The following is a 72,089-nucleotide window of genomic DNA, read 5'->3' as shown; positions in this document are numbered from 1 at the left end:
GTGGGTTCACTGAGGCATACGGATTTCATTCCTAGTCTAAGATCGGACCGGATCGAGGGTTACAACAGTGCATGCTGGGCTCGGGCATATGCCGGTGACGTATTTTTCTTCGTCGGGGCACCATCACCGGAGAACTTGACGACGGTATTGGGGTTCTGGCAATAGGGGGCCAGGGGGGGTGTGCAGACATGATGTGCGATGGGTGCTGGTACTTGGCTCTTATATTGGCCCCCTATCCCTCATCAAACCTCAAGAACTCACACCCCCTTAAAGAGCATTTGAGATTTCACAGGTTTGTTGCCAGTAGCTATTAAAGTGTCATAAATGGGGACACTTTCTTTAAATGGTCACAAAATCTTGTACACTTCGAGTTTTTAGCTGAATTTTTTTGTGCACACCCACAAAAATACAAGGATCATGTCTACCAAGTTTGGTACCAAAACTCCTTCCGAAAAAGGTTTAAAAAATCTCGAACCATAAAGAGTTTCAAAAATCATGAAAAATAGAAAAGGAGTCGTCTTGCCACGAAATTTCATGTGAAGGCTTAAGGGACCATTGTATGAATTTACAAGCCATAAAAATGGCATTGGCATGTAGAAATATGAAGATGTGCCTAAACACATGTACTACCCTATCGATCCCCGGCTTGCACATCCCGCCCCTTTGGTCGGCTGAGTGCCCGCACGCTCGTTTCATGGGTTGACTTAGGCATACGGAGTTCATTCCCAGTCTAAGATCGGACCGGATCAAGGGTTGCGGCAGCACATGCTGGGATCGGGCATGTGCTGGTGCCGTATTTTTCCTCTCCGGGGCACCATCGTCGGAGAACCTGACGGGCGAAATTGGGGTTCCGACGATCGGGGGAGCCGGGTGGTGTGCGCACATGATGTGCAATGGTGCTGGTACTTGGCCCTTATATTGGCCCCCTATCCCTCATCAAACCTTGAGAACTCACACCCCTTTAAAGAGCATTTGAGATTTTACAGGTTTGCTGCCAGTAGCCATTAAAGTGTCTGAAAATGGGGACACTTTTTTCAAATGGTCACAAAATCTTGTACACTTTGAGTTTTTAGCTGAATTTTTTTGTGCATGCCAACAAAATACAAGGATCACGTCTATCAAGTTTGGGGCCAAAACTCCATCCAAAAAAATTTTAAGAAATCCCGAACCGTAAAAAGTTTCAAAAATCATGAAAAATAGAAAACGAGTCGTCTTGCCATGAAACTTCACATGAAGGCTTAAGGGACCATTGTATGAATTTACAAGCCATAAAAATGGAATTGGCTCACAGAAATATGAAGATGTGCCTAAACCCCCTACCACCCTATCGATCCACGGCTTGCGCATCCTGTCTCCCTGGCCAACGTAGTGCCTGCCCGCCCGCCCGCCCGTTCGTTTCGTCGGTTGGCTTAGGCATACGGAGTTCATTCCCAGTCTACGATTGGACCGAACAATGGGTTACGGCAGTAGGATCCACAGCATGCAAAGGGGGACCCGATCGATCCCTAGCTTACGCATCCCGCCCCTCTGGCCGACTGAGCGCCCGCACGCTCATTTCGTGGGTTGACTTAGGCATACGGAGTTCATTCCCATTCTAAGCATACGAAGTTTATTCCCAGTCTAAGATCAGACCGGACCGAGGGTTGTGACAGCACATGCTGGGCTCAAGCATGTGCTAGTGCCGTATTTTTCTTCACCGGGGCACCATCGTCGGAGAACTTGATCGGTGAAATTGGGGTTCCGACTATCGGGGGGGCCGGGGGGGGTTGTGCACACATAATGCGTGATGGGTGCTAGTACTTGGCCATCATATTGGCGCCCTATCCCTCCTCAAACCTCGAGAACTCACACCCCCATAAAGAACATTTGAGATTTTACAGGTTTGCTGTCATTAGCCATTAAAGTGTCTGAAATGGGGACACTTCTTTCAAATGGTCACAAAATCTTGTACACTTCGAGTTTTTAGCTGAATTGTTTTGTGCATGCCAACAAAAATACAAGGATCACGTCTACCAAGTTTGGGGCCAAAACTCCTTCCAAAAAAGTTTTAAAAAATCCCGAACCCCAAAAAGTTTCAAAAATCGTGAAAAACAGAAAACGAGTTGTCTTGCCATGAAACTTCACGTGAAGGCTTAAGGGACCATTGTATGAATTTACAAGCCATAAAAATGGCATTGGCACGTAGAAATATGAAGATGTGCCTAAACCCACCTACCACATTATCGATACACGGCTTGCACATCCCGTCTCTCTGGCTGACGTAGTGCCTGGCCGCCCGCCCGCTCGTTTCGTCCGTTGGCTTAGGCATACGGAGTTCATTCCTAGTCTAAGATCAAACCGGACCGAGGTTTGCGATAGTAGGATCAGTAGCACCCAGAGGGAGACCTGGCCGATCCTCGGCTTGCGCATCCCGCCCCTCTGGTTGGCTGAGTGCCCGCATGCTCGTTTCGTGGGTTGACTTAGGCATACGGAGTTCATTCTCAGTCTAAGATAGGACCGAACCGAGGGTTATGGCAGAACATGCTGGGCTCGAGCATGTGCTGGTGCCGCATTTTTCTTCACCGGGGCACCATCGTCGGAGAACTTGACTGGCGACATTGGGGTTTCGACGATCGGGGGGGCGGGGGGGTGTGCACACATGATGTGCGATGGATGCTGGTACTTGGCCCTTATATTGGCCCCCTATCCCTCATTGAACCTCAAGAACTCACACCCCGTTGAAGAACATTTGAGATTTTACAGGTTTGCTGCCAGTAGCCATTAAAGTGTCTGAAATGGGGACACTTTTTTCAAATGGTCACAAAATCTTGTACACTTCGAGGTTTTAGCTGTATTTTTTTGTGCATGCCAACAAAAATACAAGGATCACGTCTACCAAGTTTGGGGCCAAAACTCCTTTCAAAAAAATATTAAAAAATCACGAACCATAAAAACTTTTGAAAATCGTGAAAAATAGAAAATGAGTCACCTTGCCATGATACTTCACGTGAAGGTTTAAGGGACCATTGCATGAATTTACAAGCCATAAAAATGGCATTGGCACGTAGAAATATGAAGATGTGCCTAAACCAACCTACCACCCTGTCGATCCATGGCTTGCACATCTCGTCTCTTCGGCCGATGTAGTGCCCGCCCGCCTGCTCATTTTGTCGGTTGGCTTAGGCATATGGAGTTCATTCCCAGTCTATGATTGAACCAGACCATGGGTTGTGGCAGCAGGATCGATAGCACAAAAAGGGGAAACCGGTCGATCCCCGGCTTGCGCATCCCGCCCCTCTGGCCGGCTGAGCGCCCGCAAGCTCATTTCGTGGGTTGACTTAGGCATACAGAGTTCATCTCCAGTCTAAGCATACGAAGTTCATTCCCAGTCTAAGATCAAATCGAACCGAGGGTTGCGGCAGCACATGGTGGGCTTGGGGATGTGCTGGGGCTGCATTTTTCTTCACCGGGGCACCATCACCAGAGCATCACCGGAGAACTTGACCGATGGCATTAGAGTTCCGACGATCGGGGGGGCTGGGTGGGGTGTGTCCACACATGATGTGCGATGGGTACTGCTATTTGGCCCTTATATTGGACCCCTTTCCCTCATCAAACCTCAAGAACTCACACCCCTTAAAGAGCATTTGAGATTTTACAGGTTTGCTGCCAGTAGCCATTAAAGAGTCTGAAATGGGGACACTTTTTTCAAATGGTCACAAAATCTTGTACACTTCGAGTTTTTAGCTGAATTTTTTTGTGCATGCCAAAAAAAATAAAAGGATCACGTCTACCACGTTTGGGGCCAAAACTCCTTCTGAAAAAATTTTAAAAAATCCTGAACCTTAAAAAGTTTCCAAAATCGTGAAAAATAGAAAACGAGTCGTCTTGCCATGAAACTTCACGTGAAGGCTTAAGGGACCATTGTACGAATTTACAAGCTATAAAAATGGCATTGGCATGCAGAAATATGAAGATGTGCCTAAACCCACCTACCACCCTATGATCCATGGCATGAGCATCCCGTCTCCTTGGCCGGCGTAATGCCTACCCGCTCGCCCGCCCGCCCATTCGTTTCATCGATTAGCTTAGGCATACGAAGTTCATTCCCAGTCTAAGATCAGATCGGACTTAGGGTTATGGTAGCAGGATCGACAGCACATAGAAGGGGACTCGGTCAATCCCCGGCTTGCGCATCCCGCCCCTCTGGCCGGCTGAGCGCTCGCACGCTCGTTTCATGGGTTGACTTAGGCATACGGAGTTCATTCCCAGTCTAAGCATACAGAGTTCATTCCCAGTCTAAGATCGGACCAGACCGAGGGTTGCGACAGCACATGCTGGGCTCGAGCATGTGCTGGTACCACATTTTTCTTCGTCGGGGCACCACTGTCGAAGCATCACCGGAGAACCTGACTGGCGGCATTGGGGTTTCGACGATCGGGGGGGCCGAGGGGGGGTGCGCGCACATGATATGCGATGGGTGCTGGTACTTGGCCCTTATATTGGCCCCCTATCCCTCATCAAACCTTGAGAACTCAAACCCCTTAAAAAGCATTTGAGATTTTACAGGTTTGCTGCCAGTAGCCATTAAAGTGTCTGAAATGGGGACACTTTTTTCAAATGGTCAGAAAAATTTGTACAGTTCGAGTGTTTAGCTGAATTTTTTTGTGCATGCCAATAAAAATACAAGGATCACGTCTGCCAAGTTTGGGGCCAAAAATCCTTCCGAGAAAATTTTAAAAAATCTCGAATCACAAAAAGTTTCAAAAATCGTGAAAAATAGAAAATGAGTCGTCTTTCCATGAAACTTAACGTGAAGGCTTAAAGGACCATTGTATGAATTTACAAGCCATAAAAATGGCATTGGCATGTAGAAGTATGAAGATGTGCCTAAACCCACCGACCACCCTATCGATCCACGGCTTGCGCATCCCGTCTCTCTGACCGGCATAGTGCCCACCCGCCCACCCGCTCGTTTTGTCGGTTGGCTTAGGCATACGGAGTTCATTCCCAGTCTAAGATCAAACCAAACTGAGGGTTGTGGCAGCAGGATCGGCAGCATGTAGAGGGGGACCCGATTGATCCTCGGCTTACGCATCCTGCCCCTCGGCCGGCTGAACGCCCGTACGCTCATTTCGTGGGTTGACTTAGAAATACGGAGTTCATTCCCAGTCTAAGGTGGGACTGGACCGAGGGTTGCGACAGCACATGCTAGGCTCAGGCATGTGCTGGTGTCGCATTTTTCTTCGTCGGGGCACCATCGCCTGAGCATCACCGGAGAACCTGACCGGCGGCATTGGGGTTCAGGCGATCGGGGGGCCCGGGGGGGAGGCACACATGATGTGTGATGGGTGCTGGTACATGGCCCTTATATTGGCCCCCTATCCCTCATCAAACCTCGAGAACTCACACCCCATAAAGAGCATTTGAGATTTTACAGGTTTGCTGCCAATAGCCATTAAAGTATTTGAAATGGGGACACTTTTTTCAAATGGTCACAAAATCTTGTACACATCGAGTTTTTAGCTGAATTTTTTTGTGCATGCCAACAAAAATTCAAGGATCCCGTATACCAGGTTTGAAGCCAAAACCCCTTCTGAAAAAATTTTAAAAAATCCTGAACCGCAAAAAGTTTCAAAAATCATGAAAAATAGAAAATGAGTCGTCTTGCCATGAAACTTCACGTGAAGGCTTAAGGGACCATTGTATCAATTTACAAGCCATAAAAATGGCATTGGCACATAGAAATATGAAGATGTGCCTAAACCCACCTACCACCCTATCGATCCACGGCTTGTGCATCCCGTCTCTCTGGCCAGCGTAATGCCCGCCCTCCTATCCGTTCGTTCGTTTCGTCGGTTGGCTTAGGCCTGTGGAGTTCATTAACAGTCTAAGATCAGACCGGACTAAGGGTTGTGGCAGTCAGATCGATAGGACGTAGAGGGGGACCCGACTGATCCCCGGCTTGCGCATCCCACGCCTCTGGCAGGCTAAACGCCCGTACGCTCATTTCGTGGGTTGACTTAGGCATACGGAGTTCATTCCTAGTCTAAGCATACGGAGTTCATTCCTAGTCTAAGATCATATCAGACCAAGGGTTGTTGCAGCACATGTTGGCCTAGGGCATGGGTTGGTGCCGCATTTTTCTTCGCCAGGGCACCATCGCCGGAGCATTGTCTGAGAACCTAACCGGCGGTATTAGCATTTCAGCGATCGGGGATGCCGGGGGGTGTGCACACATGATGTGTGATGGGTGCTGGTACTTGGACCTTATATTGGCCCCCTATCCCTCATCAAACCTCAAGAACTCACACCCCTTTAAAGAGCATTTGAGATTTTACAGGTTTGTTGCCAGTAGCCATTAAGGTGTCTAAAATGGGGACACTTTTTTCAAATGGTCACAAAATCTTGTACAGTTTGAGTTTCTAGCTGAATTTTTTTTTGGATGCCAAAAAAAATACAAGGATTAGGTCTACCAAGTTTGGGGCCAAAAGTCCTTCCAAAAAAATTTTAAAAAATCTTGAACCGTAAAAAGTTTCAAAAATCGTGAAAAATAGAAAACGAGTCGTCTTGCCTTGAAACTTCACGTGAAGGCTTATGGGACCATTGTATGAATTTACAAGCCATAAAAATGGTATTGGCATGTAGAAATATGAAGATGTGCCTAAACCCACCTACCACCCTATCGATCCACGGCTTGCGCATCCCATCTCTCTGGCCGGTGTAGTGCTCGCCCGCCCGCTCGTTTCGTCAGTTGGCTTAGGCATACAGAGTTCATTCCCAGTCTAAGATCAGACCAGATCGAGGGTTGCGACAGCAGGATCGGTAGCACTCAGAAGGGGACTCGGCCGATCCCCGACTTGCACGTCCCGCCCCTCAGGTCGGCTAAGCGACCGCACGCTCATTTCGTTGGTTGACTTAGGCATACGGAGTTCATTTCCGGTTTAAGCATACGGAGTTCATTACCAGTCTAAGATAGGACCAGATCAAGAGTTCATTCCGGGGCACCATTGCCGGAGTATCTCGGGAGAACCTGACCGATGGCATTAGGGTTTCGACGATCGGGGAGGCCGGGGGGTGTGCGCACATGATGTGTGATGGGTGCTGGTACTTGGCCCTTATATTGGCCCCCTATCCCTCATCAAACCTTGAGAACTCACACACTCTTAAAGAGCATTTGAGATTTTACAGGTTTGCTGCCAGTAGCCATTAAAGTGTTTGAAATGGAGACACTTTTTTCAAATGGTCACAAAATCTTGTACACTTCGAGATTTTAGCTGAATAATTTTGTGCATGCCAACAAAAATACAAGGATCACGTCTACCAAGTTTGGGGCCAAAACTCCTTTCGAAAAAATTTTAAAAAATCCTGAACCGTAAAAAGTTTTGAAAATCGTGAAAAATAGAAAACGAGTCATTTTGCCGTGAAACTTCACATGAAGGCTTAAGGGACCATTGTATAAATTTACAAGCCATAAAAATGGCATTGGCATGCAGAAATATAAAGATGTACCTAAACCCACCTACCACCCTATCGATCCATGGCTTGCGCATCCCGTCTCTCTGGTCGGCGTAGTGCCCGGCCGCTCGCTCGTTTCATCGGTTGGCTTAGGCATACGAAGTTTAATCCCAGTCAAAGATCGGACCGGACCGAGGGTTGCGGCAGCACATGCTTGGGCATGTGCTGGTGCTGCATTTTTCTTCGTCAGGGCACCATCGTCGGAGCATCGCTGCAGAACCTGACCGACGGCGTTAGGGTTTCGGCAATCTGGGGGGCCTGGGGCGGGTGTAAGCACATGATGTGTGATGGGTGCTGGTCCTTGGCCCTTATATTGGCCCCCTATGCCTCATCAAACCTCGAGAACTCATATCCCCTTAAAGAGCCTTTGAGATTTTACAAGTTTGCTGCCAGTAGCCATTAAAGTGTCTGAAATGGGGACATTTTTTTCAAATGGTCACAAAATCTTGTACACTTCGAGTTTTTAGCTGAATCTTTTTGTGCATGCCAACAAAAATACAAGGATCACATCTACCAGGTTTGGGGCCAAAATTCCTTCCGAAAAAATTTTAAAAACTCCCGAATCGTAAAAAGTTTCAAAAATTGTGAAAAATAAAAAATGAGTCGTCTTGCCATGAAACTCCACCTGAAGGCTTAAGGGACCATTGTATGAATTTACAAGCCATAAAAATGGTATTGGCATGTAGAAATATGAAGATGTGCCTAAACCCACCTACCACCCTATCGATCCACGGCTTGCACATCCCATCTCTCTGGTCGATGTAGTGCTCGCCCGCCCGCTCGTTTCGTCAGTTGGCTTAGGCATACAGAGTTCATTCCCAGTCTAAGATCAGACCAGATCGAGGGTTACGATAACAGGATCGGTAGCACTCATAAGGGGACTCGACCGATCCCCGGCTTGCACGTCCCGCCCCTCTGGTCGGCTAAGCGACCGCACGCTCATTTCGTGGGTTGACATAGGCATACAAAGTTCATTCCCAGTTTAAGCATACGGATTTCATTCCCAGTCTAAGATCAGACCAGATCAAGAGTTCATTCTGGGGCACCATCGCCGGAGTATCTCGGGAGAACCTGACCGATGGCATTAGGGTTTCGACGATCGGGGAGGCCGGGGGGTGTGCGCACATGATGTGCGATGGGTGCTGGTACTTGGCCCTTATATTGGCCCCTTATCCCCCATCAAACCTTGAGAACTCACACACTCTTAAAGAGCATTTGAGATTTTACAGGTTTGCTGCCAGTAGCCATTAAAGTGTTTGAAATGGAGACACTTTTTTCAAATGGTCACAAAATCTTGTACACTTCGAGATTTTAGCTGAATGATTTTGTGCATGCCAACAAAAATACAAGGATCACGTCTACCAAGTTTGGGGCCAAAACTCCTTTCGAAAAAATTTTAAAAAATCTCGAACCGTAAAAAGTTTTGAAAATCGTGAAAAATAAAAAACGAGTCATTTTGCCATGAAACTTCACATGAAGGCTTAAGGGACCATTGTATAAATTTACAAGCCATAAAAATGGCATTGGCATGAAAAAATATAAAGATGTACCTAAACCCACCTACCACCCTATCGATCCATGGCTTGCGCATCCCGTCTCTCTAGTCGGCATAGTGCCCGCCCGCCCGCTCGTTTAATCGGTTGGCTTAGGCATACGAAGTTTAATCCCAGTCAAAGATCAGACCGGACCGAGGGTTACGGCAGCACATGCTTGGGCATGTGCTGGTGCTGCATTTTTCTTCGTCAGGGCACCATCGTCGGAGCATCGCTGCAGAACCTGACCGACGGCGTTAGGGTTTCGGCAATCTGGGGGGCCTGGGGCGGGTGTAAGCACATGATGTGTGATGGGTGCTGGTACTTGGCCCTTATATTGGCCCCCTATGCCTCATCAAACCTCGAGAACTCACATCCCCTTAAAGAGCCTTTGAGATTTTACAAGTTTGCTGCCAGTAGCCATTAAAGTGTCTGAAATGGGGACATTTTTTTCAAATGGTCACAAAATCTTGTACACTTCGAGTTTTTAGCTGAATCTTTTTGTGCATGCCAACAAAAATACAAGGATCACATCTACCAAGTTTGGGGCCAAAATTCCTTCCGAAAAAATTTTAAAAACTCCCGAATCGTAAAAAGTTTCAAAAATTGTGAAAAATAAAAAACGAGTCGTCTTGCCATGAAACTCCACATGAAGGCTTAAGGGACCATTGTATGAATTTACAAGCCATAAAAATGGTATTGGCATGTAGAAATATGAAGATGTGCCTAAACCCACCTACCACCCTATCGATCCACGGCTTGCGCATCCCATTTCTCTGGTCGGTGTAGTGCTCGCCCGCCCACTCGTTTCGTCAGTTGGCTTAGGCATACAAAGTTCATTCCCAGTCTAAGATCAGACCAGATCGAGGGTTACGACAGCAGGATCGGTAGCACTCAGAAGGGGACTCGGCCGATCCCCGGCTTGCACGTCCCGCCCCTCTGGTCGGCTAAGCGACCGCACGCTCATTTCGTGGGTTGACTTAGGCATGCAAAGTTCATTCCCAGTTTAAGCATACGAAGTTCATTCCCAGTCTAAGATCAGACCAGATCAAGAGTTCATTCCGGGGCACCATCGTCGGAGTATCTCGGGAGAACCTGACCGATGGCATTAGGGTTTCGACGATCGGGGAGGCCGAGGGGTGTGCGCACATGATGTGCGATGGGTGCTGGTACTTGGCCCTTGTATTGGCCCCCTATCCCTCATCAAACCTTGAGAACTCACATACTCTTAAAGAGCATTTGAGATTTTACAGGTTTGCTGCCAGTAGCCATTAAAGTGTTTGAAATGGAGACACTTTTTTCAAATGGTCACAAAATCTTGTACACTTCGAGATTTTAGCTGAATGATTTTGTGCATGTCAACAAAAATACAAGGAGCACGTCTACCAAGTTTGGGGCCAAAACTCCTTTCGAAAAAATTTTAAAAAATCTGGAACCGCAAAAAGTTTTGAAAATCGTGAAAAATAAAAAACGAGTCATTTTGCCATGAAACTTCACATGAAGGCTTAAGGGACCATTGTATAAATTTACAAGCCATAAAAATGGCATTGGCATGCAGAAATATAAAGATGTACCTAAACCCACCTACCACCCTATTGATCCATGGCTTGCGCATCCCGTCTCTCTGGTCGGCATAGTGCCCGCCCGCCCGCTCGTTTCGTCGATTGGCTTAGGCATACGAAGTTTAATCCCAGTCAAAGATCGGACCGGACCGAGGGTTGCGACAGCACATGCTTGGGCATGTGCTGGTGCTGCATTTTTCTTCGTCAGGGCACCATCGTCGGAGCATCGCTGGAGAACCTGACCGACGGCATTAGGGTTTCGGCAATTTGGGGGGCCTGGGGCGGGTGTAAGCACATGATGTGTGATGGGTGCTGGTACTTGGCCCTTATATTGGCCCCCTATGCCTCATCAAACCTCGAGAACTCACATCCCCTTAAAGAGCCTTTGAGATTTTACAAGTTTGCTGCCAGTAGCCATTAAAGTGTCTAAAATGGGGACATTTTTTTCAAATGGTCACAAAATCTTGTACACTTCGAGTTTTTAGCTGAATCTTTTTGTGCATGCCAACAAAAATACAAGGATCACATCTACCAAGTTTGTGGCCAAAATTCCTTCCAAAAAAATTTTAAAAACTCTCGAATCGCAAAAAGTTTCAAAAATTGTGAAAAATAAAAAACGAGTCGTCTTGCCATAAAACTCCACATCAAGGCTTAAGGGACCATTGTATGAATTTACAAGCCATAAAAATGGCATTGGGATGCAGAAATATGAAGATGTGCCTAAACCCACCTACCACCCTATCGATCCACAGCTTGCGCATCTCGTCTACTTGGCCGACGTAGAGACCGCCCGTTTTGTCGATTGGCTTAGGCATACGGAGTTCATTCCCAGTCTAAAATCGAACCAGACCGTGCAACAGCAAGATCGGCAGCATGCAGAGGGGGACCAGTCGATCCCCGTTTTACGCATCCCGCCCCTCTGGTCGACTGAGCACCCGCACGCTCGTTTCGTGGGTTTACTTAGGCATACGGAGTTCATTCCCAGTCTAAGCATACGGAGTTCATTCCCAGTCTAAGATCGGACTGGATCGAGGGTTGCGGTAGCACATGCTGGGCTCAGGCAGGTGCTGGTGCCGCATTTTTCTTCTTCGAGACACCATCGCCGGAGCATCGTCGGAGAACCTGACCGGTGGCATTGGGGTTCTGGCGATCGGGGGGGCCAGGAGGGGGGTGTGCACACATGTTGTGCGATGGTTACTGGTTTTTGGCCCTTATATTGGCCCCCTATGCCTCATCAAACTTCGAGAAATCACACCCCCTTAAAGAGCATTTGAGATTTTACAGGTTTGCTACCAATAGCCATTAAAGTGTCTGAAATGGGGACACTTTTTTCAAATGGTCACAAAATCTTGTACACTTGGAGTTTTTAGCTGAATTTTTTTTTGCACGCGAACAAAAATACAAGGATTATGTCTTCCAAGTTTGGGGCCAAAACTCCTTCTAAAAAATATTAAAAAATCTCAAACCACAAAAAGTTTTAAAAATCGTGAAAAATAGAAAATGGGTCGTCTTGCTGTGAAACTTCACGTGAAGGCTTAAGGGACCATTGTATGAATTTACAAGCAATAAAAATGGCATTGGCACACAGAAATATGAAGATGTGCCTAAACCCACCTACCATCTTATCGATCCACGGCTTGCGGATCCCATCTCTCTGGCCGACGTAGTGCCCGCACTCCCGCCCGCCCGCTCGTTTTGTCAGTTGGCTTAGGCATACGGAGTTCATTCCCAATCTAAGGTCAAATCAGACTGAGGGTTGTGACAGCAGGATTGACAACACGCAGAGGGGGACCTGGCCGATCCCCGGCTTGCGCATCCCGCCCCTCTGGCCGGTTGAGCGCCCGCACGCTCGTTTCGTGGGTTGACTTAGGCATACGGAGTTCATTCCCAGTCTAAGCATATGGAGTTCATTCCCAATCTATGATCGGACTGGACCGAGGGTTGCAGCAACACATGCTGGGGCCGAGAATGTGCTGGTGCCGCATTTTTCTTCGTCGGCGCACCATCGCCGGAGAACCTGATCGACGGTATTGGGGTTCCGGCGATCGGGGGGCCGGGGGGATTTTGTGCACATGATGTACGATGGCTGCTGGTACTTGGCCCTTATATTGGCCCCCTATCCCTCATCAAACTTGGAGAACTCACACCCCTTAAAGAGCATTTGAGATTTGACAGGTTTGCTGCCAGTAGCCATTAAAGTGTCTGAAATGGGGACACTTTTTTCAAATGGTCACAAAATCTTGTACACTTCGAGTTTTTGGCTGAATTTTTTTGTGCATGCCAGAAAAGATACAAGGATCATGTCTACCAAGTTTGGGGCCAAAAGTCCTTCTGAAAAAAGTTTAAAAAAAATCCCAAACCGCAAAAAGTTTCGAAAATAGTGAAAAAAAGTAAACGAGTCGTCTTGCCATGAAACTTCACGTGAAGGCTTAAGGGACCATTGTATGAATTTACAAGCCATAAAAATGGCATTGGCATGCAGAAATATGAAGATGTGCCTAAACCCACCTACCACCCTATCAATCCACGGCTTGCACATCTGTCTCTCTGGCCGGCATAGTGCCCGCCCGCCCGCCCGCTCGTTTCGTCGGTTGGCTTAGGCATACGGAGTTCATTCCCAGTCTAGGATCAGATCGGACCAAGGGTTGGGGAAGCAAGATTGGCAGCACGTAGAGGGGGACCCGACTGATCCCTGACTTTCGCATCCCGCCCCTCTGGCCGGCTGAGCGCCCGCACGCTCGTTGCATGGGTTGACATAGGCATACGGAGTTCATTCCCAGTCTAAGCAAATGAAGTTCATTCCCAGTCTAAGATCGAACCAGACCGAGTGTTGTGGCAGCACATGTTGGGCTCGGGCATGTGCTGGTGCCGCATTTTTCTTCGCCGAGGCACCATTGTCGGAGCATCGTCGGAGAACTTGACCGACGGCATTGGGGTTCCGGCGATCGAGGGGGTCGGAGGGGTGTGCGCGCAAATGATGTGCGAAGGGGGCTGGTACTTGGTCCTTATATTGGCCCCCTATCCCTCATCAAACTTTGAGAACTTACACCCCCTTAAAGAGCATTTGAGAATTTACAGGTTTGCTGCCAGTAGCCTTTAAAGTGTCTGAAATGGGGACACTTTTTTCAAATGGTCACAAAATCTTGTACACTTCGAGTTTTTAGCTGAATTTTTTTGTGCATGCCAAAAAAAATACAAGGATCATGTCTACCAAGGTTGGGGCCAAAACTCTTTCTGAAAAAATTTTAAAAAATCCCGAACAGCAAAAAGTTTCAAAAATCGTGAAAAATAGAAAACGAGTCGTCTTGCCATGAAACTTCACGTGAAGGCTTAAGGGACCATTGCATGAATTTAGAAGCCATAAAAATGGCATTGGCATGCAGAAATATGAAGATGTGCCTAAACCCACCAACCACCCTATCGATCTAAGGCCTGCGCATCCCGTCTCTTTGGCCGGCATAGTGCCCGCCCGACCGCCCGCCCGCTCGTTTTGTCAGGTGGCTTAGGCATACGGAGTTCATTCCCAGTCTAAGATTAGATCAAACCAAGGGTTTTGGTAGTAGGATCGGTAGCAAGCAGAGGGGGACCCGTCCGCTCCCCGGCTTGCGCATCCCGTCCCTCTGGCCAGTTGAGCGCCCGCACGCTCGTTTTATGTGTTGACTTAGGCATACGGAGTTCATTCCTAGTCTAAGCATACGGAGTTCATTCCCAATCTAAGATCAGACCAGACCGAGGGTTACGGCAGTACATGCTGGGCTCGAGCATGTGCTGATGCCGCATTTTTCTTCGTCGGCGCACCATCGCCGGAGCATCGCCAGAGAACCTGATCGACGGCATTGAGGTTCCGGCGATCGGGGGGGCTGGGGGGGTTTGTGCGCACATGATGTACGATGGGTGCTGGTACTTGGCCCTTATATTGGCCCCCTATCCCTTATCAAACCTCGAGAACTCACACCCCCTTAAAGAGCATTTGAGATTTTATAGGTTTGTTGCCAGTAGCAATTAATGTGTCCAAAATGGGGACCCTTTTTTCAAATGGTCACAAAATCTTCTACACTTTGAGTTTTTAGCTGAATTTTATTGTGCATGCCAACAAAAATACAAGGATCATGTCTACCAAGTTTGGGGCAAAAAATCTTTTCGAAAAAATTTTAAAAAATCCCGAACCGTAAAAAGTTTTGAAAATCGTGAAAAATAGAAAATGAGTCGTCCTGCCATGAAACTTCACGTGAAGGCTTAAGGGACCGTTGTATGAATTTACAAGCCATAAAAATGGCATTGGCATGTAGAAATATGAAGATGTGCCTAAACCCACCTACCACCCTATCGATCCACAGCTTGCGCATCCTGTCTCTCTGGCCGGCGTAGAGCCCGCCCACCAGCCCGCCCGCTCGTTTTGTCGGTTGGCTTAGGCATACGGAGTTCATTCCCAGTCTAAGATGGAACCGGACTGAGGGTTGCGACAGCAAGATCGGTAGCACGTAGAGGGGGACCCGGCCGATCCCCGACTAGTGCATCTTGCCCCTCTGGCCGGTTGATCGCCCGGACGCTCGTTTCAAGGGTTCACCTAGGCATACGGAGTTCATTCCCAGTCCAAGCATACGGAGCTTATTCCCAGTCTAAGATCAGACCAGAACGAGGGTTGCGACAGCACATGCTGGGCTCGGGCATGTGCTGATGTCGCATTTTTCTTCACCGGGGCACCATCGTCAGAGCATCGCTGGAGAACCTGACCGGCAGCATTGGGGTTCCGACGATCGGGGGGGTCAGGGGGGTGTGCGCACATGATGTGCGATGGGTGCTGGTACTTGGCCCTTATATTGGCCCCCTATCCATCATCAAACCTTGAGAACTCACACCCCCTTAAAGAGCATTTGAGATTTTGTAGGTTTGCTGCCAGTAGCCATTAAAGTGTCTGAAATGGGGACACTTTTTTCAAATTGTCGTAAAATCTTGTACACTTCGGGTTCTTACCTGAATTTTTTTATGCATGACAACAAAAATACAAGGATCACGTCTACAAGTTTGGGGCCAAAACTCCTTCCAAAAAAATTTTAAAAAATCCCGAACCATAAAAAGTTTTGAAAATCATGAAAAATAAAAAATGAGTCGTCTTGCCATGAAACTTCACGTGAAGGCTTAAGGGACCATTGTATCAATTTACAAGCCATAAAAATGGCATTGGCACGCAGAAATATAAAGATGTGCCTAAACCAACCTACCACCCTATCGATCCACGGCTTACGCATCCCTCTCTCTGGCCGGCATAGTGCCCGTCCGTCCGCCCACCCTCTCGTTTCATCGATTGTTTTAGGCATACAAAGTTCATTCCTAGTCTAAGATCAGACCAGACCGAGGGTTGCGGCAGCAGGATCGGTAGCACGTAGAGGGGGACCCGATCGATCCCTGGCTTGTGCATCCCACCCTTTTCACCGGCTGAGCACCCGTGCGCTCGTTTCGTGGGTTGACTTAGGCATACGGAGTTCAATCCCAGTCTAAGCATACGGAGTTGATTCCCAGTCTAAGCATATGGAGTTCATTCCCATTCTAAGATCGGACCGAACCGAGTGTTGTAGCAGCACATGCTAGGCTCGAGCATGTGCAAGTACGGTATTTTTCTTCGTCGGGGCACCATCGTCGGAGCATCGCTCGGGAACCTGACCGACGGTATTCGAGTTTCGATGATTGGAGGGGCCGAGGGGGGTGTGCGGACATGATGTGCGATCGGTGCTGGTATTTAGCCCTTATATTGGCCCCTATCCCTCATCAAACCTCGAGAACTCACACCCCCTTAAAGAGCATTTCAGATTTTACAGGTTTGCTGCCAGTAGCCATTAAAGTGTCTGAAATGGGGACACTTATTTCAAATGGTCACAAAATCTTGTACACTTTGAGTTTTTAGCTGATTTTTTTTGTGCATTCCAACAAAAATACAAGGATGATATCCACCAAGTTTGGGGCAAAACTCCTTCCGAAAAAATTTTAAAAAATCCCGAACCGCAAAAAGTTTTGAAAATTATGAAAAATAGAAAACGAGTCGTCTTGCCAAGAAACTTCACGTGAAGGCTTAAGGGACCGTTGCATGAATTTACATGCCCGAGCCCAGCATGTGCTGGTGCCACATTTTTCTTCATCGGGGCACCATCATCGGAGCATCATTGGAGAACCTGACCGACGACATTGGGGTTCCGACGATCGGGGGGGGCTGGGGGCGGTGTGCGCACATGATGTGCGATGGCTACTGGTACTTGGCCCCTATATTAGCCCCCTATCCCTCATCAAACCTCGAGAACTCACACCCCCTTAAAGAGCATTTGAGATTTTATAGGTTTGCTGCCAGTAGCCATTAAAGTGTCTGAAATGGGGAAACTTTTTTCAAATGGTCACAAAATCTTGTACGCTTCTAGTTTTTAGCTGAATTTTTTTGTGCATGCCAACAAAAATACAAGGATCACATCTACCAAGTTTGGGGCCAAAACTCCTTCCAAAAAAATAAAAAAAAATCTCGAACCATAAAAAGTTTTGAAAATCGTGAAAAATAGAAAACGAGTCGTCTTGCCATGAAACTTCACGTGAAGGCTTAAGGGACCATTGTATGAATTTACAAGCCATAAAAATGGCATTGCCATGTAGAAATATGAAGATGTGCCTAAACCCACCTACGACCCTATCAATCCACGGCTTGCGCATCCCATCTCTCTGGCTGACGTAGTGCCCGCCCGCCCGCCTGCTCGTTTCATCAGTTGGCTTAGGCATACGGAGTTCATTCCCAGTCTAAGATTGGATCAGATTGAGGGTTGTGCCAGTAGGATCGGCAGCACGCAGAGGGTGACCCAGCTGATCCCCAGCTTGCAAATCCCGCCCCTCTGCCGGCTGAGCGTCCGCATGCTTGTTTCATGGGTTGACTTAGTCATACGGAGTTCATTCCCAGTCTAGGCATACGGAGTTCATTCCCAGTCAAAGATCGAACTGAAACGAGGGTTGTAGCAGCACATGCTAGGCTCGGGCATGTGCTGGTACCTTATTTTTCATCCCCGGGGCACCATCGCCGGAGCATCGTAGGAGAACCTGACCGGCAGCATTAGGGTTTCGGTGATCGGGGGGGTCGGGGGGTGTGCGCACATAATGTGCGATGGGTGCTGGTACATGGCCCTTATATTGGCCCCCTATCCCTCATCAAACCTCGAGAACTCACACCCCCTTAAATAGCATTTGAGATTTTACAGGTTTGCTGCCAGTAGCCATTAAAATGTCTGAAATGGGGACACTTTTTTCAAATGGTCACAAAATCTTGTACACTTCGAGTTTTTAGCTGAATTTTTTTGTGCCGGCCAACAAAAATACAAGGATCACGTCTACCAAGTTTGGGACCAAAACTCCTTCCAAAAAGATTTTAAAAAATCCAAAACCCTAAAAAGTTTCAAAAATCGTGAATAATAGAAAACGAGTCCTCTTGCTATGAAACTTCACATGAAGGCTTAAGTGACCATTGTATGAATTTACAAGCCATAAAAAAGGCATTGTCATGTAGAAATATGAAGACATGCCTAAATCCACCTACCACCCTATCGATCCACGGCTTGCGCATCCTGTCTCTTTGGCCGGCGTAGTGCCCGCCTGTCCGCTCGCTCGCTCGTTTCATCGGTTGGCTTAGGCATACAGAGTCCATTCCCAGTCTAAGATCAGATCAAACTAAGGGTTGTGGCAGCAGGATTGGCAACATGCAGAAGGGGACCCGGTCGATCCCCGGCTTGCGCATCCTGGCCCTCTGGCCGGCTGAGCGCCCGTACGCTCGTTTCATGGGTTGACTTAGGCATACGGAGTTTATTCCCAGTCTAAGCATACGGAGTTCATTCCCAATCTAAGATCAGACCGGATCGAGGGTTGCGGCCACACATGCTGGGCTCGAGCATGTGCTGGTGCCGCATTTTTCTTCATCAGGGCACCATCGCCAGAGCATTGCCGGAGAACCTGACCGACGGCATTGAGGTTCCAGCGATCGGGGGGGCCGGGGGGTGTGCACACATGATGTGCGATGGCTGCTGGTGCTTGGCCCTTATATTGGCCCCCTATCCCTCATCAAACCTCGAGAACTCACACCCCCTTAAAGAGCATTTGAGATTTTACAGGTTTGCTGCCAGTAGCAATTAAAGTGTCTGAAATGGGCACCCTTTTTTCAAATGGTCACAAAATCTTGTACACTTCGAGTTTTTAGCTGAATTTTTTTTGCACGCCAACAAAAATATAAGGATCATGTCTACCAAGTTTGGGGCCAGAACTCCTTCCGAAAAAATTTTAAAAAATGCTGAACCGCAAAAAGTTTCAAAAATCATGAAAAATAGAAAACGAGTCGTCTTGCCATGAAACTTCATGTGAAGGCTTAAGGGACCATTGTATGAATTTACAAGCCATAAAAATGGCATTGGCACTCAGAAATATAAAGATGAGCCTAAACCAACCTATCACCCTATAGATCCACGGCTTGCACTTCCCGTCTCTCTGGTCGGTGTAGTGCCTCCCCACTCGTTCCGTCAGTTGGCTTAGGCATATGGAGTTCATTCCCAGTTTCAGATAGGATTGGACCGAGGGTTATAGCAGCAGGATTGATAGCAGGTAAAAGAGGACCCGACCGATCCTCGGCTTTCGCATCCCGCCCCTCTGGCCGGTTGAGCGCCCACACGGTCATTTCGTGGGTTGACTTAGGCATACAGAGTTCATTCTTAGTCTAAGCATACATAGTTCATTCCCAGTCCAAGATCAGACTGGATCAAGGGTTGCGGCAGCACATGCTGGGCTCGGGCTTTTGTTGGTGCCATATTTTTCTTCGTCGGGGCACCATCGTCGGGGCATCACTGGAGAACCTGACTGGCGGCATTGGGGTTCCAGCGATCGAGGGGGCCGGGGGGTGTGTGCACATGATTTGCGATGGGTGCTAGTACTTGACCCTTATATTCACCCCCTATCCCTCATCAAACCTCGAGAACTCATACCCCCTTAAAGAGAATTTGAGATTTTACAAGTTTGCTGCCAGTAGCCATTAAAGTGTCTGAAATGGGGACACTTTTTTCAAAAGGTGACAAAATCTTGTACACTTTGAGTTTTTAGCTGAATTTTTTTGTGCATTCCAAAACAATACAAGGATCACATCTACCAAGTTTGGGGCCAAAACTCCTTCCGACAAAATTTTAAAAAATCCAGAACCGCAAAAAGTTTCAAAAATTATGAAAAATAGAAAACGAGTCGTCTTGCCATGAAAGTTCACGTGAAGGCTTAAGTGACCATTGTATGAAGATACAAGCCATAAAAATGGCATTCGCACGTAGAAATATGAAGATGTGCCTAAACCCACCTACCACCCTATCGATCCACGGCTTGCGAATCCTATCTCTCTGGCCGACGTAATGCCCGCCGGCCCGCCCGCTCTTTTTGTCAGTTGGCTTAGGCATACGAAGTTCATTTCCAGTCTAAGATTGGACCGGACCGAGGGTTGCAGTGGCAGGATCGGAAGCACGTAGAGGTGGACCCGACCGATCCTCAACCCGTGCATCCCGCCCCTCTGGCCGGCTGAGCACCCGCATGCTCATTACGTGGGTTGACTTAGGCATACGGAGTTTATTCCCAGTCTAAGCATACAGAGTTCATTCCCAGTCTAAGATCGGACTAGACCAAGGGTTGCGGTAGCACATGCTGGGCTCGAGCATGTGCTGGTGTCGCATTTTTCTTCACCGGGGCACCATCGTCGGAGCATTACCGGAGAAGCTAACCGGCGGCATTGGGGTTCCAACGATCGGGGGGGCCGATGGGGGTGTGCACACATGATGTGTGATGGGTGCTGGTACTTAGCCCTTATATTGGCCCCCTATCCCTCATCAAACCTCGAGAACTCACAGCCCCTTAAAGAGCATTTGAGATTTTATAGGTTTGCTGCCAGTAGCCAATAAAGTGTCTGAAATGGGGATATTTTTTTCAAATGGTCACAAAATCTTGTACACTTCGAGTTTTTAGCTGAATTTTTTTGTGCATGCCAACAAAAATACATGGATCACTTCTACCAAGTTTGCAGCCAAAAATCCTTCTGAAACAATTTTAAAAAATCTCAAACCGCAAAAAGTTTCAAAAATCGTGAAAAATAGAAAACGAGTCGTCTTGCCATGGAACTTCACGTGAAGGCTTATGGGACCAATGTATGAATTTACAAGCCATAAAAATGGCATTGGCATGCAAAAATATAAAGATGTGCCTAAACCCACCTACCACCCTATCGATCCACGGTTTGCGCATCCCGTCTCTCTGGCCGGCGTAGTGCCCGCCCGTCCGCCCGCTCGTTTCGTCAGTTGGCATAGGCATACGGAGTTCATTCCCAGCCTAAGATCGGATCGGATCGAGGGTTGTGACAGTAGGATCGGCTGCATACAGAGGGGGACCAGACCAATCCGTGGCTTGCGCATCCCGCCCCTTTGGCCGGCTGAGTGCCCGCACACTCGTTTCGTGGGTTGACTTAGGCATACAGAGTTCATTCCCAGTCTAAGCATACGAAGTTCATTCCCAGTCTAAGTTTGGATCGGACTGAGGGTTACGGCAGCACATGCTGGGCTCGGGCATGTGCTGGTGCCGCATTTTTCTTTACCGGGGCACCATCGCTGGAGTATCGCCGGAGAACCTGACCGAATGCAATGGGGTTCTGACGATCGGGGGGCCGGGGGGTGTACGCACATGATGTATGATGGGTGCCAGTTCTTGGCCCTTATATTGGCCCCCTATTCCTCATCAAATCTCCAGAACTCACACCCCCTTAAAAATCTCGAACCGTTAAAAGTTTCAAAAATCGTGAAAAATAGAAAACGATTCATCTTGCCATGAAACTTCACGTGAACCCTAAAGGGACCATTTATGAATTTACAAGCCATAAAAATGGCATTGGCATGTAGAAATATGAAGATGTGCCTAAACCCACCTACCACCCTATCAATCCACGGCTTGCGCATCCCATCTCTCTGGCTGACGTAGTGCCCGCCCGCCCGCCTGCTCGTTTCATCAGTTGGCTTAGGCATACGGAGTTCATTCCCAGTCTAAGATTGGATCAGATCAAGGGTTGTGCCAGCAGGATCGGCAGCACGCAGAGGGTGACCCAGCTGATCCCCAGCTTGCAAATCCTGCCCCTCTGCCGGCTGAGCGTCCGCATGCTTGTTTCATGGGTTGACTTAGGCATACGGAGTTCATTCCCAGTCAAAGATTGAACCGAATCGAGGGTTGCAGCAGCACATGCTAGGCTCGGGCATGTGCTGGTACCTTATTTTTCTTCCCCGGGGCACCATCGTCGGAGCATCGTAGGAGAACCTGACCGGCGGCATTAGGGTTTCGATGATCGGGGGGGTCGGGGGGTGTGCGCACATAATGTGCGATGGGTGCTGGTACATGGCCCTTATATTGGCCCCCTATCCCTCATCAAACCTCGAGAACTCACACCCCCTTAAATAGCATTTGAGATTTTACAGGTTTGCTGCCAGTAGCCATTAAAGTGTCCGAAATGGGGACACATTTTTCAAATGGTCACAAAATCTTGTACACTTCGAGTTTTTAGCTGACTTTTTTTGTGCATGCCAACAAAAATACAGGGATCAGGTCTACCAACTTTGGGGCCAAAACTCCTCTCGAAAAAATTTTTAAAAATCCCGAACCGCAAAATGTTTCAAAAATCGTGAAAAATAGAAAACGAGTCGTCCTGCCATGAAACTTCACGTGAAGGCTTAAGGGACCATTGTATGAATTTACAAGCCATAAAAATGGCATTGGCATGCATAAATATGAAGATGTGCCTAAACCCACCTACCACCCTATCGATCCACGGCTTGTGCATCCCATCTCTCTAGCCTGCGTAGTGCCCGCCCGCCCGTTTCTTTTGTCGGTTGGCTTCGGCATTCGGAGTTCATTCCTAGTCTAAGATCGGACCAGACCGAGGGTTGCGGCAGCACATGCTGGGCTCGGGCATGTGCTACTGCAGCATTTTTCTTCACCGGGGCACCATCGCTGAAGCATTGCCGGAGAACCTAACCTACGGCATTGGGGTTCCGATGATCAAGGGTGCCAGGGGGGTGTGCGCACATGATATGCGATGGGTGCTGGTACTTGGCCCTTATATTGGCCCCCTACCCCTCATCAAACCTTGAGAACTCACACCCCCTCAAATATCATTTGAGATTTTACAGGTTTGCTGCCAGTAGCCATTAAAGTGCCTGAAATGGGGACACTTTTTTCACATGGTCTCAAAATCTTGTACACTTCGAGTTTTTAGCTGAATTTTTTTGTGCAAGCCAAAAAAAATACAAGGATCACATCTACCCATTTTGGGACCAAAACTCTTTCCGAAAAAATTTTAAAAAATCCCAAACCGCAAAAAGTTTCAAAAATCGTGAAAAATAGAAAATGAGTCGTCTTGCCATGAAACTTCACGTGAAGACTTAAGGGACCATTGTATGAATTTACAAGCCATAAAAATGGCATTGGCATACAGAAATATGAAGATGTGCCTAAACCCACCTACCACCCTATCGATCCACGGCTTGCGCATCCCGTCTCTATGGCCGGCGTAGTGCCCGCCTACCCGCCCGCTCGTTTCGTCTGTTGGCTTAGGCATACGGAGTTCATTCCCTGTCTAAGATCGGACCGGCCTAAGGGTTGCGGTTGCAGAATCGACAGCACACAGAGGGGGACCCCGCCAATCCTCGACTTGTGCATCCCACCCCGCTGGCCGACTGAGCGCACGCACGATCGTTTCGTGGGTTGACTTAGGCATACGGAGTTCATTCCAAGTCTAAGATCAGACTGGATCGAGGGTTACAGAAGCACATGCTAGGCTCGGGCATGTGCTGCTGCAGCATTTTTCTTCACCAGGGCACCATCGCTAGAGCATCATCGGAGAACCTGACAGACGGCATTGGGGTTCCGACGATTGGGGGTGCCGGGGGGGTGTGCGCACATGATGTGCGATGGGTGCTGGTACTTGGCCCTTATATTGGCCCCCTATCCCTCATCAAACCTCGAGAACTCACACCCCCTCAAAGATCATTTGAGATTTTACAAGTTTGCTGCCAGTACCCATTAAAGTGCCTGAAATGGGGACACTTTTTTCAAATGGTCACAAAATCTTGTACACTTCAAGTTTTTAGCTGAATTTTTTTTTTGCATGCCAACAAAAATACAAGGATCACGTCACCAAGTTTGGGGCCAAAGCCCCTTCCAAAAAAATTTTAAAAAATCCCAAACCCCAAAAAGTTTCAAAAATCATGAAAAATATAAAACGAGTCATCTTGCCATGAAACTTCACGTGAAGGCTTAAGGGACCATTGCATGAATTTATAAGCCATAAAAATGGCATTGGCACGCAGAAATATGAAGATGTGCCTAAACCCACCTACCACCCTATCGATCCACGACTTGCGCATCCCATCTCTCTGGCCGACGTAGTGCCCGCACGCCTGCCCGCTCGCTCGTTTCATCAATTGGCTTTGGCATACGGAGTTCATTCCTAGTCTAAGATCAGATCAGACCAGACCGAGGGTTGTGGTAGCAGGATCGGCAGAACGCAGCGGGGGACCCGGTCGATCCCCGGCTTACGCATCCCGACCCTCTAGCCGACTGAGCGCCCGCACGCTCGTTTCATGGGTTTACTTGGCATACGGAGCTCATTCCCAGTCTAAGCATACAACCGATCCTCGGCTTGCGCATCTCGCCCCTCTGGCTGGCTGAGCGCCCGCACGCTTGTTTCGTGGGTTAACTTAAGCATACGGAGTTCATTCCTAGTCTAAGATCGGGCCGGAGAGGGTTACGGCAGCACAAGCTGGGCTCGGGCTTGTGCTGGTGCCGTATTTTTCTTCGCCAGGGGACCATCGTCGGAGCATCGCCGGAGAACCAGATCGACGGCATTGGGGTTCCGGTGATCGGGGGGGCGGGGGTGGTGTGAGCACATGATGTGCGATGGGTGCTGGCACTTGGCCCTTATATTGGCCCCCTATCCCTCATCAAACCTTGAGAACTCACACCCCCTTAAAGAGCATTTGAGATTTTACAGGTTTGTTGCTAGTAGCCATTAAAGTGTCTAAAATGGGGACACTTTTTTCAAATGGTCACAAAATCTTGTACACTTCGAGTTTTTAGCTAAGTTTTTTTATGCATGCCAAAAAAAATAAAAGGATTATGTCTACCAAGTTTGGGGCCAAAAATCCTTCCGAAAAAATTTAAAAAAATCCCAAACCGTAAAAAGTTTGAAAAATTGTGAAAAATAGAAAACGAGTCGTCTTGCAATGAAACTTCACGTGAAGGCTTAAAGGACCATTGTATGAATTTACAAGCCACAAAAATGGCATTGGCATGCAGAAATATGAAGATGTGCCTAAGCCCACCTACCACCCTATCGATCCACGGCTTGCGCATCCCGTCTCTTTGGCCGACGTAGTGCCTGCCCGCTCGTTTCGTCTGTTGGCTTAGGCATACGGAGTTCATTCCCAGTGTAAGATCGGATGGATCGATGGTTGCGATAGCAGGATCGGCAGGACGCAGAGGGGGACCCGGTCGATCCCCGGCTTGTGCATCCCGCCCCTCTGGCATGCTGAGCGCCCGCACGCTCATTTCATGGGTTGACTTAGGAATACGGAGTTCATTCCCAGTCTAAGATCGGATCAGACCGAGGGTTGCGACAGCACATGTTGGGCTCGGGCGTGTGGTGGTGCCACATTTTTCTTCACCGAGGCACCATCGCCGGAGCATCGTCGGAGAACCTGACCGGCGACATTGGGGTTTCGACGATCGGTGGGGCCGGAGGGGTTTGTGCACATGATGTGCGATGGGTGCTGGTACTTTGCCCTTATATTGGCCCCCTATCCCTCATCAAACCTTGACAACTCACGCCCCCTTAAAGAGCATTTGAGATTTTACAGGTTTGCTGCCGGTAGCAATTAAAGTGTCTGAAATGGGGACACTTTTTTGAAATGGTCACAAAATCTTGTACACTTCTAGTTTTTAGCTGAATTAATTTGTGCATGCCAAAAAAAATAGAAGGAGCACGTCTACCAAGTTTGGGGCCAAAACTCCTTCCGAAAAATTTTTAAAAAATCATGAACCGTAAAAAGTTTCAAAAATAGTGAAAAATAGAAAACGAGTCGTCTTGCCTTGAAACTTCACGTGAAAGCTTAAGGGACCATTGTATGAATTTAGAAGCCATAAAAATGGCATTGGCACGTAGAAATATGAAGATGTCCCACAACCCACCGACCACCCTATCGATCCACGGCTTGCGCATCCCGTCTATCTGGCCGACGTAGTGCCCGCCGGCCCGCCCGCTGCTCGTTTCGTCGGTTGGCTTAGTCATACAGAGTTCATTCCCAGTCTAAGATTGGAGCAAACCGAGGGTTGAAGCAGCAGGATCAGCTGCACACAGAGGATGACCCGGTCGATCCCCGGCTTGCGCATCCCACCCCTCTGGTCGGCTGAGCGCCCGCACGCTCGTTTCATGGGTTGAGTTAGGCATACGGAGTTAATTCCCAGTCTAAGCATACAGAGTTTAGTCCCAGTGTAAGATCAGATCGGACCTAGGGTTACGGCAGCACATGCTAGCTCGGGCATGTGTTGGAGCCGCATTTTTCTTTGCCGGGGCACCATCACCGGAGAACCTCACAGGCGGCATTAGGGTTTCGGTGATCGGGGCGACCGGGGGGGGTGTACGCACATGATGTACGATGGGTGCTAGCACTTGGCCCTTATATTGGCCCCCTATCTCTCATCAAACCTCAAGAACTCACAACCCTTAAAGAGCATTTGAGATTTTACAGGTTTGCTGCCAGTAGCAATTAAAGTGTCTGAATTGGTGACACTTTTTTCAAATGTTCACAAAATCTTGTACACTTCGAGTTTTTAGCTGAATTTTTTTGTGCATGCCAACAAAAATACAAGGATCACATCTACCAAGTTTGGGGCCAAAAGTCCTTCCGAAAAAATTTTAAAAAATCCTGAACTGTAAAAAGTTTTGAAAATCGTGAAAAATAAAAAACAAGTCGTCTTACCATGAAACTTCACGTGAAGGCTTAAGGGACCATTGTATGAATTTACAAGCCATAAAAATGGCATTGGCACGTAGAAATATGAAGATGTGCCTAAACACACCTACCACCCTATCGATCCACGGTTTACGCATCTCGTCTCTCTGGTCGGCGTGGTGCCGCCCGCCCGTCCGCTCATTTCGTGGGTTGGCTTAGGCATATGGAGTTCATTCCCAGTCTAAGATCGGATCAGACAGAGGGTTGCGGTAGCAGGATCAGCAACACGCAGAGGGGGACCCGATCGATCCCCAGCTTGCGCATCCCTCCCCTCTGGCCTGCTTAGCGCCCGCACGCTCGTTTCGTGGGTTGACTTAGGCATACGGAGTTCATTCCCTATCTAAGCATACGGAGTTCATTCCTAGTTTAAGATCGGACCAGACCGAGGTTTACGGCAGCACATGCAGGGCTCAGGCATGTGCTGGTGCCGCATTTTTCTTCGTCGGGGCACAATCGCTGGAGCATCGTCGGAGAACCTGACCGGCGGCATTGGGGTTCCGACATCGGGGGGGCCGGCGGGGGGCTGTGCGCACATGATGAGCGATGGGTGCTGGTACTTGGCCATTATATTGGCCCCCTATCCCTCATCAAACTTCGAGAACTCACACCCCTTAAAGAGCATTTGAGATTTTACAGGTTTGCTGCCAGTAGCCATTAACGTGTCTAAAATGGGGACACTTTTTTCAAATGGTCACAAAATCTTGTACACTTTGAGTTTTTAGCTGAATTTTTTTGTGCATGCCAAAAAAAATACAAGGATCAAGGGTACCAAGTTTGGGATCGAAAATCCTTTCGCAAAAATTTTAAAAAATCCCGAACCGCAAAAAGTTTTGAAAATCATTAAAAAAAGAAAACGAGTCGTCTTGCCATGAAACTCCACGTGAAGGCTTAAGGGACCATTGTATGAATTTACAAGCCATAGAAATGGCATTGGCATGTAGAAATATAAAGATGTGCCAAAACCCACCTACTACCCTATCGATCCACGGCTTGCGCATCCCATCTCTCTGGCCGGCGTAATGCTCGCCAGCCCGCCCGCTCGTTTCGTCGGTTGGCTTAGGCATATGGAGTTCATTCCCAGTATAAGATCAGATCGAACTGAGGGTTGCAGTAGTAGGATCGATAGCACACAGAGAGGGTCCCGATCGATCCCCGGCTTACGCATCCCGCCCCTCTGGCCAGTTGAGCGCCTGCACGCTCATTTCGTGGGTTGACTTAGGTATACGGAGTTCATTCCCTGTCTAAGCATACGGAGTTCGTTCCTAGTTTAAGATTGGACCAGACCGAGGGTTGCGGCAGCACATGCTGGGCTCGGGCATGTGCTGGTGCTGCATTTTTCTTCGCTAGGGCACCATCGTCGGAGCATCATCGGAGAACTTGACCGGCGACATTGGGGTTCCGGCATCGGAGGGGTCGAGCGGGGTGTGCGTACATGATGTGCGATGGGTGCTGGTACTTGGCCCTTATATTGGGCCCCTATCTCTCATCAAACCTCGAGAACTCACACCCCATAAAGAGCATTTGAGATTTTACAGGTTTACTGCGAGTAGCCATTAAAGTGTCTGAAATAGGGACACTTTATTCAAATGGTCACAAAATCTTGTACACTTTGAGTTTTTAGCTGAATTTTTTTGTGCATGCCAAAAAAATTACAAGGATCACGTCTGCCAAGTTTGGCACCAAAACTCCTTCCGACATAATTTTAAAAAATCCCGAACCACAAAAAGTTTCAAAAATCTTCAAAAATAGAACACGAGTCGTCTTGCAATGAAACTTCACGTGAAGGCTTAAGGGACCATTGTATGAATTTACAAGCCATAAAAATGGCATTGGCATGTAGAAATATGAATATGTGCCTAAACCCACCTGCCACCCTATCGATCCACGGCTTACGCATCCCGTCTCTATGGCCGATATAGTGCCCGTCTACCCGCCTGCTCGCTTTGTCGGTTGGCTTAGGCATACGGAGATTATTCCCAGTCTAAGATCAGACCGGACAGAGGGTTGTGGCAGCAGGATCGACAGCATGCAGAGGAGGACCCGGTCGATCCCCGACTTGCGCATACTGCCCCTCTGGCCGGTTGAGCGCCCGCACGCTCGTTTCGTGGGTTAACTTAGGCATACGGAGTTCATTCCCAGTCTAAGCATACCGAGTTCATTCCCAGTGTAAGATCGGACCGGACCAAGGGTTACGACAGCACATGTTGGGCTCGAGCATGTGATGGTGCTGAATATTTCTTTGTCGGGGCACCATCGCCAGAGCATCGTCGGAGAACCTAACCGATGACATTAGGGTTCCGGCGATCGGGGGGGCTGGGGGGTGTGTGCACATGATGTGCGATGCTTGTTGGTACTTGGCCCTTATATTGGCCCCCTATCCCTCATCAAACCTCAAGAACTCACACCCCCTTAAAGAGCGTTTGAGATTTTCAAGTTTGCTGCCAGTAGCCATTAAAGTGTCTGAAATGGGGACACTTTTTTCAAATGGTCACAAAATCTTGTACACTTCGAGTTTTTAGCTGAATATTTTTGTGCATGCCAAAAAAAATACAGGGATCATGTCCACCAAGTTTGGGGCCAAAACTCGTTCCGAAAAAATTTTCAAAAATCCCGAACTGCAAAAAGTTTCAAAAATTGTAAAAAATAGAAAATGAGTCGTCTGGCAATGAAACTTCACGTGAAGGCTTAAGGGACCATTGTATGAATTTAAAAGCCATAAAAATGGCATTGGCACACAGAAGTATGAAGATGTGCCTAAACCCACCTACCACCCTATCGATCCACGGCTTGCGCATCCCATCTCTCTGGCCGGCGTAGTGCCCGCCCGCCCACCCGCTCATTTTGTCGGTTGGCTTAGGCATACTAAGTGCATTCCCAGTCTAAGATTGGACCAGACCGAGGGTTGCGGTAGCAGTATCAGTAGCACGCAGAGGGGGACCCGACCGATCCCCGGCTTGCTAACCCGCCCCTCTGGTCGGTTGAACGCCCGTACGCTCGTTTCATGGGTTGACTTAGGCATACGGAGTTTATTCCCAGTCTAAGATCAGATTAGACTGAGGGTTACGGCAGCACAAGCTGTGGTCGGGCATGTGTTGGTGCCACATTTTTTGTCGTCGGGGCACCATTACCGAAGCATCACCGGAGAACCTAACCGACGGCCTTGGGGTTCTAGCGATCGAGGGGGCTGAGGTGTGCGCACATGATGTGTGATGGGTGCTGGTACTTGGCTCTTATATTGGCCCCCTATCCTTCATCAAACCTCGAGAACTCACACCCCCTTAAATAGCATATGAGATTTTACAGGTTTGCTGCCAATAACAATTAAAGTGTCTGAAATGGGGACACTTTTTTCAAATGGTCACAAAATCTTGTACACTTCAAGTTTTTAGCTGAATTTTTTGTGCATGCCAACAAAAATACAAGGATCACGTCTACCAAGTTTGGGGCCAAAACTCCCTCCGAAAAAATTTTAAAAAATCTTGAACCGTAAAAAGTTTTAAAAATCATTAAAAATAGAAAAGGAGTCATCTTGCCATGAAACTTCATGTGAAGGCTTAAGGGACCGTTGTATGAATTTACAAGCTATAAAAATGGCATTGGCACGCAGAAATATGAAGATGTACCTAAACCCACCTACCACCCTATCGATCACGGCTTGCGCATCCTGTCTCTCTGGCCAGCGTAGTGCCCACCGACCCGCCTGCCTACTCGTTTCATCGGTTGGCTTAGGGATACGGAGTTCATTCCCAGTCTAAGATCGGACCGGATCGAGGGTTGAGGCAGCACGCAGAGGGGGACCCAACCGATCCTCGGCTTGCGCATGCCACCCCTCTGGTTGCCTAAGCGCCCGCACACTCTTTTCGTGGGTTGACTTAGGCATACGGAGTTCATTCCTAGTCTAAGATCGAACTGGACCAAGGGTTGCCGTAGCACATACTGGGCTCGGGCATGTGCTGGTGCTGTATTTTTTTCACTGGGGCACCATCATCGGAGCATCATCGGAGAACCTGACCGATGGCATTGGGGTTCCGACGATCAGCAGGGCCGAGGGGTGTGCGCACATGATGTTGGGCCCTTATCCCTCATTAAACCTTGAGAACTCACACCCCCTTAAAGAGCATTTGAAATTTTACAGGTTTGCTGCCAGTAGTAATTAAAGTGTTTGAAATGGGGACTATTTTTTCAAATGGTCACAAAATCTTGTACACTTCGAGTTTTTAGCTGAATTTGTTTTGCATGCCAAACAAATACAAGGATCACGTCTACCAAGTTTTGGGCTAAAACTCCTTCCGAAAAAATTTAAAAAAATCTCGAACTGTAAAAAGTTTTGAAAATCGTGAAAAATAAATAACGAGTCGTCCTGCCATGAAACTTCACGTGAAGGCTTAAGGGACCCTTGTATGAATTTACAAGCCATAAAAATGGCATTGGCACACAGAAATATGAAGATGAGCCTAAACCCACCTACCACCCTATCGATCCACGGCTTGCACTTTCGGTCTCTCTGGCCGGCGTAGTGCCCTCCCGTCCGTCCGCTCGTTCATTTTGTCGGTTGGCTTAGGCATACGGAGTTCATTCTCAGTCTAAGATTGGACCAGACTGAGGATTGTAGTAGTAGGATTAGCAGCACGTAGAGGAGGACCCGATCGGTCCCTGGCTTGCGCATCCAGCCCCTCTGGCCGACTGAGCGCCCGCACGCTCATTTAACGGTTTGACTTAGGCATACGGAGTTCATTCCCAGTCTAAGCATACGGAGTTCATTCCCAGTCTAAGATCAGACTAGACCGAGGGTTACGGCAGCACATGCTGGGTTCAGGCATGTGCTGGTGTTGCATTTTTCTTCATCGGGGCACCATGGAGCATAGCAGGAGAACCTGATCGACGGCATTGGGGTTCCGGCGATCGGGGGGGCCGAGGGGGGTGTGCGCACATGATGTGCGATGGGTGCTGGTACTTGGCCCTTATGTTACCTCGAGAACTCACGCCCCCTTAAAGAGCATTTGAGATTTTACAGGTTTGTTGCTAGTAGCCATTAAAGTGTGTGAAATGGGGACACTTTTTTCAAATGGTCTCAAAACCTTGTATAGTTCGAGTTTTTAGCTGAATGTTTTTGTCCATGCCAACAAAAATACAAGGATCACGTCTTCCAAGCTTGGGGCCAAAACGCCTTCCGAAAAAATTTTAAAAAATCAAGAAGAGCAAAAAGTTTCAAAAATTGTGAAAAATAGAAAATGAGTCGTCTTGCCATTAAACTTCACGTGAAGGCTTAAGGGACCATTGTATGAATTTACAAGCCATAAAAATGGCATTGGCATGCAGAAATATGAAGATGTGCCTAAACCCACCTACCACCCTATCGATCCAAAGCTTGCGCATCCCGTCTCTCTGGCCAGCGTAGTGCCCGCCCGTCCATCCGCCCACTCGTTTCGTCGGTTGGCTTAGGCATACGGAGTTCATTCACAGTCTGAGATCAAATCGGACTGAGGGTTGTGGCAGCAGGATCGGTAGCACGCAGAGGGGGACCCGACCGATCCCCGGCTTGCGCATCCCGCCCCTTTGGCCGGTTGAGCACCCGCACGCTCCTTTTGTGGGTTGACTTAGGCATACGAAGTTCATTCCCAGTCTAAGATCGGACCGGACCGAGGGTTACGGTAGCACATGCTGGGCTCAGGCATGTGGTGGTTCTGCATTTTTCTTCATCGGGGCACCATCGCTGGAGCATCGTCGGAGAACCTGACTGGCGGCATTGGGGTTCCGATGATCGGGGGGGCCAGGGGTGGTGTGCGCACATGATGTGCGATGGGTGCTGGTACTTGGCCCTTATATTGGCCCCCTATCCCTCATCAAACCTCGAGAACTCATACCCCTTTAAAGAGCATTTGAGATTTTACAGGTTTGCTGTCAGTAGCAATTAAAGTGTCTGAAATGGGGACACTTTTTTCAAATGGTCACAAAATCTTGTACACTTCGAGTTTTTAGCTGAATTTTTTTGTGCATGCTAACAAAAATACAAGGATCACGTCTACAAGTTTGGGGCCAAAACCCTTTCCAAAAAAATTTTAAAAAATCCCGAACCACAAAAAGTTGCAAAAATCGTGAAAAATAGAAAACGAGTCGTCTTGCCATGAAACTTCACGTGAAGGCTTAAGGGACCAGTGTATGAATTTACAAGCCATAAAAATGGCATTGGCATGCAGAAATATGAAGATGTGCCTAAACCCACCTAACACCCTATAGATCCACGGCTTGCGCATCTCGTCTTTCTGGCCGACGTAGTGCCCGCCCGCCCGCTCGTTTCGTCGATTGGCTTAGGCATACAGAGTTCATTCATAGTCTAAGATTGGACTGGATCGTGGGTTGCGGTAGTAGGATCGGTAGCACGCAGAGAGGGACCTGGTAGATCCCCACCTTGCGTATCTTGCCCCTCTGGTCGACTGAGCGCCCGCACGCTCATTTCATGGGTTGACTTAGGCGTACGGAGGTCATTCCCAGTCTAAGCATACGGAGTTCATTTCCAGTCTAATATCAGCCCAGACCAAGGGTTGCGGCAGCACATGCTGGGCTCGGGCATGTGCTGGTGCCACATTTTTCTTCTCCAGGGCACCATTGCTGGAGCATCGCCGAAGAACCTGACCAGCGACATTGGGGTTCCGACAATTGGGGGGCCGGGGCGGTGTGCGCACATAATTGCAATGGGTGCTGGTACTTGGCCCTTATATTGGCCCCCTATCCCTCATCAAACCTCGAAAACTCACACCCCCTTAAAGAGCATTTGAGATTTTACAAGTTTGCTGCCAGTAGCCATTAAAGTGTGTGAAATGGGGACACTTTTTTCAAATGGTCACAAAATCTTGTACACTTTGAGTTTTTAGCAGAATTTTTTTTTCATGCCAACAAAAATACAAGGATCACATCTACCAAGTTTGGGGCCAAAACTCTTTCCGAAAAAATTTTAAAAAATCCTGAACCGCAAAAAGTTTCGAAAATCATAAAAAATAGAAAACAAGTCGTCTTGCCATGAAACTTCACGTCAAGGCTTAAGGGACTATTATATGAATTTACAAGAAATAAAAATGGCATTGGCACGTAGAAATATGAAGATGTGCCTAAACCCACCTACCACCCTATCGATCCACGGCTTGCGCATCCCGTCTCTCTAGCAAGCGTAGTGCCCGCCCGCCCGCTCGTTTCGTCGGTTGGCTTAGGCGTACGGAGTTCATTCACAATCTAAGATAGGATTGGACTGAGGGTTGTGGTAGCAGGATCGGTAGCACGCAGAGGGGGACTCGACCGATCCCCGGCTTGTGCATTCTGCCCCTTTGGCCGACTGAGCGCCCGCACGCTCCTTTTGTGGGTTGACTTAGGCATACGAAGTTCATTCCCAGTCTAAGATCAGACCGGACCGAGGGTTACGGTAGCACATGCTAGGCTCGGGCATGTGGTGGTTCCACATTTTTCTTCATCGGGGCACCATCGTCGGAGCATCGTCGGAGAACTTGACTGGCGATATTGGGGTTCCGGCGATCAGGGGTGCCGGGGGTGGTGTGCGCGCATGATGTGTGATGGGTGCTGGCATTTGGCCCTTATATTGGCCCCCTATCCCTCATCAAACCTCAAGAACTCACACCCTCTTAAAGAGCATTTGAGATTTTACAGGTTTGCTGCAAGTAGCAATTAAAGTGTCTGAAATGGTGACACTTTTTACAAATGGTCACAAAATCTTGTACACTTTGAGTTTTTAGCTGAATTTTTTTGTGCATGCCAACAAAAATACAAGGATCATGTCTACAAGTTCGGGGCCAAAACCCCTTCCAAAAAAATTTTAAAAAATCCCGAACCACAAAAAGTTTCAAAAATTGTGAAAAATAGAAAAAGAGTTGTCTTGCCATGAAACTTCACGTAAAGGCTTAAGGGACCATTGTATGAATTTACAAGCCATAAAAATGGCATTGGCATGCAGAAATATGAAGATGTGCCTAAACCCACCTATCACCCTATCGATCCACGGCTTACGCATCCCGTCTCTCTGACCGGTGGCACTGGGGTTCCGACGTCATGCCCGCCCGCCCGCCCGCTCTTTTTGTCGGTTGGCTTAGGCATACGGAGTTGATTCCCAGTCTAACATCGGACCAGACCAAGGGTTGCGATAGCAGGATCAACAGCATGCAGAGGGGGACCCGATCGATCCCTGGCTTGCACATCTCACCCCTCTGGTCAGTTGAGCGCTCGCATGCTCATTTCGTGGGTTGACTTAGGCATACGGAGTTCATTCCCAGTCTAAGCATACGGAGTTCATTCCCAGTCTAAGATCAGATCAGACCGAGGGTTGCAGCAGCACATGCTGGGCTCGGGCATGTGCTGGTGCCATATTTTTCTTTGTCAGGGCACCATGGCTGGGGCATCGTCGGAGAACCTGACCAATGGCATTGGGGTTTCGACGATCGAGGGGGCCAGTGGGGGTGTGCGCACATGATGTGCGATGGGTGCTGGTACTTGGCCCTTATATTGGTCACCTATCCCTCATCAAACCTCGAGAACTCACTCCCCCTTAAAGAGCATTTGAGATTTTACAGGTTTGCTGCCAGTAGCAATTAAGGTGTCTAAAATGGGGACACTTTTTTCAAATGGTCACAAAATCTTGTACACTTCGAGTTTTTAGCTGACTTTTTTTGTGCATGCCAATGAAAATACAAGGATCACATTTACATTTTTGGGGCCAAAACCCCTTCTTAAAAAATTTTAAAAAATCCTGAACTGCGAAAAGTTTCAAAAATCATGAAAAATAGAAAACGAGTCGTCGACCATTGTATGAATTTACAAGCCATAAAAATGGCATTGGCACGTAGAAATATGAAGATGTGCCTAAACCCACCTACCACCCTATCGATCCACGGCTTGCGCATCCTGTCTCTCTGGCTGGTGTAGTGCCCGCCCGTCCGCCCGCCTGCTCGTTTCGTCGGTTGGCTTAGGTATACAGAGTTCATTTCCAATCTAAGATCAAACCGGATTGAGGGTTATGGCAGCAGGATAAGCAGCACGCAGAGGGGGACCCGACCAATCCCCGGCTTACGCCTCCTACCCCTCTGGCCGGCTGAGCGCTCACACGCTCGTTTCGTGGGTTGGCTTAGGCATACGGAGTTCATTCCCAGTCTAACCATATGGGGTTCATTCCCAGTCTAAGATCGGACCGGACCGAGGGTTGCGGTAGCACATGTTGGGCTCGGGCATGTGCTGGTGCCACATTTTTCTTCGTCGGGACACCATCGTCGGAGCATCACCGGAGAACCTGACCGGCGGCATTGGGGTTCCGGCGATCGGGGGGGCTGGGGGGGTTTGTGCGCACATGATGTGCGATGGGTGCTGGCACTTAGCCCTTATATTGGCCCCCTATGCCTCATCAAACCTCGAGAACTCACACCCCCTTAAAGAGCATTTGAGATTTTGCAGGTTTGCTGCCAGTAGCCATTAAAGTGTCTGAAAAGGGGACACTTTTTTCAAATGGTCACAAAATCTTGTACACTTTGATTTTTTGGCTGAATTTTTTTGTGCATACCAAAAAAAATATAAGGATCATGTCTGCCAAGTTTAGGGCCAAAACTCCTTCCAAAAAAATTTTAAAAAATCTCGAACTGCAAAAAGTTTTGAAAATCATGAAAAATAGAAACCGAGTCATCGACCATTGTATGAATTTACAAGCCATAAAAATGGCATTGGGACGCAGAAATATGAAGATGTGCCTAAACCCACCTACCACCCTATGGATCCACAGCTTGCGTATCCCGTCTCTCTGGCCAGCGTAGTGCCCGCCCGTCCGCCCCCCCGCTCGTTTCATCGGTTGGCTTAGGCATACGGAGTTCATTCCTAATCTAAGATCAGAGCAGACCGAGGGTTGTGGCAGCAGGATCAACAGCACGCAAAGGGGGACCCGACCGATCCCCGTTTTACGTATCCTGCCCCTCTGGCCGGCTGAGCGCTCAAATGCTCGTTTCATGGGTTGGCTTAGGCATACGGAGTTCATTCCCAGTCTAAGCATATGGAGTTCATTCAAGTATAAGATTGGATCAGATCGAGGGTTGCAGTAGCACATGTTGGGCTCGGGCATGTGCAGGTGCCGCATTTTTCTTCGCCGGGGCACCATCGTCGGAGCATCACTGGAGAACCTGACCGACGGCATTGGGGTTCCGACGATTGGGGGGGCCCCGGGGGGGTGTGTGCACATGATGTGCCATGGGTGCTGGTACTTGGCCTTTATATTGGCCCCCTATCCCTCATCAAACCTCGAGATCTCACACCCCCTTAAAGAGCATTTCAGATTTTACAGGTTTGCTGCCAGTAGCCATTAAAGTGTCTGAAATGGGGACACTTTTTTGAAATGGTCCCAAAATATTGTACACATTGAGTTTTTAGCTGAATTTTTTTGTGCATGCCAACAAAAATACAACAATCACGTCTACCAAGTTTGGGGCCAAAACTCCTTCCAAAAAAATTTTAAAAAATCCTAAACCGTAAAAAGTTTTAAAAATTATGAAAAATAAAAAACGAGTCGTCTTGCCATGAAACTTCACGTGAAGGCTTAATGGACCATTGTATGAATTTACAAGCCATAAAAATGGCATTGCCACGTAGAAATATGAAGATGTGCCTAAGCCCACGTACCACCCTATCGATCCACGGCTTGCACATCCCGTCTCTTTAGTTGGCGTAGTGCCCGCCCACCTGCCCGTCCGCTTGTTTCGTCGGTTGGCTTAGCCATACAGAGTTCATTCCCAGTTAAGATCAGACAAGATCGAGGGTAACGGTAGTAAGATTGGCAGCACGTAAAGGGGGCCCCGACCGAGCCCTGACTTGCGCATCCCACCCCTCTGGCTGACTGAGCGCTCGCACGCTCGTTTCATGGGTTGACTTAGGCATACGAAGTTCATTCCCAGTCTAACCATATGGAGTTCATTCCCAGTCTAAGATCAGACCGGACCGAGGGTTGCGGTAGCACATGTTGGGCTTGGGCATGTGCTGGTGCTGCATTTTTCTTCGTCGGGGCACCATCGTCGGAGCATCACCGGAGAACCTGACTGGTGGCATTGGGGTTCCGACGATCGGGGGGGCCGGGGGGGTTTGTGCGCACATGATGTGCGATCGGAGCTGGTACTTAGCCCTTATATTGGCCCCCTATGCCTCATCAAACCTCGAGAACTCACACCCCTTTACAGAGCATTTAAGATTTTACAGGTTTGCTACCAGTAGCCATTAAAGTGTCTAAAATGGGGACACTTTTTTCAAATGGTGACAAAATCTTGTACACTTCGAGTTTTTAGCTGAATGTTTTATGCATGCCAACAAAAATACAAGGACCACGCCTACCAAGTTTGGGGCCAAAACTTCTTTCGAAAATATTTTAAAAAATCCTGAACCGTAAAAAGTTTTGATAATCGTGTAAAATAGAAAACGAGTCCTCTTGCCATGAAACTTCACGTGAAGCCTTAGGGGACCATTGTATGAATTTACAAGCCATAAAAATGGCATTGGCACGTAGAAATATGAAGATGTGCCTAAACCCACCTACCACCCTATCGATCCACAGCTTGCGCATCTCGTCTCTCTGTCCGACGTAGTGCCCGCCCGCCCGCCCGCTTGTTTCGTCTGTTGGCTTAGGCATACGGAGTTCATTCCAGTCTAAGATCGGATTGAATCAAGGGTTGCGGCAGCAGGATCGACAGCACGCAATGGGGGACCCGACTGATCCCCGGCTTGCACTGAGCGCCCGCACGCTCATTTCGTGGGTTGACTTAGGCATACAGAGTTCATTCCCAGTCTAAGCATACGGAGTTCATTCCCAGTCTAAGATTGTACCAGACTGAGGGTTGCGGCAGCACATGCTAGGCTTGGGCATGTGCTGGTGCCGCATTTTTCTTAACCGGGACACCATCGTCGAAGCATCGCCGGAGAACTTGACCGGCGGCGTTGGGGTTTCGGTGAACGGGGGGCCAGGGGGGTGTGCGCACATGATGTGGGATGGGTGCTGGTACCTAGCCCTAATAGTGGCCCCCTATCCCTCATCAAACCTTGAGAACTCAAACCCCTTTAAAGAGCTTTTGAGATTTTATAGGTTTGCTGCCAGTAGCTATTAAAGTGTTTGAAGTGGGGACACTTTTTTCAAATGATCACAAAATCTTGAACACTTCAAGTTTTTAGCTGAATTTTTTTGTGCACGCCAAAAAAAATACAAGGATCATGTCTACCAAGTTTGGGCCCAAAACTCCTTTCGAAAAAATTTTAAAAAATCCAAAACCGTAAAAAGTTTCAAAAATCATGAAAAATAGAAAACGAGTCGTCTCGCCACGAAACTTCACGTGAAGGCTTAAGGGACCATTGTATGAATTTACAAGCCATAAAAATGGCATTGGACGTAGAAATATGAAGATGTGCCAAAACCCACCTACCACCCTATCGATCCACAGCTTGCGCATCTCGTCTCTCTGGCCGGTGCAGTGCTCGCCCGCCTGCCCGCCCGCTCGTTTCGTCAGTTGGTTTAGGCATGCAGAGTTCATTCAAAGTCCAAGATCAGATCGGACTGAGGCTTGTGGCAGCAAGATCGGACTGAGGCTCACGGCAGCAGGATCGGTAGCATGCAGAAGGGGACCCAGCCGATCCCCGGCTTGCACATCCCGCACCTCTGGTCGGCTGAGCGCCCGCACGCTCGTTTCGTGGTTTAACTTAGGCATACGGAGTTCATTCCTAGTCTAATCATACGAAGTTCTTTTCCAGTCTAGGATCGAACCGGGCCGAGGGTTACGGCATCACATGCTGGGCTCGGGCATGTGCTGGTGTCGCATTTTTCTTTGTCGGGACACCATCGTCAGAGCATCATCAGAGAACTTGATCGACAGCATTAGGGTTCTGGCGATCGGGGGGACCGGGGGGTGTGCGCACATGATGTGCGATGGATGCTGGTACTTGGCCCTTATATTGGCCCCGTATCCCTCATCAAACCTCGAGAACTCACACCCCCTTAAAGAGCATTTGAGATTTTACAGGTTTGCTGCCAGTAGCCATTAAGGTGTTTGGAATGGGGACACTTTTTTCAAATGGTCACAAAATCTTATACATTTCGAGTTTTTATCTAAATTTTTTTATGCATGCCAACAAAAATACAAGGATCACGTCTACCAAGTTTGGAACCAAAACTCCTTCCGAAAAAATTTTAAAAAATCTCAAACATTAAAAAGTTTCCAAAATCGTGAAAAATAAAAAATGAGCCATCTTGCCATGAAACATCACGTGAAGGCTTAAGGGACCATTGTATGAATTTAGAAGCCATAAAAATGGCATTGGCATGCACAAATATGAAGATGTCCCTAAACCCACCTACCAGCCTATCGATCCACGACTTACGCATCCCATCTCTCTGGCCAGCGTAGCGCCCACCCGCCGGCCCGCTCGTTTCATCGGTTCGCTTAGGCATATGGTGTTCATTCCCTGTCTAAGATCGGATTAGACTAAGGGTTGTGGCAGCAGGATCGGCAGCACATAGAGGGCGACCCGACCGATCCCCGGCTTATGCATCCTGCCCCTCTGGCCGGCTGAGCGCCCGTACGCTCTTTTCGTTGGTTGACTTAGGCATACGGAGTTCATTCCCAGTCTAAGCATACGGAGTTCATTCCCAGTCTAAGTTCAGATCAGACCGAGGGTTGTAGCAGCACATGCTGGGCTGGGGCATGTGCTGGTGCTGCATTTTTCTTCGTCGGGGCACCATCGCCAGAGCATCACCGGAGAACCTGACCGGTGGCATTGGGGTTCTGGTGATCGGGGGGGCCGGTGGGGGCGTGCGCACAAGATGTGTGATGGGTATTGGTACTTGGCCCTTATATTGGCCCCCTATCCCTCATCAAACCTTGAGAACTCACACCCCCTTAAAGAGCATTTGAGATTTTACAGGTTTGCTGCCAGTAGCCATTAAAGTGTCTGAAATGGGGACACTTTTTTCAAATGGTCACAAAATCCTGTACACTTCGTGTTTTTAGCTGACTTTTTTTATGCATGCCAAAAAAAACACAAGGATCACGTCTACCAAGTTTGGGGCCAAAACTCGTTCCAAAAAAATTTTAAAAAATCCCAAACCGTAAAAAGTTTCAAAAATCATGAAAAATAAAAAACGAGTCGTCTTGCCATTAAACTTTACGTGAAGGCTTAAGGGACCATTGTATGAATTTACAAGCCATAAAAATGGCATTGGCATGCAAAAATATGAAGATGTGCCTAAACTTACCTACCACCCTATTGATACACGGCTTACGCATCCAGTCTCTCTGGCCGACGTAGTGCCTGCCCGCCCGTCCGTTCGTCTCGTCGGTTGGCTTAGGCATATGGATTTCATTCCCAGTCTAAGATCAGACCAGACCGAGGGTTGCACCAGTAGGATCGACAGCACGCAGAGGGGGACCCGGCCGATCCCCGTCTTGCGTATCCCGCCCTCTGGCCGATTGAGCGCCCTCATGCTCGTTTCGTGGGTTGACTTAGGCATACGGAGTTCATTCCCAGTCTAAGATCGGACCGGACCACGAGTTGCGACAGAACATGCTTGGCTCAGGCAAGTGCTGGTGGCGTATTTTTCTTCACCGGGGCACCATCGTCAGAGCATCGCCGGAGAACCTGACCGACGTCATTAGGGTTCCGGTGATCGAGGGGGGCCGGGGGGGTGTGCACACATGATGTGCGATGGGTGCGGGTACTTGGACCTTATATTGGCCCCTTATCCCTCATCAAACCCCGAGAACTCACACCCCCTTAAAGAGCATTTGAGATTTTACAAGTTTGCTACCAGTAGCCATTAAAGTGTCCGAAATGGGGACACTTTTTTCAAATGGTCACAAAATCTTGTACACTTCGAGTTTTTAGCTGAATTTTTTTGCGCATACCAACAAAAATACAAGGATCACGTCTAGCAAGTTTGGGCACAAAACTCCTTTCAAAAAAATTTTAAAAAATCCCAAACCGTAAAAAGTTTCAAAAATCATGAAAAATATAAAATGACTCGTCTTGCCAAGAAACTTCACGTGAAGGCTTAAGGGACCATTATATGAATTTACAAGCCATAAAAATGGCATTGGCACGCAAAAATATGAAGATGTGCCTAAACCCACCTACCACCTTATCGATCCATGGCTTGCGCATCCCGTCTCTCTGGCCGGCGTAGTGCCCGCCCGCCCGCTCGTTTCATCGGTTGGCTTAGGCATACGGAGTTCATTCCCAGTCTAAGATCGGATCAGACCGAGGGTTGCGGTAGCAAGATCGACAGCATGCAGAAGGGGACCGGACCGATCCCCAGCTTGCGGATCTCGTCCCTCTGGTCGGCTGAGCACCCGCACGTTCGTTTCGTGTGTTGACTTAGGCATACGGAGTTCATTCCCAGTCTAAGCATACGGAGTTCATTCCCAGTCTAAGATCAAACTGGACCGAGTGTTGCAGCAGCACATGCTGGGCTCGGACATGTGCTGGTGCCCCATTTTTCTTCGTCGGGGCACCATCGTCGGACCATCGTTAGAGAACATGACCAACGACATTGGGGTTCCGACGATTGGGGGGGTCGGGGGGTGTGCGCATATGATGTGTGATGGGTGCTGGTACTTGGACCTTATATTGGCCCCCTATCCCTCATCAAACCTTGAGAACTCACACCCCCTTAAAGAGCATTTGAGATTTTACAGGTTTGCTGCCAATAGCCATTAAGTGTTTAAAATGGGGACACTTTTTTCAAATGGTCACAAAATCTTGTACACTTTGAATTTTTAGCTGAATTTTTTTGTGCATGCCAACAAAAATACAAGGATAATGTCTACCAAGTTTGGGGCACAAACTCTTTTCAAAAAAAGTTTAAAAAATCTTGAATCGTAAAAAGTTTCAAAAATCATGAAAAATCGAAAACGAGTCATCTTGCCATGAAACTTCACGTGAAGGCTTAAGGGACCAATGTATGAATTTACAAGACATAAAAATGGCATTGGCACACAGAAATATGAAGATGTGCCTAAACCCACCTACCACCCTATCGATCCATGGCTTGCGCATCCCGTCTCTCTGGCCAGCGTAGTGGCCGCCCACCCGCCCGTTCGTTTCGTCGGCTAGCTTAGGTATACGGAGTTCATTTCTAGTCTAAGATCAGATCGGACTGAGGGTTGCAGCAGTTGGATAGGCAGCAGGCAGAGGGGGACCCGGCCAATCCCCAGCTTGCGCATCTCACCCCTCTGGCCGGCTGAGCGCCCGCACGCTCATTTCGTGGGTTGACTTAGGCATACGGAGTTCATTCCCAGTCTAAGCATACGGAGTTCATTCCCAGTCTAAGATCGGACCGGACCGAGGGTTGCGGCAGCACATGCTGGGCTTGGACATGTGCTGGTGCCGTATTTTTCCTCGTCGGGGCACCATCGTCAGAGCATCACCTGAGAACATGACCAGCGGCATTGGGGTTCCGAAGATTGGAGGGGTCGGGGGGGTGTACACATATGATGTGCGATGGGTGCTGGTACTTGGACCTTATATTGGCCCCCTATCCCTCATCAAACCTTGAGAACTCACACCCCCTTAAAGAGCATTTGAGATTTTACAGGTTTGCTGCCAATAGCCATTAAAGTGTCTAAAATGGGGACACGTTTTTCAAATGGTCGCAAAATCTTGTACACTTTGAATTTTTAGCTGAATTTTTTTGTGCATGCCAAGAAAAATACAAGGATAATGTCTACCAAGTTTTGGCCACAAACTCCTTTCGAAAAAAGTTTAAAAAATCTTGAACCGTAAAAAGTTTCAAGAATCGTGAAAAATCAAAAACGAGTCGTCTTGCCATGAAACTTCACGTGAAGGCTTAAGCGACCATTGTATGAATTTACAAGACATAAAAATGGCATTGGCAAACAGAAATATGAAGATGTGCCTAAACCCACCTACCACCCTATCGATCCACGGTTTGTGCATCCCGTCTCTCTGGCCAGCGTAGTAGCCGCCCACCCGCCCGCTCGTTTCGTCGGTTGGCTTAGGTATACGGAGTTCATTTCTAGTCTAAGATCAGACCGGACCGAGGGTTGCAGCAGTCGGATAGGCAGCATGCAGAGGGGGACCCGGCCAATCCCCGGCTTGCGCATCTCACCCCTCTGGTCGGTTGAGCGCCCGCATGCTCATTTCATGGGTTGACTTAGGCATACGGAGTTCATTCCCAGTCTAAGCATACGGAGTTCATTCCCAATCTAAGATCAGATTAGACAGAGGGTTACGGCAGCACATGCTGGGCTCGAGCATGTGCTGGTGCCGTATTTTTCTTTGTCAGGGCACCATCGTCGGGGCATCGTCGGAGAACCTGACCAATGGCATTGGGGTTCCGTTGATCGGGGGAGCCGGTGGCGGTGTGCGCACATGATGTGCGATGGGTGCTGGTACTTGGCCCTTATATTGGCCCCCTATCCCTCATCAAACCTTGAGAACTCACACCCCCTTAAAGAGCATTTGAGATTTTACAGGTTTGCTGCCAGTAGCCATTAAAGTGTTTGAAATGGGGACACTTTTTTCAAATGGTCACAAAATCTTGTACACTTCGAGTTTTTAGCTGAATTTTTTTGTTCATGCCGACAAAAATACAAGGATCCACGGCTTGCGCATCACGTCTCTCTGGCCGACGTAGTGCCTGCCCACCCGCTTGCACGCTCGTTTCATCGGTTGGCGTAGGCATACGGAGTTCATTCCTAGTCTAAGATTGGACCGGATCGAGGGTTGCAATAGCAAGATCGACAGCACGCAGAGGGGGACCTGGCTGATCCCCGGCTTGCGCATGCTACCCTCTGGCCTAATGAGCGCCGGCACGTTTGTTTCATGGGTTGACTTAGGCATACGGAGTGCATTCTCTGTCTAAGCAGACGGAGTTCATTCCAGTCCAAGATCAGACCGGACTGAGGGTTGCGGCAGCACATGTTGGGCTCAGACATGTGCTGGTGCCGTATTTTTCTTCACCGGGCCACCATCGCCGGAGAACCTGACCGGCGGCATCGGGGTTCCGGCGATCGGAGGGGCCAGGGAGGTGTGAGCACATGATGTGCGATGGGTGCTGGTACTTGGCCCTTATATTGGCCCCCTATCCCTCATCAAACCTCGAGAACTCACACCCCCTTAAAGAGCATTTGAGATTTTACAGGTTTGCTGCCAGTAGCCATTAAAGTGTCTGAAATGGGGACACCTTTTTCAAATGGTCACAAAATCTTGTACACTTCGAGTTTTTAGCTGAATTTTTTTTTGCATGCCATCAAAAATACAAGGATCATGTCTAACAAGTTTGTGGCCAAAAGTTCTTCTGAAAAAATTTTAAAAAATCCCGAACCGTAAAAAGTTTCAAAAATCATGAAAAATAAAAAACCAATCATCTTGCCAAGAAACTTCACGTGAAGGCTTAAGGGACCACTGTATGAATTTACAAGCCATAAAAATGGCATTGGCATGCAGAAAATATGAAGATGTGCCTAAACCCACCTACCACCCTATCGATCCACGGCTTGCACATTCCATCTCTCTGGCTGGCGTAGTGCCCGCCCACCCGCCAGCCCGCTCGTTTCGTCGGTCGGCTTAGGCATACGGAGTTCATTCCCAATCTAAGATTGGATCAGACTGAGGGTTACGATAGTAGGATCGACAGCACACAAAGGGGGACCCGATCGATCCTCGGCTTGCACATCTAGCCCCTCTGGCCGGCTGAGCGCCCGCACGCTCATTTTCATGGGATGACTTAGGTATACGGAGTTCATTCCTAGTCTAAGCATACAGAGTTCATTCCCAGTCTAAGATCGGACCAGACCGAGGGTTGCAACAACATATGCTGGGCTCGGGCATGTGCTGTTGCCGTATTTTTCTTCACTGGGGCACCATCGCCGGAGCATCACCAGAGAACCTGATCGGCGATATTGGAGTTCTGACGATCGGGGGGCCGGGGGGTGTGCGCACATGATGTGTGATGGGTGCTGGTACTTGGCCCTTATATTGGCCCCCTATCCATCATCAAACCTTGAGAACTCACACCCCCTTAAAGAGCATTTGAGATTTTACAGGTTTGCTGCCAGTAGCCATTAATGTGTCTGGAATGGGGACACATTTTTCAAATGGTCACAAAATCTTGTACACTTTGAGTTTTTAGCTTAATTTTTTTGTGCATGCCAAAAAAAATACAATGATCACGTCTACCAAGTTTGGGACCAAAACTCCTTCTGAAAAAATTGTAAAAAATCTCGAACCGCAAAAAGTTTTGAAAATCGTGAAAAATAGAAAACGAGTCGTCTTGCCATGAAACTTCACGTGAAGCTTAAGGGACCATTGTATGAATTTACAAGCCACAAAAATTGCATTGGCACGCAGAAATAGACGGAGTTCATTCCCAGTCTAAGATCAGATCGAACTGAGGGTTGTGGCAGCAGGATCGACAGCACGCAAAGGGGGACCTGATCGATCCCCGGCTTGTGCATCCCGCCGCTCTGGCCGGTTGAGCGCCCGTACGCTCGTTTTGTGGGTTGACTTAGGCATACGGAGTTCATTCCTTGTCTAAGCATACGAAGTTCATTCCCATTCTAAGATCAGACCGGGCCGAGGTTGTGGCAGCACATGCTGGGCTCGGGCAAGTGCTGGTGCCTTATTTTTCTTCACCGGGACACCATCACCAGAGCATCGTCGGAAAGCCTGACCGGCGGCATTGGGGTTCCGACGATCGAGGGCCTGGAGGGTCTGCGCACATGATGTGCGATGGGTGCTAGGACTTGGCCCTTATATTGTCCCCCTATCCTTCATCAAACCTCGAGAACTCACACCCCCTTAAAGAGCATTTGAGATTTTACAAGTTTGCTGCCAGTAGCCATTAAAGTGTCTGAAATGGGGACACTTTTTTTAAATGGTCACAAAATCTTGTACACTTCGAGTTTTGAGCTGAATTTTTTTGGGCATGCCAAAAAAAATACAAGGATCATGTCGACCAAGTTTGTGGCCAAAACGAATTTCAAAAAAATTTTAAAAATTCTCAAAGCGCACAAACTTTTTAAAAATCTTAAAAAATAGAAAACGAGTCGTCTTGCCATGAAACTCCATGTGAAGGCTTAAGGGACCATTGTATGAATTCACAAGCCATAAAAATGGCATTGGCACGTAGAAATATGAAGATGTGTCTAAACCCACCTACCACCCTATCTATCCACAGCTTGCGCATCCTGTTTCTCTGGCCGGCGTGGTGCCTACCTGCCCGTTCATTTCATCGGTTGGATTAGGCATACGGAGCTCATTCCCAGGCTAAGATCAGACCGGACCGAGGGTTGCGGCAGCAGGATCGACAGCACGTAGAGGGGGACCTGACCAATCCTCGGCTTGTGCATCCCGCCCCTCTGGCCGGTTGAGCGCCCGCACGCTCATTTCATGGGTTGACTTAGGCATACGTAGTTCATTCCCAGTCTAAGCATACGGAGTTCATTCCCAGTCTAAGATCGGATCGGACCGAGGGTTACGGCAGCACATGTTGGGCACGGGCATGTGCTGGTGCTGCATTTTTCTTTGCCGAGGCACCATCGCCAGAGCATCGTCGGAGAACCTAACCGACGGCATTGGGGTTCCGGCGATCGAGGTTACCGGGGGGTGTGCACACATGATGTGCGATGGGTGCTGGTACTTGGCCCTTATATTGGCCCCCTATCCCTCATCAAACCTTGAGAACTCACACCCCCTTAAAGAGCATTTGAGATTTTACAGGCTTGCTACCAGTAGCCATTAAAGTGTCTGAAATAGGGATAGTTTTTTCAAATGGTCACAAAATCTTGTACAGTTTGAGTTTTTAGCTGAATTTTTTTATGCATGCCAACAAAAATAGAAGGATCATGTCTACCAAGTTTTTGGTCAAAACTCCTTCCGAAAAAATTTTAAAAAATCTTGAACGGTAAAAAGTTTCAAAAATCGTGAAAAATAGAAAACGAGTCGTCTTGCCATGAAACTTCACGTGAAGGCTTAAGGGACAATTGTATGAATTTACAAGCTATAAAAATGGCATTGGCATGCAGAAATATGAAGATGTGCCTAAACCCACCTACCACCCTATCGATCCACGGTTTGCGCATTGCGTCTCTCTGGCCGACGTAGTGCCCGCCTGACCGCCCGCCCGTTCATTTCGTCGGTTGGCTTAGCCAGACGGAGTTCATTCCCAGTCTAAGATTGGACTGGACCAAGGGTTGCGGCAGCAAGATCGACAGCACACAAAGGGGGACCCGACCAATCCCTGGCTTACGCATCCCGCCCCTCTGGCCGGCTGAGCGACCGCATGCTCGTTTCATGGGTTGACTTAGGCATACGGAGTTCATTCCTAGTCTAAGCATACGGAGTTCATACCTAGTCTAAGATCGGATCGGACCGAGGGTTGCAGCAGCATATACTGGGCTTGGGCATGTGCTGGTGCCGTATTTTTCTTCGTCAGGGCACCATCACCGGAGTATCACCGGAGAACCTAACCGACGGTATTAGGGTTTCGACGATCGGGGGGGCCAGGGGGTGTGCGCACATGATGTGTGATGGGTGCTGGTACTTGGCCCTTATATTGGCCCCCTATCCCTCATCAACCTCAAGAACTCACACCCCCTTAAAGAGCATTTGAGATTTTACAGGTTTGTTGCCAGTAGCCATTAAAGTGTCTGAAATGGCGACACTTTTTTCAAATTGTCACAAAATCTTGTACACTTCGAGTTTTTAGCTAAACTTTTTTGTGCATGCCAACAAAAATACAAGGATCACACCTACCAAGTTTGTTGCCTTGGTCGGAGCACGTCTAATGAGCTGTCTTGCAATGAAACTTCATGTGAAGGCTTAAGGGACCATTGTATGAATTTACAAGCCATAAAAATGGCATTCGCACGTAGAAATAGGAAGATGTGCCTAAACCCACCTACCACCCTATCGATCCACGGCTTGTGCATCCCGTCTCTCTGGCTGGTGTAGTGCCCGCCTGCCCGCCCACCCGTTCGTTTCGTCGGTTGGCTTAGGCATACGGAGTTCATTCCTAGTCTAAGATCAGACCGGATCGAGGGTTACGGCTGCAGGATCGATAGCACGCAGAGGGGACCCAGCCGATCCCCGGCTTGCGCATCCCGCCCCTCTAGCCGGCTAAGTGCCTGCGCGTTCATTTCATGGGTTTTTTAGGCATTTGGAGTTCATTCCCAATCTAAGCATACGGAGTTCATTCCCAGTCTAAGATCGGACCGGACTGAGGGTTGCGACAACACATGCTGTGGTCGGGAATGTGCTGCTGTCGTATTTTTTTTCACCGGGGCACCATCGTCAGAGCATCGCCGGAGAACCTGATCGACGGCATTGGGGTTCCAGCGATCGGGGGGGTCGGGGGGGTGTGCGCACATGATGTGCAATGGGTGCTGGTAGTTGGCCCTTATATTGGCCCTCTATCCCTAAAATGGGGACACCTTTTTCAAATGGTCACAAAATCTTGTACACTTCGAGTTTTTAGCTGAGTTTTTTTATGCATGCCAACAAAAATAAAAGAATCACGTCTACCAAGTTTGGTGCCAAAACTCCTTCCAAAAAAATTTAAAAAAATCCAGAATCGCAAAAAGTTTCAAAAATCGTGAAAAATAGAAAACGTGTCGTCTTGCCATGAAACTTCACGTGCAGGCTTAAGGGACCATTTTATGAATTTACAAGCCATTAAAATGGCATTGGCACACCAAAATATGAAGATGTACCTAAACCCACCTTCCACCCTATCGATCCACGGCTTACGCATCCCGTCTCACTGACCGGCATAGTGCCCGCCCACCCGCTTGCCCGCTCGTTTAGTCAGTTGGCTTAGGCATACGGAGTTCATTCCCAGTCTAAGATCGAACCAGACCAAGGGATAAGGCAGCAGGATCGCCAGCACGTAGAGGGGGACCTGGCCGATCCCTGGCTTGTGCATCCCACCCCTCGATCAACTGAGCGCCCGCACGCTTGTTTTGTGGGTTGACTTATGCATACGGAGTTCATTCGTAGTCTAAGCAAACGGAGTTCATTCCTAGTCTAAGATCGGACAAGACCTAAGGTTGTCGCAGCACATGCTGGGCTCAGGCATGTGCTGGTGCTGTATTTTTCTTCGCTAGGGCACCATCGCCGGAGCATTGTCGGAGAACCTGACCGACGGCATTGGGGTTTCAGCGATCGGGGGGGTGTGCGCACATGATGTGCAATGGGTGCGGGTACTTGGCCCTTATATTGGCCCCCTATCCCTCATCAAACCTCGAGAACTCACACCCCCTTAAAGAGCATTTGAGATTTTACAGGTTTGCTGCCATTAAAGTGTCTAAAATAGGGACACTTTTTTCAAATGGTCACAAAATCTTGTACACTTCGAGTTTTTAGCTGAATTTTTTTGTGCATGCCAACAAAAATACAAGGATCATGTCTACCAAGTTTGGGACCAAGACTCCTTCCAAAAAAAGTTTAAAAAATCCCGAACCGTAAAAAGTTTCAAAAATCGTGAAAAATAAAAAACGAGTCATCTTGTCATGAAACTTCACGTGAAGGCTTAAGGGACCATTGTATGAATTTACAAGCCATAAAAATGGCATTGGCATGCAGAAATATGAAGATGTGCCTAAACCCACCTACCACCCTATCGATCCATGACTTGCGCATCCCGTCTCTCTGGCCGACGTAGTGCCAGCCCGCCCGCCCGCTCGTTTCGTCAGTTGGCTTACGCATACGGAGTTCATTGCCAGTCTAAGATCAAACCAAATGGAGGGTTGCAGTAGCAAGATCGGCAGCACGCAGAGGGGGACCCAATCGATCCCCAGCTTTCGCATCCCGCCCCTCCGGCCAGCTGAGCGCCCGCGCGCTCGTTTCATGGGTTGACTTAGGCATTTGGAGTTCATTCCCAGGCTAAGCATACGGAGTTCATTCCCAGTCTAAAATCGGATTGGACCGAGGGTTACGAAAGCACATGCTGGGCTCGGGCATGTGCTGGTGCTGCATTTTTCTTCGCTGGGGCACCATCGTCGGAGAACCTGACTGGCGGCATTGGGGTTCCAGTGATCGGGGGGTCGGGGGGGTGTGCGCACATGATGTGCAATGGGTGCTGGTACTTGGCCCTTATATTGGCCCCCTATCCCTCATCAAACCTCGAGAACTCACACCCTCTTAAAGAGCATTTGAGATTTTACAGGTTTGCTGCCAGTAGCCATTAAAGTGTCTAAAATGGGGACACTTTTTTCAAATGGTCACAAAATCTTGTACACTTCGAGTTTTTAGCTGAATATTTTTGTGCATGCCAATAAAAAGACAAGGATCACGTCTACTAAGTTTGGGGCCAAAACTCCCTCCAAAAAAATTTTAAAAAATCCTGAACCGTAAAAAGTTTCAAAAATTGTGAAAAATAGAAAACGAGTCGTCCTGCCATGAAACTTCACGTGAAGACTTAAGGGACCATTTTATGAATTTACAAGCCATAAAAATGGCATTGGCACGCAGAAATATGAAGATTTTCCTAAACCCACCTACCACCCTATCGATTCACGGCTTGCGCATCCCGTCTCTCTGGCCGGCATAATACCCGCCCGTCCGCCCGCCCGCTCGTTTCGTCGGTTGGCTTAGGCATACGGAGTTCATTCCTAGTCAAAGATCAGATCAGACTGAGGGTTGCTGTAGCAGGATCGGTAGCATGTAGAGGGGGACCTGGCCGATCCCCGGCTTGCGCATCCCTCCCCTCTGGCCGGCTGAGCGCCAGCACGCTCGCTTCGTGGGTTGACTTAGGCATATGGAGTTCATTCCCAGTCTAAGATCGGATCGGACCGAGGGTTGCGGCAGCACAAGCTGGGCTCGAGCATATGCTGGTGATGCATTTTTCTTCGTCGGGGCACCATCGTCGAAGCATCGTCGGAGAACCTGACCGACGGTTTTGGGGTTCCGACGATCGGGGGGGCCGGGGGGTGTGCGCACATGATGTGTGATGGGTGCTGGTACTTGGCCCTTATATTGGCCCCCTATCCCTCATCAAACTTCAAGAACTCACACCCCCTTAAAGACCATTTGAGATTTTACAGGTTTGCTACCAGTAGCCATTAAAGTGTCTAGAATGGGGACACTTTTTTCAAATGGTCACAAAATCTTGTACACTTCGAGTGTTTAGCTGAATATTTTTGTGCATGCCAAAAAAAATACAAGGATCACGTCTACCAAGTTTGGGGCCAAAACACCTTCTGAAAAAATTTAAAAAAATCCAGAACCGTAAAAAGTTTTGAAAATCATGAAAAATAGAAAACGAGTCGTCTTGCCATGAAACTTCACGTGAACGCTTAAGGGACCATTGTATGAATTTACAAGCCATAAAAATGGCATTGGCATGTAGAAATATGAAGATTTGGCCAAACCCACCTACCACCCTATCAATTCACAGCTTGCGCATCCCGTCTCTCTAGCCGACGGAGTGCCTGCCCGCCCATCCGCCCGCTTGTTTCGTCGGTTCGCTTAGGCATACGGAGTTCATTCCCAGTCTAAGATTGGATCGGATCGAGGGTTACGACAGCTGGATCGACAGCACGCAGAGGGGGACCCGGTCGATCCCCGACTTGTGCATCCTGCCCCTTTGGCCGACTGAGCGCCCGCATGCTCATTTCGTGGGTTGACTTAGGCATACGGAGTTCATTCCCAGTCTAAGCATACGGAGTTCATTCCAAGTCTAAGCCCGCACACTCGTTTCGTTGGTTGGCTTAGGCATACAGAGTTCATTCCTAGTCAAAGATTAGACCGGATCGAGGGTTGCGGTAGCAGGATCGGTAGCATGTAGAGGGGGACCCAGCCGATCCCCGGCTTGCGCATCCCTCCCCTCTGGCCGGCTGAGTGCCTGCACGCTCGTTTCGTGGGTTGACTTAGGCATACGGAGTTCATTCCCAGTCTATGATCGGATCAGATCGAGGGTTACGGCAACATATGCTGGGCTCGGGCATGTGCTGGTGATGCATTTTTCTTCATCGGGGCACCATCGTCGAAGCATCATCGGAGAACCTGACCTACGATTTTGGGGTTCTGACGATCGGGGGGGCCGGGGGGTGTGCGCACATGATGTGTGATGGGTGCTGATACTTGGTCCTTATATTGGCCCCCTATCCCTCATCAAACCTCGAGAACTCACACCCCCTTAAAGAGCATTTGGTTTGCTACCAGTAGCCATTAAAGTGTCTGAAATGGGGACACTTGTTTCTAATGGTCACAAAATCTTGTACACTTCGAGTTTTTAGCTGAATTTTTTTGTACGTGCCAACAAAAATACAAGGATCACGTCTACCAAGTTTGGGGCCAAAACTTCTTCCGAAAAAATTTTAAAAAATTCCAAACCAGAAAAATGGCATCGGCACGTAGAAATATGAAGATGTGCCTAAACCCACCTACCACCCTATCGATCCACGGCTAGCGCATCCCGTCTCTCTGGCCGGCATAGTGCCCACCCACCTGCTCGTTTCTTCGATTGGCTTAGGCATACGAAGTTCATTCCCAGTCTAAGATCAGACCGGACTGATGGTTGCAGCAGCAAGATTGACAGCACGCAGAGGGGGACCAAGCCGATCCCCAGCTTGCGCATCCCTCCCCTCTGGCCGGCTGAGCACCCGTACGCTCGTTTCATGGTTTGACTTAGGCATACGGAGTTCATTCCCAATCTAAGCATACGGAGTTCATTCCCAGTCTAAGATCGAACCAGACCAAGGGTTGTGACAGCACATGCTGGGCTCGGGCATGTGCTGCTGCCACATTTTTCTTCATCGGGGCACCATCGTCGGAGCATCGTCGTAGAACCTGATCGACGGATTGGGGTTCTGGCGATCGGGGGGGCCGGGCGGTGTACGCACATAATTAGTGATGGGTGCTGGTACTTGGCCCTTATATTGGCCCCCTATCCCTCATCAAACCTCGAGAACTCTCACCCTGTTAAAAAGCATTTGAGATTTTACAGGTTTGCTACCAGTAGCCATTAAAGTGTATGAAATGGGGACCCTTTTTTCAAATGGTCACAAAATCTTGTACACTTCAATTTTTTAGCTGAATTTTTTTGTACATGCCAACAAAAATACAAGGATCACATCTATGAAGTTTGGGGCCAAAAATCTTTCTGAAAAAAGTTTAAAAAATCCCAAACCGTAAAAAGTTTTGAAAATTGTGAAAAATAGAAAACGAGTCGTATTGCCATGAAACTTCACGTGAAGGCTTAAGGGACCATTGTATGAATTTACAAGCCATAAAAATGGCATTGGCATGTAGAAATATGAAGATGTGCCTAAACCCACCTACCACCCTATCGATCCACGGCTTGCGCATCCCGTCTCTCTAGCTGGCGTAGTGCTCGCCCGCTCGCCCGCCCGTCCGCTCGTTTCATCGGTTGGCTTAGGCATACGGAGTTCATTCCCAGTCTAAGATTAGATCCGATCGAGGGCTACTGCAGCAAGATCGGTAGCACGTAGAGGGGGACCCAGCCGATCCTCGACTTGTGCATCCCGCCCCTCTAGCCGGCTGAGCGTCGCACGTTCGTTTCGTGGTTTTACTTAGGCATACAGAGTTCATTCCCATTCTAAGATCAGATCGGATCGAGGATTGCGGCAGCAAATGCTGGCCTCGGGCATGTTCTGGTGTCGTATTTTTCTTCACCGGGGAACCATCACCGGAGCATCGTTGGAGAACCTTACCGACGGCATTGGGGTTCCGATGATCGGGGGGCCGGGGGGTGTGCGCACATGATGTGCGATGGGTGCTGGTTCTTGGCCCTTATATTGGCCCCCTATCCCTCATCAAACCTCGAGAACTCACACCCCCTTAAAGAACATTTGAGATTTTACAGGTTTGCTGCCAGTAGCCATTAAAGTGTCTGAAAATGGGGACACCTTTTTCAAATGGTCATAAAATCTTGTACACTTCGAGTTTTTAGCTGACTGTTTTTGTGCATGCCAACAAAAATACAAGGATCACATCTACCAAGTTTGGGAGCAAAACTCCATCCAAAAAAATTTTTAAAATTCCCGAAACGTAAAAAGTTTCAAAAATCATGAAAAATAAAAAACGAGTCGTCTTGCCATGAAACTTCGCGTGAGGGCTTAAGGGACCATTGTATGAATTTACAAGCCACAAAAATGACATTGGCACGCTGAAATAAGAAGATGTGCCTAAACCCACCTACCACCCTATCGATCCACGGCTTGCGCATCTCGTCTCTCTGGCCGACGTAGTGCCCGCCAGCTCGTCCGCCCGCTCGTTTCGTTGATTGGGTTAGGCATACATAGTTCATTCCCAGTCTAAGATCAAACCTGATCGAGGGTTACAACAGCAGGATCGTCAGAACACAGAGGGGGACCTGACCGATCCCCAGCTTACGCATCCCACCCTACTGGCCGGCTGAGCGCCTGCACGCTCGTTTCGTGGGTTGACTTAGGCATACGAAGTTCATTCCCAGTCTAAACATACGGAGTTCATTCCCAGTCTAATATCAGACCAGATCGAGGGTTGCGGCAGCACATGTTGGCCTCTGGAATGTGCTGGTGTCGCATTTTTCTTCGTCGGGGCACCTTCACCGGAGCGTCGTCGGAGAACCAGACCGGCGACATTGGGGTTCCGGCGATCGAGGGGCTGGGGGGTGTGCACACAGGATGTGCGATGGGTGCTGGTACTTGGCCCTTACATTGGCCCCCTATCTCTCATCAAACCTCAAGAACTCACACCCCCTTAAAAAGCATTTGAGAGTTTACAGTTTGCTGCCGGTAGCTATTAAAGTGTCTGAAATGGAGACACTTTTTTTAAATGGTCACAAAATCTTGTACACTTTAAGTTTTTAGCCGAATTTTTCTATGCATGCCAAGAAAAATAAAAGGATAACGACTACCAAGTTTGGGGCCAAAACTCTTTCCAAAAAAATTTTAAAAAATCTTGAACCTCAAAAAGTTTCAAAAATCGTAAAAAATAGAAAACGAGTCGTCTTGCCATTAAACTTCACGTGAAGGCTTAAGGGACCATTCTATGAATTTACAAGCCATAAAAATGGCATTGGCATGCAGAAATATGAAGACGTGCCTAAACCCACAAACCACCCTATCGATCCACGGCTTGCGCATTCCGTCTCTCTGGCCGGCGTAGTGCCCGCCCACTTGTTTCGTCGGTTGGCTTAGGCATACGAAGTTTATTCATAGTCTAAGATCGGACCGGACCGAGGGCTACGGTAGAAGGATCCGCGGCACACAGAGGGGGACCCAGCCGATCCCCGGCTTGCGCATCCCGCCCCTCTGGCCGGCTAAGCGCCCGCACGCTCGTTTCATGGGTTGACTTAGGCATACGGAGTTCATTCCCATCTAAGCATACGAAGTTCATTCCCAATCTTAGATCGAACCAGACCGAGGGTTACGACAGCACATGCTGGGCTCGGGCATGTGCTGGTGCTGTATTTTTCTTCGTCGGGGACCATCGCCGGAGAACCTAACCGACGGCATTGCAGTTCCGACGATCGGGGGGGCCGGGGGGTTTGCGCACATGATGTGCGATGGGTGCTGTTACTTGGCCCTTATATTGGCCCCCTATCCGTCATCAAACCTCGAGAACTTACACCCCCTTAAAGAGCATTTGAGATTTTACAGGTTTGCTACCAGTAGCCATTAATGTGTCTAGAATGGGGACACTTTTTTCAAATGGTCACAAAATCTTGTACACTTCGAGTTTTTAGCCGAATTTTTTTGTGCATGCCAAAAAAAATACAAGGATGACGTCTACCAGGTTTGTGGCCAAAGCTTCTTCTGAAATAATTTTAAAAAATCCAAAACCGTAAAAAGTTTTGAAAATCGTGAAAAATAGAAAACGAGTCGTCTTGCCCTGAAACTTCACGTGAGGGCTTAAGGGACCATTGTATGAATTTACTAGCCATAAAAATGGCATTGGCATGCAGAAATATGAAGATGTGCCTAAACCCACCTACCACCCTATCGATCCACGGCTTACGCATCTCGTCTCTCTGGCCGACGTAGTGCCTGCCCGCCCCCCCGCCCGCTCGTTTCGTCGGTTGGCTTACGCATACGGAGTTCATTCCCAGTCTAAGATCAGATAGGACCAAGGGTTACAGCAACAGGATTGGCAGCACGCAGAGAGGGAACCGGTAGATCCCCGGCTTGCGCATCCCGGCTCTCTGGCTGGCTGAACGCCTGCACGCTCGTTTCGTGGGTTGACTTAGGCATACGGAGTTCATTCCCAGTCTAAGCATACGGAGTTCATTCCCAGCCTAATATCAGACCGGACAGAAGTTTGCAGCAGCACATGCTGGGCTCGGGCATGTGCTGGTGCCGCATTTTTCTTCACCGGGGCACCATCACCAGAGAACCTGACCGACGACATTGGGGTTCTGGCGATCGGGGGGGTCGGGGGGTGTGCGCACATGATGTGCAATGGGTGCTGGTACTTCGCCCTTATATTGGCCCCCTATCCCTAATCAAACCTTGAGAAGACACACCCCATTAAAGAGAATTTGAGATTTTACAGGTTTGCTGCCAGTAGCCATTAAAGTGTTTGAAATGGGGATACTTTTTTCAAATGGTCACAAAATCTTGTACACTTCGAGTTTTTAGCTGAATTTTTTTGTGCATGCCAAAAAAAATACAAGGATCAAGTATACCAAGTTTGGGGCCAAAACTCCTTCCGAAAAAATTTTAAAAAATCTCAAACCGCAAAAAGTTTCAAAAATTGTAAAAAATAGAAAACGAGTCGTCTTGCCATGAAACTTCACGTGAAGGCTTAAGGGACCATTGTATGAATTTACAAGCCATAAAAATGTCATTGGCTTGCAGAAATGTGAAGATGTGCCTAAACCCACCTACCACCCTATCGATCCACGGCTTGCGTATCCTGTCTCTCTGGCAGGCGTAGTGCCCGCCCATCCACCCGCCCGCTCGTTTCGTAGGTTGGCTTAGGCATAAAGAGTTCATTCCCAGTCTAAGATCCGATCGGAGCAAGGGTTGCGGCAGCAGGATCGACAGCACGTAGAGGGGGACCCGATTGATCCCCGACTTGCGTATCCCGCCCTTCTGCCCAGCTGAGCGCCTGCACGCTCGTTTCATGGGTTGACTTAGGCATACGGAGTTCATTCCCAATCTAAGCATACGCAGTTCATTCCCTATCTAAGATCGGACCAGATCGAGGGTTACAACAGCATATCCTTGGCTCGGGCATCTGCTGGTGGTGCATTTTTCTTCATCGGGGCACCATCGCCGGAGCATCACCGGAGAACATGACCGACGGCATTGGGGTTCTAGCGATCGGGGGCTCAGGGGGTGTGTGCGCACATGATGTGCGATGGGTGCTGATACTTGGCCCTTATATTGGCCCCCTATCCCTCATCAAACCTTGAGAACTCACACCCCCTTAAAGGGCATTTGAGATTTTACAGGTTTGCTGCCAGTAGCCATTAAAGTGTCTGAAATGGGGACACTTTTTTCAAATGGTCGCAAAATCTTGTACACTTCGAGTTTTTAGCTGAATTTTTTTGTGCATGCCAACAAAAATACAAGGATCACGTCTACCAAGTTTGGGAGCAAAACTCCATCCAAAAAATTTTTTAAAAATGCCGAACCGTAAAAAGTTTCAAAAATCATGAAAAATAAAAAACGAGTTGTCTTGCCATGAAACTTCACGTGAGGGCTTAAGGGACCATTGTATGAATTTACAAGCCATAAAAATGGCATTGGCATGCAGAAATATGAAGATGTGCCTAAACCCACCTACCACCCTATCGATCCACGGCTTGTGCATCCCGTCTCTCTGGCAGACGTAGTGCCCACCAGCTCGTCCGCCCGCTCGTTTCTTCGGTTGGGTTAGGCATACAGAGTTCATTCCCAGTCTAAGATCAGACCTGATCGAGGGTTACAGCAGCAGGATCGTCAAAACGTAGAGGGGGACCTGATCGATCCCCAGCTTACGCATTTCGCCCCACTGGCAGGCTGAGCGCCCGCATGCTCATTTCGTGGGTTGTCTTAGGCATACGAAGTTCATTCCCAGTCTAAACATACGGAGTTCATTCCCAGTCTAATATCAGACTAGATCGAGGGTTGCGACAGCACATGCTGGGCTCGAGCATGTGCTGGTGTCACATTTTTCTTCGTCGGGGCACCTTCACTGGAGCGTCGTCGGAGAACCTGACTGACGACATTGGGGTTCCGGCGATCGGGGGGCCGGGGGGTGTGCTTACAGGATGTGCGATGGGTGCTGGTACTTGGCCCTTACATTGGCCCCTATCCCTCATCAAACCTCAAGAACTCACACCCCCTTAAAGTGCATTTGAGATTTTGCAGGTTTGCTGCCAGTAGCTATTAAAGTGTCTGAAATGGATACACTTTTTTCAAATGGTCACAAAATCTTGTACACTTCAAGTTTTTAGCTGAATTTTTCTGTGCATGCCAAGAAAAATAAAAGGATCACGTCTACCAAGTTTGGGGCCAAAACTCTTTCCAAAAAAAGTTTAAAAAATCCTGAACCTCAAAAAGTTTCAAAAATCGTAAAAAATAGAAAACGAGTCGTCTTGCCATTAAACTTCATGTGAAGGCTTAAGGAACCATTCTATGAATTTACGAGCCACAAAAATTTCATTGGCATGCAGAAATATGAAGATGTGCTTAAACCAACCTACCACCCTATCGATCCACGGCTTGCGCATTTCGTCTCTCTGGCCGGCGTAGTGCCCGCCCACTCGTTTCGTCGGTTGGCTTAGGCATACGAAGTTCATTCCCAATCTAAGATCGGACCAGACCGAGGGTTGCGGTAGCAAGATTGGTGGCACGCAGAGGGGGACCCGACCGATCCCCGGCATGTGCATCCCGCCCCTCTGGCCGGTTAAGCGCCCGCACGCTCGTTTCATGGGTTGACTTAGGCATACGGAGTTCATTCCCAGTCTAAGCATACGGAGTTCATTCCAATCTAAGAATAGACTGGACCGAGGGTTGCCGCAGCACATGCTGGGCTCAGGCATGTGCTGGTGTCATATTTTTCTTCGTTGGGGCACCATCGCCGAAGCATCATCGGAGAACCTGACGGGCGACGTTGGGGTTCCGACGATCAGGGGGGTCGAGGGGGTGTGCGCACATGATGTGTGATCGGTGCTGGTACCTGGCCCTTATATTGGCCCCCTATCCGTCATCAAACCTTGAGAACTCACACCCCCTTAAAGAGCATTTGAGATTTTACAGGTTTGCTGCCAGTAGCCATTAAAGTGTCTAAAAATGGGGACACCTTTTTCAAATGGTCACAAAATCTTGTACACTTTGAGTTTTTAGCTGAATTTTTTTGTGCATGCCAACAAAAATACAAGGATCACGTCTACCAAGTTTGGGAGCAAAACTCCATCCAAAACGATTTTTAAAAATCCCGAACCGTAAAAAGTTTCAAAAATCAAGAAAAATAGAAAACGAGTCGTCTTGCCATGAAACTTCGCGTGAGGGCTTAAGGGACCATTGTATGAATTTACAAGCCACAAAAATCATATTGGCATGCAGAAATATGAAGATGTACGTAAACCCACCTACGACCCTATCGATCCACGGCATGCACATCCTGTCTCTCTGGCCGACGTAGTGCCCGCCAGCTCGTCTGCCCGCTCGTTTCGTCGGTTGGGTTAGGCATACGGAGTTCATTCCCAGTCTAAGATCGAACCTGATCGAGGGTTACAGTAGCAGGATCGTCAAAACATAGAGGGGGACCTAACCGATCCCCAGCTTATGCATCCCGCTCCACTGGCCGGCTGAGCACCCGCACGCTCGTTTCGTGGGTTGAGTTAGGCATACGAAGTTCATTCCCAGTCTAAACATACGGAGTTCATTCCCAGTCTAATATCAGACCAGATCGAGGGTTACGACAGCACATGCTGGGCTCTGGCATGTGCTGGTGCCGCATTTTTCTTCGTCGGGGCACCTTCACCGGAGCGTCGCCGGAGAACCTGACCGACGACATTAGGGTTCCGACGATCGGGGGGCCGAGGGGTGTGCGCACAGGATGTGCGATGGGTGCTGGTACCTGGCCCTTATATTGGCCCCCTATCCATCATCAAACCTTGAGAACTCACACCCCCTTAAAGAGCATTTGAGATTTTACAGGTTTGCTGCCAGTAGCCATTAAAGTGTCTAAAAATGGGGACACCTTTTTCAAATGGTCACAAAATCTTGTACACTTTGAGTTTTTAGCTGAATTTTTTTGTGCATGCCAACAAAAATACAAGGATCACGTCTACCAAGTTTGGGAGCAAAACTCCATCCAAAACAATTTTTAAAAATCCCGAACCGTAAAAAGTTTCAAAAATCATGAAAAATAAAAAACGAGTCGTCTTGCCATGAAACTTCGCGTGAGGGCTTAAGGGACCATTGTATGAATTTACAAGCCACAAAAATCGCATTGGCACGCAGAAATATGAAGATGTACGTAAACCCACCTACCACCCTATCGATCCACGGCATGCACATCCTGTCTCTCTGGCCGACGTAGTGCCCGCCAGCTCGTCTGCCCGCTCGTTTCGTCGGTTGGGTTAGGCATACGGAGTTCATTCCCAGTCTAAGATCGAACCTGATCGAGGGTTACAGTAGCAGGATCGTCAAAACATAGAGGGGGACCTAACCGATCCCCAGCTTATGCATCCCGCTCCACTGGCCGGCTGAGCACCCGCACGCTCGTTTCGTGGGTTAAGTTAGGCATACGAAGTTCATTCCCAGTCTAAACATACGGAGTTCATTCCCAGTCTAATATCAGACCAGATCGAGGGTTACGACAGCACATGCTGGGCTCTGGCATGTGCTGGTGCCGCATTTTTCTTCGTCGGGGCACCTTCACCGGAGCGTCGCCGGAGAACCTGACTGACGACATTAGGGTTCCGACGATCAGGGGGCCGGGGGGTGTGCGCACAGGATGTGCGATGGGTGCTGGTACCTGGCCCTTATATTGGCCCCCTATCCGTCATCAAACCTTGAGAACTCACACCCCCTTAAAGAGCATTTGAGATTTTACAGGTTTGCTGCCAGTAGCTATTAAAGTGTCTGAAATGGATACACTTTTTTTAAATGGTCACAAAATCTTGTACACTTCAAGTTTTTAGCTGAATTTTTCTGTGCATGCCAAGAAAAATAAAAGGATAACGTCTACCAAGTTTGGGGCCAAAACTCTTTCCAAAAAAATTTTAAAAAATCCTGAACCTCAAAAAGTTTCAAAAATCATAAAAAATAGAAAACGAGTGGTCTTGCCATTAAACTTCACGTGAAGGCTTAAGGGAACATTCTATGAATTTACAAGCCATAAAAATGGCATTGGCATGCAGAAATATGAAGATGTGCCTAAACCCACCTACCACCCTATCGATCCACGGCTTGCGCATTCCGTCTCTCTGGCCGACGTAGTGCCCGCCCACTTGTTTCGTCGGTTGGCTTAAGCATACGAAGTTCATTCCCAGTCTAAGATCGGACCAGATCGAGGGCTGCGGTAGCAAGATTGGTGGCACGGAGAGGGGGACCCGGTCGATCCCCGGCATGCGCATCCCGCCCCTCTGGCCGGCTAAGCACCCGCGCGCTCGTTCCGTGGGTTGACTTAGGCATACGGAGTTCATTCCCAGTCTAAGCATACAGAGTTCCTTCCCAGTCTAAGATCGAACCGGACTGAGGGTTGCGGCAGTACATGCTGGGCTCGGGCATGTGCTGGTGCTGTATTTTTCTTCGTCGGGGCACCATCGCCGGAGAACCTGACCGACGGTATTGGGGTTCCGACGATCGGGGGGGCCGGGAGGGTTTGCGCACATGATATGCGATGGGTGCTGGTACTTGGCCCTTATATTGGCCCCCTATCCCTCATCAAACTTTGAGAACTCACACCCCCTTAAAGAGCATTTGAGATTTTACAGGTTTGCTGCCAGTAGCTATTAAAGTGTCTGAAATGGGGACACTTTTTTCAAATGGTCACAAAATCTTATACACTTTGAGTTTTTAGCCGAATTTTTTTCTGCATGCCAATAAAAATACAAGGATCACGTCTACCAGGTTTGTGGCCAAAACTTCTTCTGAAAAAATTTTAAAAAATCCTGAACCGCAAAAAGTTTTGAAAATCGTGAAAAATAGAAAACGAGTCGTCTTGCCATGAAACTTCATGTGAGGGCTTAAGGGACCGTTGTATGAATTTACAAGCAATAAAAATGGCATTGGCAAGCAGAAATATGAAGATGTACCTAAACCCACCTACCACCCTATCGATCCACGGCTTGCGCATCCCGTCTCTCTGGCCGATGTAGTGCCCGCCCGTCCCCCCGCCCGCTCGTTTCGTCGGTTGGCTTATGCATACGGAGTTCATTCCCAGTCTAAGATCAGATAGGACCAAGGGTTACAGCAACAGGATCGGTAGCACACAGAGGGCGATCCGATCGATCCCCGACTTGCGCATCCCGCCCCTCTGGCTGACTGAGCGCCTGCACGCTCATTTCGTGGGTTAACTTAGGCATACGGAGTTCATTCCCAGTCCAAGCATACGGAGTTCATTCCCAGTCTAATATCAGACTGGACAGAGGGTTGCGGCAGCGCATGCTGGGCTCGGGCATGTGCTGATGCCACATTTTTCTTCACCGGGGCACCATCACCGGAGAACCTGACCGACGGCATTGGGGTTCCGGCGATCGGGGGGTCGGGGGGTGTGCGCACATGATTTGCAATGGGTGCTAGTACTTGGCCCTTATATTGGCCCCCTATCCCTAATCAAACCTCAAGAACTCACACCCCATTAAAGAGCATTTGAGATTTTACAGGTTTGCTGCCAGTAGCCATTAAAGTGTCTGAAATGGGATACTTTTTTCAAATTGTCACAAAATCTTGTACACTTCGAGCTTTTAGTTGAATTTTTTTGTGCATGCCAAAAAAACTACAAGGATCATGTATACCAAGTTTGGGGCCAAAACTCCTTCCGAAAAAATTTTAAAAAATCTCGAACCGTAAAAAGTTTCAAAAATCATAAAAAATAGAAAACGAGTCGTCTTGCCATGAAACTTCACGTGAAGGCTTAAGGGACCATTGTATGAATTTACAAGCCATAAAAATGGCTTTGGCACGCAGAAAGGTGAGGATGTGCCTAAACCCACCTACCACCCTATCGATCCACGGCTTGTGTATCCTGTCTCTCTGGCTGGCGTAGTGCCCGTCCGTCCACCCGCCCGCTCGTTTCGTAGGTTGGCTTAGGCATAAGGAGTTCATTCCTAGTCTAAGATCCGACCGGACCAATGGTTGCAGCAGCAGGATCGACAGCACATAGAGGGGGACCCGATCGATCCCCGACTTACGTATCCCGCCCCTCTGCCCGGCTGAGCGCTCGCACGCTCGTTTCATAGGTTGACTTAGGCATACGGAGTTCATTCCCAGTCTAAGCATACAGAGTTCATTCCCTGTCTAAGATCGGACCGGACCGAGGGTTACAACAGCACATTCTAGGCTCGGGCATGTGCTGGTGTCGTATTTTTCTTCGTCGGGGCACCATCGCCGGAGCATCACCGGAGAACCTGACCGACAGCATTGGGGTTCCAGCGATCGGGGGGTCGGGGGTGTGTGCGCACATGATGTGCGATGGGTGCTGGTACTTGGCCCTTATATTGGCCCCCTATCCCTCATCAAACCTTGAGAACTCACACCCCCTTAAAGGGCATTTGAGATTTTACAGGTTTACTGCCAGTAGCCACTAAAGTGTCTGAAAGGGGGACACTTTTTTCAAATGGTCGCAAAATCTTGTACACTTCGAGTTTTTAGCTGAATTTTTTTATGCATGCCAACAAAAATACAAGGATCACGGCTACAAAGTTTGTTTCCAAAACTCCTTCTGAAAAAATTTTAAAAAATCCCGAACCGCAAAAGGTTTTGAAAATCATGAAAAATAGAAAATGAGTCGGCTTGCCATGAAACTTCACGTGAAGGCTTAAAGGACCGTTGTATGAATTTACAAGACATAAAAATGTCATTGGCACAAAGAAATATGAAGATCTTCCTAAACCCACCTACCATCCTATCGATCCACGGCTTGCGGATCCCGTCTCTCTGGTCGTCGTAGTGCCCGCCCGCCGGCCCGCCTGCTCGTTTTGTCGGTAGGCTTAGGCATACGGAGTTCATTCCCAGTCTAAGATTAGATAGGACTGAGGGTTGTGGCAGCAGGATCGGCAGGACACAGAGGGGGACCCGATCGATCCCCGGCTTGCGCATCCCACCCCTCTGGTCGACTGAGCGCCCGCATGATCGTTTCGTGGGTTGACTTAGGCATACAGAGTTCATTCCCAGTCTAAGCATATGGAGTTCATTCCCAGTATAAGATCGAACCAGACCGAGGGTTGCGACAGCACATGCTGGGCTGGGGTATGCGCTGGTGCCGTATTTCTCTTCATCGGGGCACCATCATCGGAGAACCTGACCGACGACATTTGGGTTCCGGCGATCGGGGGGGTCGGGGGGGTGTGCACACATGATGTGCATTGGGTGCTGGTATTTGGCCCTTATATTGGCCCCCTATCCCTCTTCAAACCTCGAGAACTCACACCCCCTTGAAGAGCTTTTGAGATTTTACAGGTTTGCTGCCAGTAGCCATTAAAGTGTTTGAAATGGGGACGCTTTTTTCAAATGGTCACAAAATCTTGTACACTTCGAGTTTTTGGCTGAATTTTTTTGTGCATGCCAACAATAATACAAGGATCACGTCTACCAAGTTTGGGGCTAAAACTCCTTCCGAAAAAATTTTAAAAATTCCTAAACCGCAAAAAGTTTTGAAAATTGTGAAAAAAAGAAAACGAGTCGTCTTGCCATGAAACTTCACGTGAAGGCTTAAGGGACCATTGTATGAATGTACAAGCCATAAAAAATGGCATTGGCACATAAAAATATGAAGATGTGCCTAAACCCACCTACCACCCTATCGATCCACGGCTTGCGCATCCCATCTCTCTGGTAAGAGTAGTGCACGCCCGCCCGCCCGCCCGCATGCCCGCCCGCTCGTTTCGTCGGTTGGCTTAGGCATGCGGAGTTCATTCCCAGTCTAAGATCAGATCAGACCGAGGGTTGCAATAGCAGGATCGGCAACACGTAGAAGGGGACCCAACTGATCCCCGACTTGCGCATCCCGGCCCTCTGGCTGGCTGAGCGCCCGCACGCTCGTTTTGTGGGTTGACTTAGGCATATGGAGTTCATTCCCAGTCTAAGCATACGGAGTTCATTCCCAGTCTAAGATCAGAATGGACCAAGGGTTGCGACAGCACATGCTGGGCATGGGCATGTGTTGGTGGCACATTTGTCTTTGCCGGGGCACCATCGCCGGAGCATCGTCGGAGAACCTGACCGGCGGCATTGGGGTTCCGACCATCGGGGGGGTCGGGCGGGGTGTGCGCACAAGATGTCCGATGGGTGCTGGCACTTGGCCCTTATATTGGCCCCTATCCCTCATCAAACCTCGAGAACTCACACCCCCTTAAAGAGCATTTGAGATTTTATAGGTTTGCTGCCAGTAGCCATTAAAGTATCTGAAATGGGGACACTTTTTTCAAATGGTCACAAAATCTTGTACACTTTGAGTTTTTAGCTGAATTTTTTTTTTGCATGCCAACAAAAATACAAGGATCACATCTACCAAGTTTCGGGCCAAAACTCCTTCTGAAAGATTTTTCAAAATTCTCGCACCGTAAAAAGTTTCGAAAATCATGAAAAATAGAAAACGAATCATCTTGCCATAAACTTCACGTGAAGGCTTAAGGGACCATTGTATGAATTTACAAGCCATAAAAATGGCATTGGCATGCAGAAATATGAAGATGTGCCTAAACCCACCTACCACCCTATCGATCCACGGCTTACGCATCCCGTCTCTCTGGCCGACGTAGTGCCCGCATGCCCGCCTGCCCGCTCGTTTCGTCGGTTGGCTTAGGCATACGGAGTTCATTCCCAGTCTAAGATTGGACTGGACCGTGGGTTGCGGCAACAGGATCGGCAGCACACGGAGGGGGACTCGGCCAATCCTCGGCTTACGCATCCCGCCCCTCTGGCCTGCTGAGCGCCCGTTCGCTTGTTTCATGGGTTGACTTAGGCATACGGAGTTCATTCCCAGTCTAAGATCAGACCGGACCAAGGGTTGTGGCAGCACATGCTGGGCTCGGGCATGTGCTGGTGCCGTATTTCTCTTCGTCGGGGAACCATCGCCGGGGCATCTTCGGAGAACCTAACCGGCACCATTAGGTTTCCGACGATCGGGGGGGCCGGGGGGGTGTGCGCACATGATGTGCAATGGGTGCTGGTACTTGGCCCTTATATTGGCCCCCTATCCCTCATCAAACCTTGAGAACTCACACTCCCTTAAAGAGCATTTGAAATTTTACAGGTTTGTGCCAGTAGCCATTAAAGTGTCTGAAATGAGGATACTTTTTTCAAATGGCCACAAAATCTTGTACATTCGAGTTTCTAGCTGAATTTTTGTATGCATGCCAACAAAAATACAAGGATCATGTTTACCAAGTTGGGGGCCAAAACTCCTTCCGAAAAAATTTTAAAAAATCCGGGACCGTAAAAAGTTTCAAAAATCGTGAAAAATAGAAAATGAGTCGTCTTGCCATGAAACTTCACGTGAAGGCTTAAGGGACTATTGTATGAATTTACAAGCTATAAAAATGGCATTGGCATGCAAAAATATGAAGATGTGCCTAAACCCACCTACCACCCTATCGATCTACGGCTTGCGCATCCCGTTTCTCTGGCCGACGTAGTGCCCGCCCGCCCGCTCGTTTCATCGGTTGGCTTAGGCATACGAAGTTCATTCCAAGTCTAAGATCGGACCGTAGAGAGGGTTATGGCAGAAGGATCAGCAGCACACAGAGGGGGACCCGATCGATCCCCGGCTTGCGCATCCCGCTCCTATGGCCGACTGAGCGCCTGCACGCTCATTTCGTGACTTGACTTAGGCATACGGAGTTCATTCCCAGTCTAAGCATATGGAGTTCTTTCCCAGTCTAAGATCAAATCGGATGGAGGATTGCGGCAGCACATGCTGGGCTCTGGCATGTGCTGGTGCCGCATTTTTCTTTGTCGGGGAACCATCGCCGGAGCATCTCCGAAGAACTTAACCGGCAGCATTGGGTTTTCGACGATCGAGGGGTCGGGGGGGTGTGCACACATGATGTGCGATGGGTGCTGGTATTTGGCCCTTATATTGGCCCCCTATCTCTCATCAAACCTCGAGAACTCACACTCCCTTAAAAAGCATTTCAGATTTTACACGTTTGCTGCCAGTAGCCCTTAAAGTGTTCGAAATGAGGACACTTTTTTCAAATGGTCACAAAATCTTGTACACTTCGAGTTTTTAGCTGAATTGTTTTGTGCATGCCAACAAAAATACAAGGATCACATCTACCAAGTTTGGGGCCAAAAATCCTTTCGAAAAAATTTTAAAAAATCTCGAACCGTAAAAAGTTTCAAAAATCATGAAAAATAAAAAACGAGTCGTCTTGCCATGAAATTGCACGTGAAGGCTTAAGGGACCATTGTATGAATTTACAAGAAATAAAAATGGCATTGGGATGCAGAAATATGAAGATGTGCCTAAACCCACCTACCACCATATTGATCCACGGCTTGAGCATCCCGTCTCTCTGGCCGGCTTAGTGCCCACCCGCTCATTTCGTCGGTTGGCTTAGGCATACGGAGTTGATTCCCAGTCTAAGATCAGACCAAATTAAGGGTTGCGGTAGTAGGATCGGTAGCATGTAGAGGGGCACCCACCCGATCCCTGACTTCCGCATCCCGCCCCTCTGACCGGCTGAGCGTCCGCACGCTCGTTCCGTGGGTTGACTTAGGCATACGAAGTTCATTCTCGGTCTAAGCATATGGAGTTCATTCCCAATCTAGGATCGGACCGGACCGAGGGTTGTGGCAGCACATGCTGGGCTCGAGCATGTGCTGGTGCAACATTTTTCTTCATCGGGGCACCATCACCGGAGCATCGTTGGAGAACTTGACCAGTGGCATTGGGGTTCCGGTGATCGGGGGGGCCGGGGGGGTGTGCGCACTTGATGTGCGATGGGCGCTGGTACTTGGCCCTTATATTGGCCCCCTATGCCTCATCAAACCTCGAGAACTCACAACCCCTTAAAGAGCATTTGAGATTTTACAGGTTTGCTGCCAGTAGCCATGAAAGTGTTCAAAATGAGGACATTTTTTTCAAATGGTCACAAAATCTTGTACACTTCGAGTTTCTAGCTAAATGTTTTTGTGCATAGCAACAAAAATACAAGGATCACTTCTACCAAGTTTGGGGCCAAATTGCTTCCGAAAAAATTTTAAAAATTCCCGAACCACAAAAAGTTTCGAAAGTCATGAAAAATAGAAAACGAGTCGTCTTGCCATGAAACTTCACGTGAATGCTTAAGGGACCATTGTATGAATTTACAAGCCATAAAAATGGCATTGGCACACAGAAATATGAAGATGTGCCTAAACCCACCTACCACCCTATCGATCCACGGCTTGCGTATCCTGTCTCTCTGGCCGACATAGTGCCCGCCCGCCTGCCCGCTTGCCCGCTCGTTTCATCTGTTGGCTTAGGTATACGGAGTTCATTCCCAGTCTAAGATCAGACCATACTGAGGGTTGTGGCAGCAGGATCGGCATCACGCAGAGTGGGACCTGACCGATCCCCGGCTTGCGCATCTCGCCCTTTTGGCCGACTGAGCGCTCGCACGCTCGTTTCATGAGTTGACTTAGGGATACGGAGTTCATTCCCAGTCTAAGATTGGATCAGACCGAGGGTTACGGCAGCACATGCTGGGCTCTGGCATGTGCTGGTGCTGCATTTTTCTTCATCGGGGCACCATCGCGGGAGCGTCATTGGAGAACCTGACCGGCGGCATTGGGGTTCCGATGATCGGGGGGACTGGGGAGTGTGCGCACATGATGTGCGATGGGTGCTGGTAGTTGGCTCTGATATTGGCCCCCTATCCCTCATCAATCCTCGAGAACTCACACCCCCTTAAAGACCATTTGAGATTTCACAGGTTTGCTGCCAGTAGCCATTAAAGTGTTCAAAATGAGGACATTTTTTTCAAATGGTCACAAAATCTTCTACACTTTGAGTTTTTAGCTGAATGTTTTTGTGCATGCCAACAAAAATACAAGGATCACGTCTACCAAGTTTGGGGCCAAAACGCCTTCCGAAAAAATTTTAAAAAATCCTGAACCGTAAAAAGTTTTGAAAATCGTGAAAAGTAGCAAACGAGTCGTCTTGCCATGAAACTTCACGAGAAGGCTTAAGGGACCATTGTATGAATTTACAAGCCATAAAAATGGCATTGGTACGTAGAAATATAAAGATGTGCCTAAACCGACCTACCACACTATCGATCCACGGGTTACGGATCCCGTCTCTCTGGCCGGCGTAATGCCCGTTCACCCACCCGCCTCCTCGTTTCATCGGTTGGCTTAGGCATACAGAGTTCATTCCTATCTAAGATCAGACCGGATCGAGGGTTGCTACAGCAAGAGCGATAGCACGCAAAAGGGGACCCGATCGATCCCCGACTTATGCATCCAGCCCCTCTGGCCAGTTGAGCGCCCACACGTTCGTTTCGTGGGTTGACATAGGCATACGGAGTTCATTCCCAGTCTAAGATCGGGTCAGACCGAGGGATGCTACAGTAGGATCGGTAGCACACAGAGGGGGACCCGATCGATCCTCGGCTTGTGCATCCCACCCCTCTGGCCGGTTGGCACCCGCACTCTCGTTTCGTGGGTTGACTTAGGCATAAGGAGTTCATTCCCAGTCTAAGATCGGACCAGACCGAGGGTTGCGGCAGCACATGCTGGGCTCGGGCATGTGCTGGTGCCGCATTTTTCTTCATCGGGGCACCATCACTGGAGTATCGTCGGAGAACCTGACCGACGGCATTGGGGTTCCAGCGATCGGGGTGGTGTGCGCACATGATGAGCGATGGGTGCTGGTACTTGGCCCTTATATTGGCCCCCTATCCCTCATCATGGCTCGAGAACTCACACCCCCTTAAAGAGCGTCTGAGATTTTATAGGTTTGCTGCCAGTAGCCATTAAAGTGTCTAAAATGGGGACACTTTTTTCAAACGGTCACAAAATCTTGTACACTTCGAGTTTTTATTTGAATTTTTTTATGCAAGCCAACAATAATACAAGGATCACGTCTACCAAGTTTGGGGCCAAAAATCCTTCCAAAATAATTTTAAAAAATCCCGAATCGTAAAAAGTTTTGAAAATCGTGAAAAATAGAAAACGAGTCATCTTCCCATGAAACATCACGTGAAGGCTTAAGGGACCATTGTATGAATTTACAAGCCATAAAAATGGCATTGGCATGCAGAAATATGAAGATGTTCCTTAACCCACCTACCACCCTATCGATCCATGGCTTGCGCATCCCGTCTCTCTGGCCGGTATAGTGCCTGCCCGCCTGCTCGTTTCGTCGGTTGGCTTAGGCATACAGAGTTCATTCCTAGTCTAAGATCAGACTGGACTGAGGGTTACGACAGCAGGATCGACAGCATGTAGAGGGGGACCCGCCCGATCTTTGGGTTACGCATCCCACCCCTCTGGCCGGCTGAGCCATGAAAAATAGAAAACCGTAAGGGACCATTGTATGAATTTACATGCCATGAAAATGGCATTGGCACGCAGAAATATGAAGATGTGCCTAAACCCACCTACCACCCTATCGATCCACGGCTTACGCATCCCGTCTCTCTGGCCGACGTAGTGCCCGTCCGCTTGTTTTGTCGATTGGCTTAGGCATACGGAGTTCATTCCCAGTTTAAGATTGGACCAAACTGAGGGTTGTGGTAGCAGGATCGGCAGCACGTAGAGGACCCGACCAATCCCCAGCTTGCGCATCCCGCCCCTCTGGCCGGCTGAGCCCTCGCACGCTCGTTTCGTGGGTTGACTTAGGCATACGGATTTCATTCCCAGTCTAAGCATACGGAGTTCATTCCTAGTTTAAGATCGGATCAGACCGAGGGTTGTGGTAGCACATGCTGGGCTCAGGCATGTGCTGGGGCCATATTTTTCTTCGTCGGGGCACCATCACCGGAGCATCACCGGAGAACCTGACCGGTCGCATTGTGGTTCCGATGTCGGGGGGGCCGGGGGGGGTGTGCGCACATGATGTGCGATGGGTGCTGGTACTTGGCCCTTATATTGGCCCCCTATCCCTCATCAAACATCAAGAACTCACACCCCTTAAAGAGCATTTGAGATTTTACAGGTTTGCTGCCAGTAGCCATTAAAGTGTCCGAAATGGGGACATTTTTTTCAAATGGTCACAAAATCTTGTACACTTCAAATTTTTAGCTGAATTTTTTTGTGCATGCCAACAGAAATACAGGGATCACG

The sequence above is a fragment of the Durio zibethinus genome, chromosome 1 (assembly GCF_047325235.1).
Source record: "Durio zibethinus cultivar Kanyao isolate XHJ-2024 chromosome 1, ASM4732523v1, whole genome shotgun sequence".
NCBI lineage: Eukaryota > Viridiplantae > Streptophyta > Magnoliopsida > Malvales > Malvaceae > Durio > Durio zibethinus.
The sequence above is the reverse complement of the archived record's forward strand: the minus strand, read 5'-3'. Positions refer to the sequence as shown.